Consider the following 66488-nt stretch of genomic DNA (forward strand, 5'->3'; position numbering starts at 1 on the left):
TCTATCTGTATCAGCTGTATCTCGTTGGTACGCTGTATGAATATAGTAATCTAGCATGACACATTTTGGAAATTATTCCCCCCTTTGTTTCCACTTCTGCTTTTCTGTAGCTTTTCAGTTGTTCATTTGTGTCATTTGTGATCAGTGATGCTCGAGTCATGTGGGACAATAAAACTGGACGCTCCAGAGGTTATGGCTTTGTCTCCTTCCGCAATCAACAGGTATGAACAACTCACGCCATTTCTCTTTGCATTTAGCAGTAGTTTTGCCATTTTGAAATAAATGAGTCTACCTATTATTCTGGTATTCGAGCCATTTGATACAGTTGGATTGTGCATACCCCATTTGCACAGTTGGTGTACTTTAACTCAGTGAATTCTTCTTGTTTTGTGGTACCAACTACCAAGTACTATTAGTTTGAACTTTGAACTATATTTCTTATTTGGTTCTCATGTTTTTTTTTGTTATATTTATCTTCCTATTATGCAAATTATTATCTGTAGTACTGGAATTTTTCTGGCTTCTTGCATCACCTATAGTCAAATCCAAACTTTGGTTGCAATTTTGCATTTAGCATAACATCACATGAAGTTTGATGACTAGCTGCAGTTTCCTTTAGTAAACTCATTAGGGCATAAATAACCTTTTCTTTGAGAAATGGGTACTACTATTATGATCAGTCCTACATTTACGGTTACAAGTAAAAAAATGGGAATAAAGTTATAAGTTAGAGTGCAGTGTTGTATCTCTATTGTCGCTAAATACTACATTGTTTCTTGGTGCAGGAAGCTGAAACTGCTATAACTGAAATGACTGGTATGCCAGCGCTGGAGCTTGCGATTGATTATATTTTCTTTGTATTTTCTGCTGATATTCTAATGTTGCAACTTTCCGAGTCTTGTAAACTAATATATTCCAACAGGTAAATGGCTTGGCAGCAGACAAATTAGGTGCAACTGGGCAACCAAGACTAATGCAGAAGAGAAACAGGAAGCTGACAATCATAACACAGTTGTACTAACAAATGGTAGTTCGAGTAATGCAGGTAAGTTGTCTGATAATGACAATATTATTTTTCTTTTCATGATAGATTTTTTTTCACATTTCTTGTTCAGCTCAAAAAACGCGATGATTCGAGCTAGTAAGGCAGGTGTTGATTTTAGCTTTGTCCTCTGTTGTGCAGCAATGGAGTCGAACCAGGATACGGGAAGTAAAGAGAATCCAGAGAACAATCCTGATTTCACTACGGTGTATGTTGGCAACATTGGACATGAGGTAAAGCTATACCTCATGTGAGGAAGTTATTTCTCTGCCTTTTCCTGTCAGCAGAAAATTTTAGGATACCTTTTTTGCTTAACTTGTCAGGTTAATCGGGATGAGCTTCACCGTCAGTTCTACAACTTAGGGGTTGGGGCTATTGAGGAAGTTCGTGTTCAACAGGAAAAAGGGTTTGGATTTGTAAGGTACAGTACCCACGGCGAAGCAGCATTGGCTATTCAGATGGCCAATGGATTGGTTGTTCGTGGCAAGCCACTAAAGGTAACTTCCAAAGCAAATAGTATTTATTCTCCTTTTGCTATCTTTATTTATTCGTTACACAACTGTTCATGCATTTCATTCTCTTATCCTGTAGTGCTCGTGGGGCAATAAGCCAACTCCGCCCGGGACATCTTCCAAGCCACTGCCACCGCCAGTCGCTTCTTATCAGCCCGTAGCAATGGCCGGTGTGCCACAAGGCTTCTCAACAGCTGAACTTCTGGCTTACCAGAGGCAGCTCGCCTTAAGCCAGGCCGCGGCTGGGCAGCTCGCCGGACAGCACGGTCTCGCTGGTCAGGTATCCGCGGGTCTCCTTGCTGCTGGTTCCCAGGCTCTCTACGATGGCTACCCGAACCAGTCATCGGCGCAGCAGCTGATGTACTACAACTAGTATATAGGGTTATTATCAGAGGAAGGCGTTTGTAGTGCTCAGCTTGTTCCATGCAAGCCTGGCCTTCCTCTCTTTTCGGTTCCTATTTTCTATTTTCCTGTACTATTTGGGCGAGAGCTTTTCTTCACGGGATTGTGTTTTATTTTTATTGTCTTCTCGTTACTGTACTATTGACCATTTTATTGTGTAATTTCGTTGGTAGCCCTGCTTATTACTTAGAGTAACTAATGTATTCTTATGTGGATCTGCGATTGATTAATGTAATGCTCTTCTGTTCTTCCCCTGAGGATTGTCTTCGGGTGCTGGTTTATTGTGATGTGTTGTTTGTTTGGATGTTCAGATGTACAAAATCATGTGGTTTGTTATGTCAGGTGCCAATCGGGTGAGCGAAATAGAAGCTGAGAACATGTCTGGGCAACAATGTTGTTAATTTGCCATCAGATGTGTACTCTGCCTCTCTCCTGAACACTGCTCAGAGATACTCCCTCCGTTCTTTTTTAATTGACTCGGATTTAGTACAAACTTATACTAAATTCGAGTCAATTAACAAAGAATGGAGGGAGTATCTGTGAAATGAAATGTTGGTGCAGATTTGCAGTTTTAGTGAATTTATCACCTCCTAAGAGCATCTCTGTAGGCACCCTCGATAGCGTTTTGGGGGCCGGCAGCGAAAATGGGCACACACTGGCGCGTCCCAAATAGCGCTGACGCTTTTTCGAGTCCAATAGAAGCGTCGCGTGGGAGATCTTGCCCCATGATGCTAGGCGGGAAACTCTCCCGCCACGATATTGCGCGGTAGGTTTCCTGCCTCGCCTACGGTCTATATTATCCATTCTTCCCCGTCTCCCACTTCAGTAGTGTAAAAAATCTAAACCACCAATGTTCGATGCGTGGAAGGAGGCGGCGCTAGAGGCGGCCGTAGAAGTCGTGGAGGAGGACCTGCAGCTCGCAGAGTACGAGACGTGGGATGAGGCGTCGCTAGCGGCGACCGTAGAATCATTTTCCATGGACGAGCGGCAAGTGCTGGAGGCGGGGCGGCGTCACCGGGAGGCGGAGTGTGGTGACCCGGCATACCACTGCATGGTGTAGTATGCAAGTCTGATATAACACCAATGAAACACCGTTCCACTAGTATTATATCGCTCAGAGTGGTACAACAGAAACATATGCGGGTCCAAGGCATGTCTATAGAATTACAACACCGACTCTTTACAAAAGATCCACACAGACCTCCTACTTTACAATGAGGTAAAACTACAAATAAACTCCGGAAGAACGACTCGTAGTCTAATCCTAACACGAACTCTATTTGTAGAGTATTTAACTAGCTACTGAGGCTATGAATAGATTCTAGCTAAATAGGAGCTAGGTTTAGGAAGCTAGTTCCCTTCTACTGCTTAATCTAGGTTTTCTCCATGGTGGGTGTGGTATATGACTCTTCCGGCAGGTTTCTGTCCCTTGAAGTAGTTGTTGACTCCTCGGTCTTCGAGTTGTACTGAAGATCCTCCTTCATGGCCTCCATATCTAAGCAGGGGATTTAAGAGTGGGATGAGTACGAGCGTACTCAACAAGTTCATTATAGGAAAGAGGTGTTTAATGCACTAGCTACGGCATTAGACCGGAAAGTCTAATACCAATGCAGGTTTTCATAATCATTTCTTCAAGAGGTTGCTTTTATTCGGAAGAGCTATGTCCAGTCGGCCTTCACCGGTTTACTAGAACTTCATGGAGCTCCTTTCCGGCCGCGTTCGCGATTCCATATCCCGGAACGGGGAGTGACGAGTCACGGTTCTTTACACTCTGCAGAGGTGTGTTGCTTTACCCATAAGAGATCTTAACCTTGGTGCCAACCGAGCACGTTACCCGTCCACACTTCCTTTGGTGTGAGGCCCGGTATAAGGTCTAGCCAATCATGTTCCTCCGCTACCTCGAACACCCACCCTTTGTTGCATGCGCCGACCACGGGTCCACGTCGGTCCCATTATTCCTGTAGATTTCAAGGTGGACCCCGACCACGACAACGATGCTCGGGCTCTACCATACACTCCTACGCCGGTAGGCTGCAACCCATCCTAGACCGCAATACCGTGGGGACTTAGGACTCCTCGACCTCACCATCTTGCTCCTTCGGGCGACAAGTGTACTACGGACTATGCCGTGGGGACTTAGGACTCCCCAGCCTCACCAGCTTGCCCCCTTGGATTACAAGTGTACTACGGTAAAGCGCATCCGTTGATGAACGAGAGGTGGAAACACTTTTGACTACTCCGTCCCACTCGGGATCTTATGGTTAACACGGGTATTACGGCACAAGAATCACTGGCGACATTTGTTGTTTAATCCTAGATGGATATAAACCCGTGCAATGGAACCTCCACCATATCCCCACAATCCATGGTTCCATTGCCCACCACATAGTCATATTCATAGTTATGAAAGTAGTGGTTTTGGTTTTTATGCAATAGTGATAACCATAATACTTTGCAAGTAATTTGATAAAGATACTCAAATGACATGAGCAAGTGATGAACTTGCCTTTCTTGACTGCAAGATTATGCAGACAAGGTCTTCGATACGCAGTAACTCCAAATTCTGAAATAGCATCATCGTCCGGTAAGGACGATGTTTAAAAGATTGCCAAGGATGCAATAATGCATAAGTATGAGATGCAATCGTTCCAAACGTAACCTAACCCCGATGATTTAGGATTAGTGAGTAGCAGTGATCAGTTCAGGGTGTGTTGCACTTTTAGAATGATTCACAAACAAGGTTCTTATTAGGTTCTTGTTGTTTTAGAATCATAAGTAAGTGAGAACATGTATAGTAATAATCATACACATCAAGGAATTGTAGTTGTATAATAAGTAAAGAGCAAGTTGTCAATTTTAATACTATGTGGCATGGTTAATGATTACTTATCATATACTTCAAAAGAATCACTTTTGAAGAACATGTTCTTAATAAAGAACAAGTATGATAATTAAGTGGGTGGTTTTCTATGGTTGACTATGGCTTCATGTAGTTGCTGGGATAAGTATTAGATGGATCCCAACAAAGTTGGATTCATCAATACCTAGGGCTTGTAAGGTTAAGATAAGCCTAGGCATCCTAAGCAATTCATTATACTGTGTTGTTGTCAAGGTTGGTTTATTTTGCTAATGATAGCTGGCTAGGGTTTATAGGTCCTTATAAGCAGGGTTGGTGATGATTCCTTATTTTCTTTAAAAGAATAACTTTTGAAGAACATACTTCTTAAGTAATAAGAAGTATATCAATTAGGGTTGAGGTGGTCTAGGTTTTACTATTGGTTCTATTAAGTATGGTTTACTTGGCTCCTATATAGGATGGTGGATAAGTATCCAATACTAATAAGCTTTAGTGGAGTATGGTTATGGAATGCTCAAGGTTTGGTATGATTGCTCCTAAGGTTCATCACATTGGTGTGATGATAAATATGGATATTTAAAGTTGTTGCCTCTAAGTATAGGAACTAGTGTTGGCCCTATTTGATCATTTAGGTCTGAAGAGGTTGAACACATGGAATACCCATATTTTAGTGTTGGGTCTTCTACATTTTATGTGGCAAGGCAAGTATTTAGTTCCTACTATGTATCTCTGGATACTAAGTAACTATTATGATCATAGGTTCCAACCTAGGGTTTAGGTTGGAGGTAATTAAGGTTCTCATGTGATAATAAAGTTAGGTTTCTAAATGAACCTAGGGTTTAGGATTACACATGAATTGATGAATTCCTGTTTTTCTACCCTATGGAACTAGGGTTTTCTAATTACCCTATAATTCTTGGATTAATAACTTCATTATAAAGTTGAAGTTATTAATAAGTTTGAAATAAAAATAATATTGGATTTGACACTTTATTATTTTTAATAATTTTAATAATTAAGGTAATTATTAATTAGGGTTTAAATCCTTTTAATAAGGATTTAATAAGTTAATAGTAAATAAAGATTAATTTTAATGTTTTACTTATTTACTTACTGGTTTTATTTATTTAAAAAATGTTTTCTTTAATTTCTGAATTTTAATTGTGTTTAAAATTAAAGGAAAGGACTTAATTAACAAGTATTAAATAATTAAATTTTTATTGAAAATAAAAATTTCATATTATATTTTTATTGGATAGATCTTTCTTTTCTCAGAATTTTGATATCTTATTTTCATTTTTCTGAGTTATTATGAATTTTACAAATTCATTTGAAGTTTCAGATATTATTGAGTTTGAATTAAAACAAAAGGAACTGCTAAATCTACCCGGGTTGGCTACCCTCAGGGACACTGACGAGTGGGCTTACGCCACGGTGGCTGCCACACAAGCATTTGACCAGGGTCAAAATCGAAACGTGGCAGGGGCTTCTCTTCCGGCGGGAGGTCGGCGACGGCGCCGCCGTTCCTGGGCACGGGCGGACGGGCTCCTCGCACCACTCGACGCAGCACACCGCTGAGATTCTAACGGTACCAACGCCGCCCGCCAATGACCACCGGAGCATGGTCGGCGGCGAGGTACCACGGCGGCGGACAGAGGCCGACGATGACAAGGTGCTACGGCACGATCAGAGGCTTAATAGAATGCTCATTAGATGCGTAATCTCACCCGGATGCTTTCTAGCTGGTTGATGTGGTCGATCGAGGACGGAATCGACGAGGAGGTCGCCATTTCCCTCGCAGTACTGCGAAAGGGAACGGCCAAATTATCGCTCCTCCAAGCTCCCCTTGACGCGTGATTGCACCAGGTGAACGAGAACGCCAGGGCGCTCCTCCTGAGCCCAACGGCGGCTCCAGGGGTGGTCGGAGATGGTGGGACGAGAGGAATGCCGGCGAGCTAGGGTTTCAGGTTCTGGCGCAAACGAGACGAAGAGAGGTCAAATTGAGGGCTTCTACGCATTTTATAGGGTCCTTGGCGTGTGCTGGCGGTCAACAACGCCGGCGGCGACCGCGGGACGTGGCATGGACGTCGCGGTGGCGAGCTCCCGCGCCTCCAGTGTCGAAGACGAAGACGACGACGTCTCTATCGTATTTATCCACGCGAAGAGGTATGCTGGGCCGTGGTGGGCTGTGCTGGGCTGAGTCTGCTGGGCTGCTTGGTGGGCTACACGGTCAGGTAAGGTCCTGGTAAGTCCTTTCTTCTTTATCTCTTTTATTTATTTTCTGCTTTGTATTTCTATCTTGAATTCAGATTTGAATTCATATTTTAACTCTTTTCTGTTTTGCAGGTATTTGACAATTGGTATTAGGATTTGATAACAATGATCATAGCATTATTTTATTGTTCAAGATAAATGTGTAATGCATGATTTTGTTTGTATCCTTGTGGTTTCTTTTTAAATTTTTAATTTAGCCATGAATTTATGTGGTCTTTGAAACTCTTTTTCCTCCTTGCAATACAACTTTCTTTTGAAATATTTAAAGTGTATAATTTGGTGCTCAAAGCATTTTAAAGATTATTATGAGGTTTTGGTTTCTTAAGTGAGAGTTTGTTTCACTTACATTTTAACTTAGGGAATCACCTATTTATTATAGTTTTGTGCATTCTCTTATAACCTTCTTTTAAGATGAACACTATTATTATCTTTGAAAATGCCTAGAGTAAATATTGTTCCCATAATGATTTGGTCTTGATTACAAAGGTAAGGGGTTGATCACCTCACCTGATTTTTAATAAAGGGTTTCAACTATGTTCATCTTATGCTCCCAGTATTAAGTATAAGATTTAACTAGTGAGAAATTCTAGGGTTCTAATAATATTTACCTAATGGCAATTGGTTTGAATCTCAATTATGGCCTGGTTTATATTATGATCACCATAGTGATACATAAACTAGGGTTGATATTTAATTCTAGGGTGTAGAGATGAGATGACACCATGTTGTACTTGCTAGGGTTTAATTTTCCCTAACTAAAATAAGATGGTTACTTGCTTTCTTGTTATTATTCTCATTGAGTTATTAAGGTTCTGAGAATTGTTTCTCTCTAATACCAATGGACTTTCTTTATATCCTTAATCTATCATTAAAGTAATTAAAGTAGTTATGGTTCTTTTTATAGTTAACTTTGGTTATGGATGATTGGTTTCTCACCATATAAAGTATGGAGTTTGACTCTAAGGTTTACTTAAGTCCTTTAATTGAGGAATAAATGGAATATAGATTTGATAGGGTTCTACTTATGATCACCAAGTGATTCACAAGTTAAAGGTAAGATATAAGCCTAGGATTGTTTATTATTGATCTCCTTATAATTTTATGTGGCTAATGATATCTGCTTATCCTATTAGGTTTTAACTTGTCCTTACTTACTTCAAGAGCATGATCATGATTTAAGCATGATCAACTTGTTCTTAACAACTCTACCTCAAATTCTTAGGGTTCATGATCATTACACAATTTATAATGATCAAGGTTGGACTTCCTAAGGTATCTCTCCTTGAATGGGTTTCTCACTCCCAAGATCAAGTGTTGTCTTGATCAATTAAATATATACTTTCTTTTATAGTTTCTTGAATGGGCATGGTTATGGTGGTCTCAATTATCTTGAGTATAACACCATAGGTTGAGCTTTCTCATTTAGGAATGGTTATTCTAGGGTTTATGGTGTACTCCTAATATTTATTTAGGTTACTGAGCCAAAGATTCAATTGTCTATCTTAGTTGGTTTATTCCACACCTTATTTCACTAAGTCATGGATATAGTCTTATTCCATTTGGTATCTGGTGATCTCACCACTTCAAGGTGAAATGGTTTACGTAATACTTTAGTTCAAAGTTTAACATTGAATCTTAAATAGGTAAAGCTAGAATTAGTATGAGTGGTCTCTCTCTCATTTGGGAAGGTCTTTAATTCCATCCTAAGATTAAGTTCCATAGAGAATGATGTGATCATCAATATCTATGTTTAACATAAATGGATTCTCTCTCTAAGGATTGTCTTGAATAATATCCTAGGGTTCTTTCTAAAGATGATGATTTGAATACTTGGATGTATATCCAAGGTTTAGCTCAAGGTTTGTTATTGCTTCTCTAATAAATAAGATAGAGCTCTCACCTCTCTGGTTTTGGTGTATAATAATTTGAACTAAAGAAGAATTATATTCCTTAGTTGGATCTCCTTGTCTTGTTTTCAAGATTAAAGTAGAATGAATACCATGAGGTTCATGGTAGGATCAAGGATTAGTTTCAGACATGGACAAGATAGGTTAGGAATAGTTACTCCTAATTATTGTTACTTGAGTTCCAATTAAATGGATGTTCATATGTTGTGGCAAGGATTATCATATTATAACCTTTTATAAGATCAAGTAATTGATCATTGAGTAAAGTGTTGTTGTGTTGATTATTAGTTCCATTTGATCTAACCCCTTAGATCAAATCATCTCTACCAAAACAATGTTCTAACCAAAGTCACATTGAGGTTTATAGCGCTTGACTTGATGAGGTACTTCAATTCCACCAAGGTCAAGTGAAACTTCGATTCATCTGTGATCTGTTTTACTTTAAAGCGCGAAAATTCCCCAGATTTTCTATGCATGAATGCAATGCACACATCTGTTTCCTCTATTTTTTGTAACCCCAATACCTGGGATATTACAGTCTCTACCCCTTAAACTAAACTTCATCCTCGAAGTTTGATCTCTCTCACGTTTCGGAGTGTGGATCTGACTTGTGCAGACTGCATCTTTTCTCGAACTCCGTGGTGATATCACTGGATATAATTGAATATATCCCTTGTCCAGATTCTTCCTGGAATCCAATAGTGTATGTCTCTGAACATTAGTTTCTTACTCCAGTTCTATGATTTTTCTCTGGAATCTAATAATACTTGTCTCTGAACCATGGCTCTTACTTTGATTCATTGATTTCTTCCAACTATTATAATCTTGTTTCCTATCTCATTGAAGATTCAATGATTGGGACTTCTTCTAGTCCTGACAGTCTTTATTGAGGACTAATTGGATAACATTCTCCTATTTGATAAAATAGGTCTTTGTTTTTCCCTTACTACCAAAACTTCAATATGGTTACTTAGTAAGGTGCTTACCATGAAAATGGTCGTGATGGTTTATTCCTCTAACAATGGATTAGACTCATTTAGTCCATCCAATCATGGTTTATAATTGATACCTATAACTATTTTGGGTCATTTAGGTTCCATGAAAGGAATCTTTCAAATAGACTTTAGTTTTGGTATGGTCAATCTACTTGGGTCTTTGGCCTTCTTGAGCTGTAATTGATCTATGATATTTTCTTCGTCCAACTTCTTTACGCTTATCTGACTTGAGCTATCGTACTTCTGAGTAAATATTACTCACTTTCTCAAGTATTAGTCCACTTCTTACTTCCTCGAGGTATGAACCTCGGCTTCTGGTCTGACATCCTTCTGAAAGTAGTGTTCAATAATCTTATGAAAATAAGATCGAACTTCCTCTCAGTTCAGACCTTCTTCATCTATCTTACTCAAAGTATTGAGTCATTGTACATCCAACTCAATATTTTACTCTACCCTTAGAGTTTTCTTATGGTCTTCAACTCCTTTTCTTCCAACTATTGGGCTTATGGTTGGAATATTGGTCTGGTTCTAACTTATGGGTTTTACTTCTTCTAAGGTCTCGTGAAGAATGTTTGTGGTGTATCCACTCAATTGTGGACATCCAATGTGAATCCTTCAACTAAATGATTATAGATCTAGCTATTTGGCCGACAAATTTTTTATTTGTTCACAAACTTTTGTTACAATTAATTAAATCGTGGACTATTTGTAATACCAATCGATACCAATTTGTGGTTATTATACCAACTGTGGCTATTTGATATCTAAAAATGGATTCGTTATAGGTTCGATCAACTGGACGAGACATCTTCTGCTTTATCTCGCAATATTGATCCTATACCAATTATGGTCTTCTGATATCAACTATGGTCTTCTTATATCTGCTATGGTTTCATAGGTCATCTTTCTTCATTCAGGGTTTATTTTGCAAAAGAACCACTAACTGACACTATGATTATAGCATCCTAAGTGATTTCCCATGCATTCCCTCTTCTATAATAATTATGGATCTGCTTGAGCTTCACCATAATTATTATATTTCTCACCTTCATGCTTCCTTCGTACTAAAGTACTCCTCTGTTGAGGCTAAGCATGAGTTTTGATTGGTACTTCCTTCTGAATATTGTGGTTGCTTCCCACCATTTTGCTTCCTTCTTTTGGTGAACCTTCATCTCTTCTTTAGAATCTTCAGAATTCGTCACTTCCTCACACGGATACTATTTCCTTCTAGATCTATAACATCAAGTAAGGACTTGATATTGCAACATGCATTTGCATACCAAGGTCAAACTTCATGTATGGATCTAGTCAAACAATGAAAATCCAATAAAATCCAAGAAAATTCAGCTTTGTGTTTATAGTACACACCATCATAAGCCTGAATATAATAGTTGAGTAAGACATCTCTAAACATCAGGCTCTGATGTGTAGTATATAACACCACATAAGATAGGTTTATATCATGATACTTAGCACGAATATTTGGGATTCTACTATTTGTCTCAACATTTACCTTAATTGCACATTTGCAATGAGATAAACTTGAAACAAAGTGGTCTAGGATAGTTAAGGTTAACCAAATTTTCTTTAGAAGTACTACTTAACTTAGTATTATACCATATATAAGTGCTATTGAGGACTATTTTGTATGATACCTCTAGTTCTAATATGGTTACTCTGAATACATAATTATTAGGATATAGTTCCTATACTTCTAAGTGTTTCTACCATAAGCATATGGTCATGATGTGCTTGGCACACTTCCCATATTTTTGGAACACAATTCTTGCACTATTGTTTTGCACTTGGCTTCTTATTGTACTCCTCTTAATTAATTATGAGGTTCTAGTCCATCACATAATGATTCTCAGGTGAATCATATATGATTACTATCAACTCTACCATGTAAGTAGACAAGTTTTATTCCTATCACTCTTTCTTACTTCCCATGGTTGACTCATCATGGTTTATACTACCTCATATAACTCATAGTTATCACTTACTATCAACTGTTTCACCAGTTTGGATAGATTTTACTTACCCATTACTTGTATTGGTTTACACTTCCTAATAGGATATCATGATTATCTTTGTCACTTAATATTACTCCTATTACAGGTCTGGATAATTCTTACTTAACCATAACATGTGTCGGTACACATCTTCCAATAGGATATCTTCCTTATGGTTGTATCCTCTCTTTGGACTACCATGTATTGTACACCAACTGTGATCTACTCATCTATGGTTTCAAGGACTTAATGTATGCTACATATTTGGGATTAGCTAACTAACTTCACTTAGGAAAGATAGGTAGGAAAGGTTGACTCAAGTGTGTCAGGATTATTCTCAAGTGAATATCCATCTCAAGTCATTAAAACTATTTGGTTTACCTAGGACATCTTCCTATAGACACTACCAATACTGTAGGTCTCCTTTAAAGGGTTTTAATCCTAGGGTCAAAGCATTTGCTCTGATACCAACTGTGGTGACCCGGCATACCACTGCATGGTGTAGTATGCAAGTCTGATATAACACCAATGAAACACCATTCCACTAGTATTATATCGCTCAGAGTGGTACAACGAAACATATGCGGGTCCAAGGCATGTCTATAGAATTACAACACGACTCTTTACAAAAGATCCACACAGCCTCCTACTTTACAATGAGGTAAAGCTGCAAATAAACTCCGGAAGAACGACTCGTAGTCTAATCCTAACACGAACTCTATTTGTAGAGTATTTAACTAGCTACCGAGGCTATGAATAGATTCTAGCTAAATAGGAGCTAGGTTTAGGAAGCTAGTTCCCTTCTCATTGCTTAATCTAGGTTTTCTCCATGGTGGGTGTGGTATATGACTCTTCCGGCAGGTTTCTGTCCCTTGAAGTAGTTGTTGACTCCTCGGTCTTCGAGTTGTACTGAAGATCCTCCTTCATGGCCTCCATATCTAAGCAGGGGATTTAAGAGTGGGATGAGTACGAGCGTACTCAACAAGTTCATTATAGGAAAGAGGTGTTTAATGCACTAGCTACGGCATTAGACCGGAAAGTCTAATACCAATGCAGGTTTTCATAATCATTTCTTCAAGAGGTTGCTTTTATTCGGAAGAGCTATGTCCGTCGGCCTTCACCGGTTTACTAGAACTTCATGGAGCTCCTTTCCGGCCGCGTTCGCAGATTCCATATCCCGGAACAGGGAGTGACAGGTCACGGTTCTTTACACTCTGCGAGAGGTGTGTTGCTTTACCCATAAGAGATCTTAACCTTTGTGCCAACCGAGCACGTTACCCGTCCACACTTCCTTTGGTGTGAGGCCCGGTATAAGGTCTAGCCAATCATGTTCCTCCGCTACCTCGAACACCCACCCTTTGTTGCATGCGCCGACCCTGGGTCCACGTCGGTCCCATTATTCCTGTAGATTTCAAGGTGGACCCCGACCACGACAACGATGCTTGGGCTCTACCATACACTCCTACGCCGGTAGCTGCAACCCATCCTAGAACGCAATACCGTGGGGACTTAGGACTCCCCAGCCTCACCATCTTGCTCCTTCGGGCGACAAGTGTACTACGGACTATGCCGTGGGGACTTAGGACTCCCAGGCCTCACCGGCTTGCCCCCTTGGATTACAAGTGTACTACGGTAAAGCGCATCCGTTGATGAACGAGAGGTGGAAACACTTTTGACTACTCCGTCCCACTCCGGATCTTATGGTTAACACGGGTATTACGGCACAAGAATCACTTTGGCGACATTTGTTGTTTAATCCTAGATGGATATAAACCCGTGCAATGGAACCTCCACCATATCCACACAATCCATGGTTCCATTGCCCACCACATAGTCATATTCATAGTTATGAAAGTAGTGGTTTTGGTTTTTATGCAATAGTGATAACCATAATACTTTGCAAGTAATTTGATAAAGATACTCAAATGACATGAGCAAGTGATGAACTTTCCTTTCTTGATCGCAAGATTATGCGAGACAAGGTCTTCGATACTGCTGATAACTCCAAATTCTGAAATAGCATCATCGTCCGGTAAGGACGATGTTTAAAAGATTGCCAAGGATGCAATAATGCATAAGTATGAGATGCAATCATTCCAAACGTAACCTAACCCCAATGATTTAGGATTAGTGAGTAGCAGTGATTAGTTCAGGGTGTGTTGCACTTTTAGAATGATTCACAAACAAGGTTCTTATTAGGTTCTTGTTGTTTTAGAATCATAAGTAAGTGAGAACATGTATAGTAATAATCATACACATCAAGGAATTGTAGTTGTATAATAAGTAAAGAGCAGTTGTCAATTTTAATACTATGTGGCATGGTTAATGATTACTTATCATATACTTCAAAAGAATCACTTTTGAAGAACATGTTCTTAATAAAGAACAAGTATGATAATTAAGTGGGTGGTTTTCTATGGTTGACTATGGCTTCATGTAGTTGCTGGGATAAGTATTAGATGGATCCCAACAAAGTTGGATTCATCAATACCTAGGGCTTGTAAGGTTAAGATAAGCCTAGGCATCCTAAGCAATTCATTATACTGTGTTGTTGTCAAGGTTGGTTTATTTTGCTAATGATAGGCTGGCTAGGGTTTATAGGTCCTTATAAGCAGGGTTGGTGATGATTCCTTATTTTCTTTAAAAGAATAACTTTTGAAGAACATACTTCTTAAGTAATAAGAAGTATATCAATTAGGGTTGAGGTGGTCTAGGTTTTACTGTTGGTTCTATTAAGTATGGTTTACTTGGCTCCTATATAGGATGGTGGATAAGTATCCAATACTAATAAGCTTTAGTGGAGTATGGTTATGGAATGCTCAAGGTTTGGTATGATTGCTCCTAAGGTTCATCACATTGGTGTGATGATAAATATGGATATTTAAAGTTGTTGCCTCTAAGTATAGGAACTAGTGTTGGCCCTATTTGATCATTTAGGTCTGAAGAGGTTGAACACATGGAATACCCATATTTTAGTGTTGGGTCTTCTACATTTTATGTGGCAAGGCAAGTATTTAGTTCCTACTATGTATCTCTGGATACTAAGTAACTATTATGATCATAGGTTCCAACCTAGGGTTTAGGTTGGAGGTAATTAAGGTTCTCATGTGATAATAAAGTTAGGTTTCTAAATGAACCTAGGGTTTAGGATTACACATGAATTGATGAATTCCTGTTTTTCTACCCTATGGAACTAGGGTTTTCTAATTACCCTATAATTCTTGGATTAATAACTTCATTATAAAGTTGAAGTTATTAATAAGTTTGAAATAAAAATAATATTTGGATTTGACACTTTATTATTTTAAATAATTTTAATAATTAAGGTAATTATTAATTAGGGTTTAAATCCTTTTAATAAGGATTTAATAAGTTAATAGTAAATAAAGATTAATTTTAATGTTTTACTTATTTACTTACTGGTTTTATTTATTTTAAAAATGTTTTCTTTAATTTCTGAATTTTAATTGTGTTTAAAATTAAAGGAAAGGACTTAATTAACAAGTATTAAATAATTAAATTTTTATTGAAAATAAAAATTTCATATTATATTTTTATTGGATAGATCTTTCTTTTCTCAGAATTTTGATATCTTATTTTCATTTTTCTGAGTTATTATGAATTTTACAAATTCATTTGAAGTTTCAGATATTATTGAGTTTGAATTAAAACAAAAGGAACTGCTAAATCTACCCGGTTGGCTACCCTCGGGGACACCGACGAGTGGGCTTACGCCACGGTGGCTGCCACACAAGCATTTGACCAGGGTCAAAATCGAAACGTGGCGAGGGCTTCTCTGCTCGGCGGGAGGTCGGCGGCAGCGCCGCCGTTCACGGGCACGGGCGGACGGGCTCCTCGCACCACTCGACGCAGCACACCGCTGAGATTCTAACGGTACCAACGCCGCCCGCCAATGACCACCGGAGCATGGTCGGCGGCGAGGTACCACGGCGGCGGACAGAGGCCGACGATGACAAGGTGCTACGGCACGATCAGAGGCTTAATAGAATGCTCATTAGATGCGTAATCTCACCCGGATGCTTTCTAGCTGGTTGATGTGGTCATTTCCCTCGCAGTACTGCGAAAGGGAACGGCCAAATTATCGCTCCTCCAAGCTCCCCTTGACGCGTGAGTGCACCAGGTGAACGAGAACGCCAGGGCGCTCCTCCTGAGCCCAACGGCGGCTCCAGGGGTGGTCGGAGATGGTGGGACGAGAGGAATGCCGGCGAGCTAGGGTTTCGGGTTCTGGCGCAAACGAGACGAAGAGAGGTCAAATTGAGGGCTTCTACGCATTTTATAGGGTCCTTGGCGTGTGCTGGCGGTCAACAACGCCGGCGGCGACCGCGGGACGTGGCCTGGACGTCGCGGTGGCGAGCTCCCGCGCCTCCAGTGTCGAAGACGAAGACGACAACGTCTCTATCGTATTTATCCACGCGAAGAGGTATGCTGGGCCGTGGTGGGCTGTGCTGGGCTGAGTCTGCTGGGCTGCTTGGTGGGCTACACGGTCAGGTAAGGTCCTGGTAAGTCCTTTCTTCTTTATCTCTTTTATTTATTTTCTGCTTTGTATTTCTATCTTGAATTCAGATTTGAATTCATATTTTAACTCTTTTCTGTTTTGCAGGTATTTGACAATTGGTATTAGGATTTGATAACAATGATCATAGCATTATTTTATTGTTCAAGATAAATGTGTAATGCATGATTTTGTTTGTATCCTTGTGGTTTCTTTTTAAATTTTTAATTTAGCCATGAATTTATGTGGTCTTTGAAACTCTTTTTCCTCCTTGCAATACAACTTTCTTTTGAAATATTTAAAGTGTATAATTTGGTGCTCAAAGCATTTTAAAGATTATTATGAGGTTTTGGTTTCTTAAGTGAGAGTTTGTTTCACTTACATTTTAACTTAGGGAATCACCTATTTATTATAGTTTTGTGCATTCTCTTATAACCTTCTTTTAAGATGAACACTATTATTATCTTTGAAAATGCCTAGAGTAAATATTGTTCCCATAATGATTTGGTCTTGATTACAAAGGTAAGGGGTTGATCACCTCACCTGATTTTTAATAAAGGGTTTCAACTATGTTCATCTTATGCTCCAAGTATTAAGTATAAGATTTAACTAGTGAGAAATTCTAGGGTTCTAATAATATTTACCTAATGGCAATTGGTTTGAATCTCAATTATGGTACGGTTTATATTATGATCACCATAGTGATACATAAACTAGGGTTGATATTTAATTCTAGGGTGTAGAGATGAGATGACACCATGTTGTACTTGCTAGGGTTTAATTTTCCCTAACTAAAATAAGATGGTTACTTGCTTTCTTGTTATTATTCTCATTTAGTTATTAAGGTTCTGAGAATTGTTTCTCTCTAATACCAATGGACTTTCTTTATATCCTTAATCTATCATTAAAGTAATTAAAGTAGTTATGGTTCTTTTTATAGTTAACTTTGGTTATGGATGATTGGTTTCTCACCATATAAAGTATGGAGTTTGACTCTAAGGTTTACTTAAGTCCTTTAATTGAGGAATAAATGGAATATAGATTTGATAGGGTTCTACTTATGATCACCAAGTGATTCACAAGTTAAAGATAAGATATAAGCCTAGGATTGTTTATTATTGATCTCCTTATAATTTTATGTGGCTAATGATATCTGCTTATCCTATTAGGTTTTAACTTGTCCTTACTTACTTCAAGAGCATGATCATGATTTAAGCATGATCAACTTGTTCTTAATAACTCTACCTCAAATTCTTAGGGTTCATGATCATTACACAATTTATAATGATCAAGGTTGGACTTCCTAAGGTATCTCTCCTTGAATGGGTTTCTCACTCCCAAGATCAAGTGTTGTCTTGATCAATTAAATATATACTTTCTTTTATAGTTTCTTGAATGGGCATGGTTATGGTGGTCTCAATTATCTTGAGTATAACACCATAGGTTGAGCTTTCTCATTTAGGAATGGTTATTCTAGGGTTTATGGTGTACTCCTAATATTTATTTAGGTTACTGAGCCAAAGATTCAATTGTCTATCTTAGTTGGTTTATTCCACACCTTATTTCACTAAGTCATGGATATAGTCTTATTCCATTTGGTATCTGGTGATCTCACCACTTCAAGGTGAAATGGTTTACGTAATACTTTAGTTCAAAGTTTAACATTGAATCTTAAATAGGTAAAGCTAGAATTAGTATGAGTGGTCTCTCTCTCATTTGGGAAGGTCTTTAATTCCATCCTAAGATTAAGTTCCATAGAGAATGATGTGATCATCAATATCTATGTTTAACATAAATGGATTCTCTCTCTAAGGATTGTCTTGAATAATATCCTAGGGTTCTTTCTAAAGATGATGATTTGAATACTTGGATGTATATCCAAGGTTTAGCTCAAGGTTTGTTATTGCTTCTCTAATAAATAAGATAGAGCTCTCACCTCTCTGGTTTTGGTGTATAATAATTTGAACTAAAGAAGAATTATATTCCTTAGTTGGATCTCCTTGTCTTGTTTTCAAGATTAAAGTAGAATGAATACCATGAGGTTCATGGTAGGATCAAGGATTAGTTTCAGACATGGACAAGATAGGTTAGGAATAGTTACTCCTAATTATTGTTACTTGAGTTCGAATTAAATGGATGTTCATATGTTGTGGCAAGGATTATCATATTATAACCTTTTATAAGATCAAGTAATTGATCATTGAGTAAAGTGTTGTTGTGTTGATTATTAGTTCCATTTGATCTAACCCCTTAGATCAAATCATCTCTACCCAAAACAATGTTCTAACCAAAGTCACATTGAGGTTTATAGCGCTTGACTTGATGAGGTACTTCAATTCCACCAAGGTCAAGTGAAACTTCGATTCTCGTGATCTGTTTTACTTTAAAGCGCGAAAATTCCCCAGATTTTCTATGCATGAATGCAATGCACACATCTGTTTCCTCTATTTTTTGTAACCCCAATACCTGGGATATTACACGGAGTGGCAGCGCCGGTGGGAGGTGCGCTGGCAGCAGGGGTGGGAGCAGCTTGCGCTGCGGCGGGAGATGCGGGAGCAGCAGCAACGTGATGATGAAGTCTACGAGCGGCGGCGCTTGGCGGAGATGCAGCTGCGGCTACGGAGGCAGGAGGTGGAGCACCATCGGCGGCCGGAGGAGCTGGAGCAGCAGCTGCGTCAGGAGGTGGCGACCGCGGATAGATCAGCCTACATGACGTTTGTGGCGGAGAGACCAGCGGGGAATCGACGACGACAGAGCAGCAGAGAGAGCAACGGTCGATCGTCCACCTTCATAGAGCCGGGTGTCCAGTAGGTAGTAGGCTAGAGATGAAGCAAGTTTCACATGTCATCCGGAATTGAGGAGTGAATAATGTTTTACTTGGATTTGACCTAAAATATTATTTATTCCTCGATCTTGAATGACATGAAAATAAAACTAGTCTTAAAAATATCCTACCGAGACGGCCTGTTCGGGGACGCCTGTGTGAGAACATCCCTCTGTTTGGGGACGTTGGTGTGAGAAGATCACCTTCAAAGAGGATGCAGTACTGATGGCCTCCATACACCAGTGCCACCGTCCCTACCGAAGCTCCTGCAGACGGCACCGGTGTAGATGCTGTAAGACGATTTACGACGAGTTTGTGTTTGGATGGCGAGATTTTTCTTTCATTTTCGTGTGAAATTTCTATGGCAATCTGTTGGGCAGGGAGGCCTCATGGTATATCCTGTAAAAATGAAGCCGTGTCTCCACGACACGGTGAGGTGAGATGGGTACCCTCCTCCCTCCACGGCCGACGCCTTCCACCGTCCGTCCGCCTCTCCCCGCCACTCGTCTTCTCCTTCTCCCGGAGCACCACCGTGCGCAGGTCGCCGCCCCGTCCTTCTCGTCTCACCAGGTCCGTCTCCTCCCCTCCATATTCCTCCTGCAGCCAACTCCCTCTCTTTCTTGAAGCTCACCTCGACTCTCTTCCCCCGGCACGCCCGCAGACGCCGGCGCAGCTGCACGCCGTGCCCCGTCCGAGAACCGCCTCGCCTGATGCCGACGACGCCGCGGCCCTCATGGTCGCGCGCGCGGAGGCGGGAGACTTCGCGCGCGCGCAGTCCATCTGGGCGCAGCTCCTGCTCAGCTCGGCCGCGCCGTGCCTCGCCGCCGCGGCGCCCCGCCTCCTCCCGGCGTACGCGCGCCTGGGCCGCTACGACGAGGTCCTCCTCGCCGTGCGGGAGCTCTCGGCGCGGGACCCCGCGCAGGCGCAGTCCCTCTACCCGCTCGCCGTCTCCTGCCTCGGCGCCGCCGGCGAGCTGGCGCTCATGGAGGCCGCGCTCAAGGAGATGTCCCGCGCGGGGCTCCGCGTCGACTCCGCCACGGGCAACGCCTTCGTGCGCCACTACGCGGCCTCCGGCACCGTCTGGGAGACGGAGGCGGCGGTCGGCCGGCTCAGGAAGACCGGCCTGCTCATCTCCGCCGACGCCATCCGCGCCGTCGCGTCCGCGTACCTCGCGCGGCGCGAGCACTACAGGCTCGGCGAGTTCGTGCGCGGCCTCGGCCTCGGCCGCCGCAACGCCGGCAACCTGCTCTGGAACCTCTACCTCCTCTCCTTCGCGGCCAACTTCAAGATGAAGTCCCTGCAGCGCGCCTTCCTGGAGATGGCCGACGCCGGGTTCCGGCCGGACGTCACCACCTTCAACATCCGCGCCGCCGCATTCTCCAAGATGTGCATGTTCTGGGACCTCCACCTCACCGCCGACCACATGCGCCGCGACGGCGTCGTGCCGGACCTCGTCACGCACGGCTGCTTCGTGGATGCGTACATGGAGCGCCGGCTCGCGCGCAACCTCTCCTTCGCGTTCCGCCGGCTCGACGGCGCCGGCGAGCCCGTCGTGGCCACGGACGGTATCGTGTTCGAGGCGTTCGGCAAAGGGGGTTTCCACGCCACCTCAGAGGCCGTGCTGGAGGCCGCCGGCGGGAAACGCCGGTGGACGTACTATAGCCTGCTCGGCATCTACCTGAAGAAACAGCACAGGAGAAACCAAATCTTCTGGAACTACTGATCTTGATCAGTGCAACAATAGTGCAGTGTATTTAGATGCTGGCTCAATGTACACGGTGATGAATGTTATGCTTAGAAAACAAAATCACACATGTGCTGGAACCATGGAAGAGTTTTGGTAATATCATACTACTACACAAAATGATTTATAACCGCTTATAAGTTACACAACATTGGTACCAATTGTTCACAGATTCTGAATTGCTAGCTGCTACAAATCTACATATCCTCAAAGTGATGATCCTATGCTTGGAAACTATATCATAGATGTAACGGAACTGTAGAAGAGTTTTGGTGAGATCATACAAAAACTGACTTATAACCTCCTACAAGTTACAATGTTGGCATCAATTGTTCACAGATTCTGAATTACTAGCTGCTACAAATCTACAACCTCACAATCACAAAGGAAACCTCGCAACTCCCCTAATTCTGAGTTTCATGATATGGCACTCCATAAACACTAACATGAGCTTAGCCACATCTCATATCGAGCGATTCAGCTTACATAAGTGACATGTCCAGATAACAGAGAGACCATCACACTAGGTAGGAAGACATGACATTCCAGCTAATTTTCATGTGAGCGGGCATTGGCGCGATGAACCTTAGGAGGTTGGGCTTCTCCTTGGACCATGGAGTACCATTAGCGTGCCACTCTCCCGTGTTACTCAGGAACTTCGCGATGTTAGGGACCACCATCTCCCGGCAATGCAGGTGCAGCAACGGGACTTTAGAGAGAACACTGCCCTTCTGAACCTCCAAGCCTTCAGGACGCCTCAGCTTGTATGGTTCCCCGGTGAAGGGCTCAAAGTCCGGCTGGGGATTCTGCTTCCACCTTTGGTGCACAAACCACCCATATTTGTAATCTCCAACGATGGGAGTGCCTAAGGCTTCTGCACAGTGGACTCGGAGCTGCAGAGGGGCAGAATAGTGAGACTGATGACTTCAGTTGAAAAAAATCGATAACAAATACAAGACATGTGAATATATTCTACACGTTACAATAAACTCAGGCATTTTAAGATAAATATGCAACAATATGTACGGCGTATCCATAATATCAAATGTGCTAACATCTTCATAAATTTTACAGAAAGGTGTTCAACAGAATTAGGTATTGTAAGAGTACCTGATGCTTCCGCCCTGTTAATGGGCGTAACTCAATCCAGGAGCAGCCATTGATGGTGGGTCCCATCACCCGATACTGGGTTACAGCTTCTTGTGCACCATCTATGCCAGAGGGATGTGCTAGAATGACCCTCTCAGCTTTGCCATCATCAAGAAGTACCTAGTTCACCAAGAGAGAAATTAGGACCTATGACAAAGCTTGCGATAAACCAAATGAACTGTTACTACATGTTGTTTCAATTCGTGGCAAGGGGCAAAGGATGCAGCAACTGTGATGGTTGATGAGAGTGCTGATGATGACTACATCTTCTAGATGATACAATGGTTGAAGTAACAATAGAAAATGATCTTATATAGCAAATTTAAAAAATGATCAAATGTTTTCCTTAGTAAAATACATGAGAAAATACCTTTGTTAGAGGAGCATATATAACTCCTTCGCTCTCTTTAGGCGCCCCGATGACCAATGCCCAGTATCTCTGCAAGTATGATTCACAGGCAGTATTCCATGTCTACAAGATCCATAGAAAATATAAGACATCATCAGGGTATTATCACAAAAAAAAGCGTGCTATTTTAGATGGAACCCAACTTGCGAAGTAGCAAAAATCATGAATTTAGGTTAACCTGCGAAGCTGTTTTTGCTAATTTGATGCTAGTGAAGAGCCAGTGCAATCGGGTATAGCTTTCTCTTGTTCTCCCCATCAACATCAACCCACTAGTATCTCTGTCCAGTCGATGGACCTGCACTTACAAACAAAGGAAGAAAATTAGAAGAGAGAGCTTAAGATTATACATGATATCCCAAAATAATGAGAACCAGTCTTACCAATTTTGGACCCTCTTCATTTCCATATTTAAGTGCTGCTGCTGCAAGCACGTCCATACTATTATGTACAGGCAAATGCCCCTTCATGGGCACTTTTGGGGGCTTGTTAAGCACAAGTATGGCTGAGTCCTAAAATTTAGAAATTTCAGCATACTAGGATGAATGTAAATCAGGAATAATAAAATCACCAAACTCTGGATGACACACTCAAATGATGACAATGTGACGCCTTTCATCAATAGACACGGTCAATAAGCAACTTATGAATGCCACTTTTACAGTACTGTTAAAGTAATATAACATGTGACAGACACTGATTTACACATATCACAATCCTGTATGTGCAAGTTAGTTTACCGCACCACTGACAATACATAGCGTCAGAGGCTTACACAACTGCCCACAGAAAAGCTTTTGTTACGGCAGTAATTACGCAAGCAACTGATCAGAAAACAACATACAACAAACAATTACCTTGTAGATGACAAGCCTTTTCAAGTACTCAATCTCATCTCTATTGGGATGCAATGACGCAGAGGGAATGGTCTCATACCGCTTCTTTATCTCGGCCTCAGCCACAGACACAGGAAGATGAATTCTCATGCCAGGCTCCATCACTTCATGATGCTTGATCTGCACCAAACTGCTGAGCATATTTACTTCATTCACATAATACGACAAGATTTCCCTAAAAGTAAGGAAAAAGAGCAGCATGGGGTTTTCATTATATACCTTTTTTAGAAGATGCTTCTGGCTCCGAATGCACTCCCCTGAAACCTCCTGCTCTGAGCACTCAGCGAAAACCTGGTCAAACGATAGCAGCTCGTTTCGTCTCAGATAGAAAAATGAACCTAAATATAGTGTGAACTGGTTCTGAATTGAGAGAAGCTAACAACAAGAAGCTTTTCAACATGGAAAACTGTTGACAAAGCAAATGAATTATGTCTCAACGGCATAAATGCATAGTATATGATCATTAACACAAATCTTCATCCTAATATTATCAGTCTTGCAAAGGACCGTGTGGGGCACTGTACCTAGTCGAGTTGGCTGCTGTGATAAAGGAGATACATGACCAAGGTATGAGAGGAGAATGAGGCAAGGTTGTACTTAAAGGGGATGGAGGGCGAACGGTAGGGATATCAAAGAACTAGAATCCGAAACCCCTTCCAGCCATAGCCTTCGCATGCCCACCCTCGCCCACATCTCAGCATCTTTCCATCTTGCTTTTGTACACCTGGCTCGCAACGAAACCCACCAAGGTCCTCACAGAACAATCATCAGCAGTTCAGCACCAGGCATTAGGTTGGCAAAACTGTTTGCCTGACAGAATTCTTTGGGAAAAAGGGTATCCGACCATCAGATGATCGGACATTGCAGTTCACCACTACAATAGTCACACATGAAACAAGCAATTCACGGGGCAGGAAAAACAATAATCCAACTCTTGTGGCATGGTATCACTAACTGAACCAACCAACCACCGAAACTGATAAAATGATCGGTACAGTACAGAGGAAGGAGGCGGGGCAGCAGTACGCACCTGCCTCTTGTTGAAGTGCGCCTGCACGACCTCCTGCGGCACGTCGTCGAAGCAGTGCTTCACCCAGCTCACCGCCGTCACGCGCCGCGGCGCCACCTTCCTCCCGGCGAGCGGGTCGGCCCCGGCGGGGAACGGCGGCAGGGAGAGCAGCTGCCGCGGCTTCGGCCCGGGCTTGGGCGCGCCGAGGCGGGCCACGTTGTTGCTGTCCACGCGCACCACCGCCGCGGGCGCGGGCGGCGCCAGGCGCGACAGCCGCCGGCTTAACGCCGGCCACGGGCACGGCCCCAGGCGGCGGCGCAGCATCATTTGGTTGATGACCAGTCCCCACTGATTCAGGAGCAGTTGCCTGGTAAATTGCGCAACTAGGCCGACCTGATGCTAAGCCCATGGTACCAAGTTGATGGGCCGTTTGTTTATCCGGCCTGTAACATGGGCAGTAATTCTCAACCTTGATGCGCCAGCCCAGTAAATTGAATTCTCGAGTCTCATTATTGGTGGGACCCGTGTGTCATTGCCTTGGGAAGGGGACCCTTCTTTTGTACTCTAACTCTCACCATCTCTCCTACTCCCTCCGTCACGAAATATGTCGAAGGTTTTTTTTTAAATTTGATGTATCTAAACACTAATAGATACATTTAAATTTTGATAAACCTTCGATATGTTTCGACTTTCGTGGGAGGAGGGAATATAATTCTCCAGCGAGATCATTTGGTGATGCCCACTCCCCGCAGTTGCTCAAACCATACATGTATTTTGCAAAGATAGTATTCAATTTCTCCAAGAAAATCTCTAAGGATATAATTGATGTTATTTCATAATTTTGGTGGGGGTGATGATGATGACTACAAGAAATTGTATTGGCTCCCTTGGTGGAGGATGTGCATTACAAAATAAAGAGGAGGTATGAGGTTTCGTGATTTGCATATTTCTAGCACGACCATGTTAGCAAAACAATTTAGAGACTGATAGAGGAGCCAAGCTCTTTGCCTCCTTGAAATAGGCTTTCGCCCTGCTACCATACGAGCCAAACTCTTTGTGTGCAAGGGTTTTTCGTTCTAAGTACTACCCTGATGGCAATTTCATAAATTTAAAGCTGAAAGGTGGTAACTCGTTTACTTGGCAAAGTGTTATCTATGAAATTTAATTTTTTAATCGTGGACGCATATGGCAAGCTAAAGAGGATATCAAATAAATGTGTGGAAGGATCCATGGATCCCAACGAGTCCAACAAGAAGAGTCTACACTCTAAGATGATCTATTCTCTTAGAAAGTTTCGGAGCTCATTAATCCATCCACGGATCATGGGGCGAGGAGTTGATACACGGGATTTTTTGAGTGCGGATGATAATAGGATATTTGAGATTGCAATGGCTCCTTCAGGTATTCAAGATTTTGTAGGTTGTCATTTAACAAAACAAAATGGTTTAGTCTCAGTTAGATCAACTTATCACGCTAAATGGGATTCCTAGTTTGAAAGACAAAACCCTAATGTGATGGACATTGGAGGATCACAAGGAAGTGAAGTATGGAAGAAGCTTCAGGGTTTACAACTATCGTCCAAGATAAAGATTTTTGCGTGGACAACACTCCATGGGTTGATACCATGTTTGGGAGTTCTAGCAAATAGGTATATTGTTACTTCTAGCCAGTGCCCAATTTGTAATACCGGGTCTGAAGATATCGTACACACTCTCTCCTCTTTTCCTCGAGCCAAACAAGTGCGAGATACACTACAGGAATCGGCGGGTACGCCGACGGCCGGCTGCCCTCGGCGTAGCCATGCCTTGCCCTCGGCGTAGGCTACGCCGACGGCAGCCCTCGGCGTACGTCGTCGGCGTCTGGGTCCCTCGGCACAGACGTGTCCACCGTCGGCGTAGGCATGGCCGTCGGCGTACACCACCTACGCCGAGGACCATGCTCGCCGTCGGCGTACGCACCGTCGGCGTACGCTCGCCGGCGTGCCGTCGCCGTTAACGGCGCGATGCCATACGCCGAGGGCATCCCCCTCGGCATAGAGAGCCACCAGAGGCGACGTGGCGCAGCGTGGCGGGCCGTAGCCAGGAGCTACGCCGAGGGCAACCCCCTCGGCATATGCATGGCCCATGCAGGCCACGTGGAGCGACGAGGTGCGGCCAGGTGAGGTGGCCTATGCCGACGGCAATGCCCTCGGCATAGGCTCGACCATATGGTCATGCCGGGGCCCTATGCCGACGGCATTGCCCTCGGCGTATGCCCTACCATTTGGTTTTTTCGATTTAAATTGGGTTCCAATTCATCTAAATTCAGTTCAGCAGGTCCAATACATCCAAATACATCGAAATTCATCCAAATTCACCATAATTCACATAAATAGCATGAAATCCACATAGTAGCATACAAATACATCCAAAATCACCATAATTCACATAAATAGCATGAAATCCACATAGTAGCATACATGGTGCATGTAGTAGCATACAAGAGGAGAGTGCCATGTCATCCAATACATAGTAGTAGGTAGCAAATGATGGCAAGCAAGAAGCCCGGTGCCGACTAGCGGAGGAAGGACCCGGGCGGGGTGTGTCCGCCCACATCGTTGGCGAAACGAGGAGCCCGGGGTTTCGCTCCGGTAGAAGCTGCGGAAGAACCACACGGAGAAGGACCGGTAGCACGCCCAGGAGAAGTCGACGGAGAGGCACCGGGAGTAGTCCCGGGAGTAGTCGACGGAGAGGCACCAGCAGAACGCCCGGGAGACCGACCACCTTCATGAACCGGTGTGACCTCGCGCCCACCCGGCGATGCCCGGTTCCCGGACCATCCCGTTCCCTACGTGTTCCCTACATGTTAGCAACTTGCGAGGCAAAGGAAAGTGGTAACTACCGGTTTGGCAAAGAACTTACCTCCGGTGTGGATCCGTAGTAAGTCGCAGCGAAAGCTGCCCTCGATGGCATGATAGGCATGTCCCCCGCCACGGTAACTCGAGCCGGTGGCGGTGTACCGATAGACATAGAGATCATCATTTCCTGCAAGATAGGTTACAAGTTAGGCTTTGCAGAAATAAAGCATCAAACTGAGACTTGTCATCTACTTGCGCGAGAAGGAAGATTCAGACTTACTGATATATACGTCATATAGGCCGTATTCTGCCTATTCCACTGGGCAGCGGCCTGCTGATACGCTTCATTGCAGGCTTCGAAGGCCGCCTCGAAGTCAGGCTACAATTTCAGAAACAATGAATCTCGTAAACACTTAGCCATGTAGGAAGGAAAACCGGAAAGAGGATGAAAATGAGGAAACTTACATCGTAGGCGGGTGGACGAGCGAGGCCGTGGACGAGGGCTGGGGGCTGTCGGCGGTGAGGGTATGCTTGAGGCGCGTGTAGCTCGTGGAGTGGGTAGGCTTGACCGCCTTATTCATCCAAGGGAAACGGCCATGCGGACGCCCGTGCCCCGACAGGACCAACGACTCCTCGTCAGCCGGAATGCTCAAGGGGTCATCCACCTCGGGGTGACGAGACTTGACCATGTCGCGGTAGTCCTCCTTGGCGGCCTTGGCATTGCCGTAGTACTGTGGCTGAGGCAATGCGGGATTGGGCTTACTGCTCGTCCGCATCATGTCATATATCTGGGCATCATGAAGCACCACCCCGGGTGGTGCCTCGGCCACCTGCATCGCGAAAAGAAAAGTTAAGCGTACCACAAATGAGACATGGCGGGAAATGAATGAAGGTCGTTCCATGTATATACATACCTTTTTCCCCTTGAAGCGGGTGTAGTCGCGGTTTCCCGCGCGATGTGTGCCACCGGTGCCTCGGTTCTCCATGTTACGCCTCGACACGGCTGCAAACTCCTCGTCCTGCCTGAGCCACCTCGCCCTAATCAGCTCCTCCCATGCCTCCCTATGCTGCTCGGCCCACTCCGGACAAACCTGAAAACGCAATACTGAGCTCAAGATAATTCAATGAAAACTTAGCGACAATGTAGAATCTCATTGACATTTTACTCACCGACATGTACTCCTCAATGGTCATTGCCCATTCGTCCGTAGGCTCGTTACCAACATAGTACTCCTTCTTGACCCTCTTACCCTTGTTAGCCCGAAGGCACTAGCGCTGGTGAACTTTTGGTTGTACCACTTGCTGCGGTGTCAACCTCTCGCAAGCGCCACGCAAAGTGAGACGCGCCTGCGTGTCATGCTCCGGGTCCACACGATAGAAGCACTTCAATCATGCATAAATCAGTTGTGAAAGTCATGAGTTAGCACATTAGGGTCATCAACTATGAACGGTGCTCGAGAAATATATGCCTTACCCAGAACTTGGTGGTCACAGCCTCAGCAGCTGTCGCGAAGCCTACGGCAGGGGCATCCTCATAGTCCGCCCAAGTAGTGGCTAGCTTCGTCGGGCCACCGGGGACCGTGCTAAGGGGAGTGTATCTGCGACATTCTTTACAGTGTGCATCACATCGATGTTATGCGGAAGTTCGAGGTCCTTGTAATACTCGAGCTTCGTTAAAGCCGCCTCGTGAGTCCAGTTGTGCGTTACACCATATCCCTCAAATTGATGGCCAGTTGGCGTCGCTGCCGGCACGAGAGCACGTAGCTCGGCTTCAACAAGTGTACCATCAAACTTCGGCACATCTTTTTTTCATGCACAACTTTGCCCTTCTTGAAGTTCTTTTTGTCTTCTCTAAACGGATGCCTCCTTTTGAGGAACCGTCGATTCGTGTCAAACGCAACATACTTGCGACCCTTCGTAGCCAAAGGAACTCAAGCCGATGCTCGCACACTCGGGCATGGCCACTTACCAGCTGTACACCATCCACATGTTAGGGCGTACCCGGGCATGTCATGCATGGTATACCGCAACCAAACTCTCATGCAGAAGTTTGTCTTCGATGCTCTGGTCGTACGTCAATGTCCCGTGGTGCCAAGAGTGGTTCAAATCTTCCACAATCGGCTGCATGTAGACACTCAAATTCTTCCCCGGTAATGAGGGCCTGGAATGATCGGCGACGAAACATGGTCTTCCTCGTCATTAGGACTCCGGGAGGGAGATTGAGCGGAATAACAAACACGGGCCAGCAATCGTAATTGGCAGTGGACATACCATATGGATTGAAGCCATCCGTTGCTATCGCAATTCGACATTCCGAGCCTCGGCTGCCTTAAGGCGGTGTTTTGTATCGAAGTTCTTCCATGCCGTACCATCGGATGGATGTCCCATCTTCAACTTGTTGTTTTCGTCCACGAATCTCTTCCCATACTTGTGCCACGTCATCCGTTTGGTCTGTCTCCTCGTGCATGTAAAGCCGCTGGATTCTTTTTATGAATGGGAGATATCGAAGAATCGACTTTGCGGTGCTTGACCGCCTCACCCGACCATCCTTTCCCGTTACCTCTTCATACCTAGATCAGCTACTGGATGGGACGAGTACTTGTCCTCCGCATACTTGTCTCCAAAATAGAACGCAGCCTTTCGGACAACAGTCTATCCTTTGATAATCCATGTTGAGGTCCTTCATAATTCTCCTCGTCGCGTGCGAGCTTTGAGGCAGACAATGATCTTTGGGCAACATGTTACCGGTTGTTTTCGGACTTGCTTCAAAGCCCTCACGGGTGGTGTTGTACCGGGTCTTGTCGGCTAGACATTGGGAGATGGCATCGAGCTGAGAAATCACGGCGCCCTCGTACAGAGGCCTCTTAGCCGCGGCAATCATATCATAGAAGGCCTTCGCGGTTGGCTCTGGTTCCTCCGGTTCTGGCGGCGCCTCCGGTTCTGGCGGCGAATCCGGGACATCGGCATGGACGAGATCATCTAGAAAGTCTCTAACTCCATCGTACGCATTGCCATTGAGCCGCTGCCGCATCACCTCACCTCCGTCACGTTCGCGCTCATCAAAGTCGATTTCCGTGACGTACCCATGCATATACCCATATTGCGGAAGGTGTCTATACATTTCATCCTTCCCACGACGTTGACGCTTCACGCAGCGAACACAGGGGCAAAGTGCCCGAACCAGCCCCTTTGTACCACGCGCTAACTCATTCACTAGAAAATGGGTCTTCCTTGTCCACTCATCTGTTTTCTCGCCGCACTAACACGCTCATTGTACATCCATCCATTATCAGCCATCCTCTCGCTTTATTGGGAGCCAAACCACAGACATAGCATTTATATCAAATAGGAAATTAAATGCATCATATTTTTATTTATTTTACCGGGCGAACCGCATGCATCAACCTACATCTCTACTAGGTGGGCTCCTAGCAGCCGCCGGATCCGTAGTTGGCTACGTTCTCCATGCTACCCGGTCCAAGTCAGAATTTCGGCAGCACCTCCCCGCTGCTCTCCCGATACACGTCTCGGCAAAAGCCGAGAGGATGTGCATCCGGAGAACAACGGGGAGGCGCCGCCGAAATCCCGACTCGGACCGGAGTAGAACATGGAAAACGTAGACAACTACGCATCCGCCGACTGTCCCGTAAATGCCGCAAGCGTTACGGTTCAAAATATGCGGACCACTAATGCATATTTATCCGCGTAACGCTCGCGGACGGGAAGTGACACCTAGGTTACGCAACTGGACTTGGAAAATGAATCTAGTGACATAAGAAAATGCGGAGAAGGGGAGGCGATGTTTTAGCTCACCCTCGGCGGACGGAGAGAATCGCGTGGCGATGTCGAACGTGGAGGTGGCGATGTCGGTGGCCGGAGCGAATCGCGTCAAGATCCCGGGTCGTCACGTCGGGGTGCTCACGCCGGTGCCTATTTAAAACAATAAACAAAATAGTCAATAAATCCGCAACTAACAATTTACCCTAAGTAACATTTTTATTTATAAGTACTAATTTATCCTAACTAACTAACTAACTACCAATTGGTTACCTAACTAACAACACTAACTAACTAACAACTAACAAATTAACAAAAAAAATGCATACCTTTGAGCTCTCCATGGAGCCGGCCAGTGAGGGGAGTCGCTGCGGAAGGAGGGGGCCGGGGCGGTGTGCTGCGGGAGGAGGGGGCCGCTGCGGCGTGCTGCGGGAGGGGAGGAGGGGCGGCGCGGCGCGGTGTGTCTGCGGGGCGGGGGCCGTGGCGGGCGGCCGGGGAAGGGAGGGGCAGGGGAGGAGGCGGCCGGGAAGGGAGGGTCGTGGGAGGAGGGCGGCCGGGAAGGGCGGGGCAGGGGAGGAGGGCGGCCGGGAAGGGGAGGTGCGGGGCGGCCGGCGACGGGGAGGTGCGGGCGCGCGGCGGCCGGCAGCGGCCGGCTGACGGGGGCGGCCGGCGGCGACGGGAGGTGCGGGCGCGGGGCGGGAGGAGGAGGGCGGCGCGCGGCGGGGAGGAGGGTGGCGGCGCGGGGCGGGAGGGTGGCGCGGGGCAGGAGGAGGGCTGGGAGCTGGTCGAGCCGCACCGGCTCCCTTGTAACACGGGTCGGAGCGGCCCCCTATGCCGAGGGCCGGCTATACGCCGAGGGTGGCCCTCGGCATAGACCCTTTTTTCAATTTTTTTTTATTTTTTTATTTTTTCTCTTATTTATTTTTCTGACTACATTATACTAATATATATATATAATAATTAGTTCATATAAAAAATTGACCGCGTCGACGTTAAATCGATCGCGCGGTACACCCCTTTGCTGTGCGGTCTACCTCTTTGACCGTGCGGTCTACCCCTTTGTCTGGCCTCCAACGGCGCTGCCCCTATGAACTTTAATGTACCTTTGCGTTTATTTATGTCATAGGAACAAGTAAATGGGAGTGGGTCGGGCTCGGACGCGTGTTATAGGAATAAGTTACCATCTTATTCCATGTGGACAGTTGAACTATGGACTTTTCTCTTACCCCCCGGTAGACGAAACCCTAATCCGGGAGCCCCGCAGATCTACCCCTTTGACCGGCCTCCGATAACAGTTGAACTATGGACTTTTCTCTTACTTTGTGTTGTGTTAGTTCATCGGAACATGTAGTACCAATAATTCCCCCTATACATGCGAGATCCGCCCAAGTGTAGGAACCCCCGTCCGAGAAGCCGGACACACTCGGGGGTAGCCTTGGATATAGAACCATCTCAAATCACTTTTGTGCATTCCATGTGGACACACACAAGTTTTGGGGCCATTCTCTACATCCGATGCTCGATTTCCGACGAAACCCTAGTTCTCGTTGACCGCGCGTTCTACCCCTTTGATCGCATCCCATCGGGGTCCCCGGTGGGCATATGCCTCCATTTGAGCTTGGTTAGGTCATAGGTACATTTGGAAACAAGGATCATCACATATGATCTCAAGTTTCTCTCCGGTTCACCTCCGAGGAGTTCCCCTATACATGCATAATCCGCCTAAGTGTAGGAACCCCCGTCCGAGAAGCCGGACACACTCGGGGGTAGCCTTGGATATAGAACCATCTCAAATCACTTTTGTGCATTCCATGTGGACACACACAAGTTTTGGGGCCATTCCCTAGATCCGATGCTCGATTTCCGACGAAACCCTAGTTCTCGTTGACCGCGCGGTCTACCCCTTTGATCGCATCCCATCGGGGTCCCCGGTGGGCATATGCCTCAATTTGAGCTTGGTTAGGTCATAGGTACATTTGGAAACAAGGATCATCACATATGATCTCAAGTTTCTCTCCGGTTCACCTCCGAGGGAGTTCCCCCTATACATCCAGTAATCCGCCTAAGTGTAGGAACCCCCGTCCGAGAAGCCGGACACACCTGGGGGTAGCCTTGGATATAGAACCATCTCAAATCACTTTTGTGCATTCCATGTGGACACACACAAGTTTTGGGGCCATTCCCTAGATCCGATGCTCGATTTCCGACGAAACCCTAGTTCCGTTGACCGCGCGGTCTACCCCTTTGATCGCATCCCATCGGGGTCCTCCGTGGGCATATGCCTCCATTTGAGCTTGGTTAGGTCATAGGTACATGTGGAAACAAGGATCATCACATATGATCTCAAGTTTCTCTCCGGTTCACCTCCGAGGGAGTTCCCCCTATACATGCATAATCCGCCTAAGTGTAGGAACCCCCGTCCGAGAAGCCGGACACACTGGGGGTAGCCTTGGATATAGAACCATCTCAAATCACTTTTGTGCATTCCATGTGGACACACACAAGTTTTGGGGCCATTCCCTAGATCCGATGCTCGATTTCCGACGAAACCCTAGTTCCGTTGACCGCGCGGTCTACCCCTTTGATCGCATCCCATCGGGGGTCCCCGGTGGGCATATGCCTCAATTTGAGCTTGGTTAGGTCATAGGTACATGTGGAAACAAGGATCATCACATATGATCTCAAGTTTCTCTCCGGCTCACCTCCGAGGGAGTTCACCCCTATACATGCAGAATCTGCCTAAGTGTAGGAACCCCCTGTCCGAGAAGCCGGACACACCTGGGGGGTAGCCTTGGATATAGAACCATCTCAAATCACTTTTGTGCATTCCATGTGGACACACACAAGTTTTGGGGCCATTCCCTAGATCCGATGCTCGATTTCCGACGAAACCCTAGTTCTGTGGACCGCGCGGTCTACCCCTTTGACTGCATCCCATCGGGGGTCCCCCGGTGGGCATATGCCTCCATTTGAGCTTGGTTAGGTCATAAGTACATGTGGAAACAAGGATCATCACATATGATCTCAAGTTTCTCTCCGGTTCACCTCCGAGGGAGTTCCCTCTATACATGCATAATCCGCCTAAGTGTAGTAATCCCCGTCCGAGAAGCCGGACACACCTTGGGGGTAGCCTTGGATATAAAACCATCTCAAATCACTTTTGTGCATTCCATGTGGACACACACAAGTTTTGGGGCCATTCTCTACATCTCGATGCTCGATTTCCGACGAAACCCTAGTTCCGTTGACCGCGCGGTCTACCCCTTTGATCGCATCCCATCGGGGTCCCCGTGGGCATATGCCTCCATTTGAGCTTGGTTAGGTCATAGGTACATTTGGAAACAAGGATCATCACATATGATCTCAAGTTTCTCTCCGGTTCACCTCCGAGGGAGTTCCCCTATACATCCGAGATCCGCCTAAGTGTAGGAACCCCCTGTCCGAGAAGCCGGACACACCTGGGGGTATCCTTGGATATAGAACCATCTCAAATCACTTTTGTGCATTCCATGTGGACACACACAAGTTTTGGGGCCATTCCCTAGATCCGATGCTCGATTTCCGACGAAACCCTAGTTCTGTTGACCGCGCGGTCTACCCCTTTGACTGCATCCCATCGGGGTTAGGGCTAGAGTTAGGGTTAGGGCTAGAGTTAGGGTTAGGGTTAGGGCTAGAGTTAGGGTTAGAGTTAGGGTTAGAGTTAGGGTTAGGGTTAGAGTTAGCAATGTATGTGGAAACCCTAGGGTTAGGGTTAGGGCTAGAGTTAGGGTTAGGGTTAGGGTTAGAGTTAGGGTTAGAGTTAGGGTTAGAGTTAGGGTTAGGGTTAGGGTTAGGGTTAGAGTTAGGGTTAGGGAAACCGTTGGGCGGGGACCCGCGGATCTACCCATATGTACATCGATAGCAAATGTTGGGCCTAGTGGCTCCGGTTGACCCGTCCGCGAAGAGCGTCACCCGTGGGACCTACATATGCCATCTACGAATTCTTAAAAAATAGAACCATTTTTTACATAATGCATACTAGTAAATAAATAATAGAAACATAATATAAAGTAATATGAGAGAGAGAAAAAAGAAAAAAATAAAAGAAAAATCTATATGCCGAGGGTGGCCGTCGGCATAGGGTGGCCATGCCCTATGCCGAGGGTAGCCCTCGGCGTCTGTCTGACGCCGTGAGAGGGCGGCGACGGTGCGGGTGCGAGGGAGGTGATGGAGACCTCTACGCCGAGGGCCGGGTAGACGCCGACGGCGGCCCTCGGCGTAGGAGACTATACGCCGACGGTACCTAGACGCCGACGGTCGGCTTCCGGCGCTGCCCTGGCGAGGCCGTACGCCGACGGCCCCGATAAAATGCCCTCGGCGTAGGGTTTGGCCGTCGGCGTCTAGGCCCATTCCTGTAGTGATAGTGTTGGAGTCGCATTATAATTGATGGAAGACTGATTGGGTGCTTTACACATGAAACATATGATCTTAGACCTTTGTTATTGGGGGGTTCGTACTTTTGGTGGGAAAAACGACAGTTTAGACATGGAGAAGATCTTCAGCCGATGCATAGGAGTGCAATGTCTATGTGAGTTATTGTTACTAACTCCTGAAGATCAAAGAAAAAAACCAAATAATAGGATGCATGAAAGTTGGACATGTCCACTAGAAGGTACGGCTAAAAATCAAAGGGGATGCTGCATATGATGTGGACCAAGGTAAAGGAGGTATGAGTGCCACACCCATAGATTATAAGGGCAAATTCATGATTGCGAGTTGCGAAGAATTACATTTTGTAGCTGACCCGTTCATGGCCAAGGCATATGCACTTAGAGATGAACTTAGCCTTGCTTCATACATTGGAGGCAGCAAGTTCATTACCCAATCAGATAACCTCCATCATTACCCAATCAGATAACCTCTTTAGCAACAATCTAAGAAGAGCTCTAAGCTCCCAGGGTTCCCGGCGTCTGTGGGCGTCTCGACGGTCGCTGTCGTGGGCCCCGCTTGGGAGTTTGCCGATGGTTTTCTTTTCTACCGTACGACGGAATTTTGTAGTCGGTGCGATGTTTCTATCCGCTTTGACTAGATGTCTCTGTCAAACCATTCTCTTCGATTGGATAACATCAATTCCAAACAATCCTCTCGATCTCCACCGCCGCGCATGTCCTCGCTCATGCCGATCTGCCCCGTCCTCGAACTGGCGGCGCCATGGACTGCCTTTCCCGTGCCCGCCAGTACCCCTGCCCGCCGCTGCAATCGATTTCCCACCATCGCCCAGAGCTTGAGGGAGAGGTTACGACGCCAATTTCGTCTCCACCGCCGCACACGCAGCTGCCTGCAGGTGGAGGTCTGATTTTCTATCCATGCCGCTCCTCCCTGTCCTCGCCAACATGGTGCGCCAACCGTTCCTGAATAGCCCCTAATACATAAGGGCGTCCTTCCGAACTCGCGAGCATATGCAGGTCTGAAATTCTGAACCTCCGTCGTGCCGGGTGTGACAACAGTCAGCAGCATGGCCGGTTGATGAGTCACACTGTCGTCTTCATACACTGTGCTACTGCCTGTAGGATGGCCTGTAGGGTCTGCTGCCTATCTCTCACGGTCTCCTTTTTGGCCTAGGAAGGAAAGGAATAATTATGATGCCATGTTCTTGTGCAGGTTGATTTGAACAAATTACCATTCAGATAGAATTTTCAATTGTAGCCTCATCAGGATTGACATAAGAGTGGCATGACGCAGTGGGGGCCTTCCCCACTGTATTTTGCGTCAAAAAAAAAAGACATAAGAGTGGCAGCAGGCAGTTCCATCATTGGGTGAGCTGTTCCTTCTTTACTGGTTTATGTTAAAATTGTTGGTTACCTTTTCTGTAGGTTGGTCGAGGTTTAGTTACTATTTTCTATCTTTTGATGCAAAAGCTTACGATGATTATCTATTACCAGGATTGGTTCTACCTTCAGCCTTCTCTTACAAAATAGTTAATGAAGCTTCATTTTGAGGGTCCAATGGTCAACCAAAGTGAAATAGAGAAATTTAGAAGCATTTTACTTGACTACATTTGCTTTCAAGTTTCAAGGCTAGGAAATTTTCTCCATACATGTCCGTTTGCGTTGATATTTAGGAGTATTTAAGTTGACTATATTTACTTCGAAGCTAAAAGGCTAGCAAATTTTCTCCCTACATGTTCATTATATCTCTTTTCTTCTTTGTCTTCCTAGCTGCACTGTGGATTTGTATCCCTAAATACACAGTTGTTAGGGAACATGTAAGCTCCTGAATTGTTTTGCGGCGCTTCTAGGTCTGGTCATTCTTCGGCTTGCTTATGCGGCGTGGCCTCTCGCTTAATAATTCACATGAAAACGCTTCCTTTTTCTTGGATCCATTGCCCTGAATAACTAAATAAGTTGATCGATAGATACTGAAAGAGATGCTATATTTTTCAATGAACATTGTGTAGTGGTTTCCTAGATTCCTATTAGATTGATACGTTTTTGGTATATTGCAGATTGATTGTATTAATACCCTCCCTGGGAAGTGAAGCTTACAAAAAAATAAATAATTCTTCCCCATGTTAACTTGATGTTCAGTACATTATTATCATATTAGGCTCCTGAAACTTTCCATTTCTTATAGTCATCGTTGCTATTTCGCGTAAAACTGACATTTCTATCAAAAGTTTTGTGTCAGTCCTCAGAATATGTGTCACATTTTACTTGATACTGGGGCAACTCAATACACCGTTTAGCTAAAAAAAAAAACACCTTTAGCTACGGCGTGTATTTTACTTCAGCGACCAATTTACTGTATTTGATTATACAAATTGACTGCCAAGCAGTCATTGTTCCAGCGGATTAGTGGTCCTTTTCTCTATATTTGTTTGTATTGTTCCTATTTTTGCATCTCAGTTTAATGCTTAGTGCACAGAGCTATACTTTTAATCGCATTTTTACTTGATGGCTTGCATTTACAAAGAGATCAAAATATACACGTTAAACATATTGTCTTGGATTTTCTTTTACTTTGTCGTCTGATGGTACACCTAAAGGTTCGTTGTCTTTGTCTTCCTGTCCTTTCCTTTCTTATTTTTCTTCTTCAGTATTTTGTACTCAAATCCAGCTTAACAATGGCGCCTAGGCCAACTACTTGTGCAAATCAAGTAGCAGTAAGTCATCTGCACTTAACTCAGAACACTAACAACGACTTGATGTCATGTTGAAGTTGTTGTGCCTCCACAACAAGCACTTTTATAAATTCTGGGATCATAATCTTGCTACAACAGTTGTTCATGTACAGCTGTCGCCAAGCTAATCAGTATACACCTATTTATTCTTTTTTTGTGTGGGGTACACCTATTTATTCTTACCGTGTTAAGTATTCAGTGCAAATGTCCAGTCTACACAACAGCATATCAGAATTTATTCTGAAAGAAGACATAAGAATCAGTTGACATCATAGTTTAAAATAGCCGGCTATGGCCGGGCTATAGTCCGCTATAGCCTTTCCCGCATGGTACGGCTAACTGCATTAGCCCGCTAAAAGGTGTCAAAATCCTTAAATAGCCGGCTATAGCCGGGCTATAGCTGTTTTAGGAGGCCGCGGCTATATCCTGTAGCCGGCTATTTTAAACATTGGTTGACATAACAAAGACTGAAATCCGAGAAAAAGGTAATTCTGTTATCACCAGTGGTATGTATTGCTACCACATGACCAAGGTAGTGATGCGGTTGATCTCCTGTCTTTTAAAACACACCAAGAGATCAATCACATTTCACCGAATAGCTGAAAGAAAAGAATGAACTATCACGGTTTTCAGTTATAGTAGCACATTGACACAAGCAAATCAAAATTCCTCCAGAGAAAATTAAATCTTTCCAAAGAAAGCTTCGCGTGGACTTGGTGTGTAATGCGGTTAGCTAATGAGCTTATTTCTTATGATCATGGTGTGTCAGTGTTCTATGTATTTGTTCGCAGTGATATGAACCAGGTTGTTTCTTCCGCTCGTGTTCTTATGGCTGTTGTTGCTGTTGGCCCATCTCAGATTGGTTCTCAGTTATTGCCTTTTGCTTCTTTATCCATCCATTGTCTGCCAGATTGTCTGTTCCTGTGCCTATTCATGTGCATTTGGTGCATGTTTTATTATGGGCTTAATCTCTATTGTTTTAATTTTGTGTTGTCCTTTTTATTTCTACAGTGGAGTGTACTCCTGTCTTGCTGGTTGCTAGAGTTGCTCTGTGAAGCCAAAGCTCATTCAAAAGCAGTGTTTCTTCTGCTAAGTGAGGTCTGCTCTCCACGTTTTAGATATCTCTCTACATGTGGTGCATTGCTCTATTCTTTGCCGAATTGTTAGGTTTGCTTGCAGGAGGCCGCTTCTCTGATTGTCGAGTGCCTTTGTTCCGGAATTCATGAATTCACTGAAAAGCATATCTTTATCGTTTGTTCGTTCATGCCTTTGCTTTTAGGATTACGGATCTTTCCAGCCTTCTCTGTTTCAGCTGTGACATCTTTTAGGATTACGAATAGAGAGAGAGAGGGGGAGAAAGAGAGAGTCCATTCGTATTGGGTAACCGCGTTGATTTTAGAAGAGCAAAAGTGCAACAAAAATGTTTTAAGAAGAGTTCTCTTATTCGTGAAAAAATTAAACCATGACCAGCGTGCCATCTACAATCAGATAATATCATTGGTGTCAATTCAACAGGAGGTGTTTATTATGTGTTATGCCATAGGTACATGGAAAACAACTCTATGTCATACAATTGTCACATCTTTATGAGTTGATGGTCGTATAGTCGTTGTGGTTCCTTCGTTGGATGTTGCATCTTTGTTGATCCCCGGTAGGCCTAGACCCTACTAAATGTTCACAATACATGTGGAAATTGAAGATTGGACTTGGCCTGCAATTATAAAAATATAAACTATGCATGACAACTTTAGGTGCCTATCTACCAAAATGTTTGTTTTCTCATGGTAGTTGTATGTTGCTATGTCAAGAGATCCAGGGAAGGATTAAAGATACTTGAAATTGATGAAAATGGTTTACTCACTACACATACTAGAATCAACATGTGGTTGATAACCTATAGGAGCACTGTTCAGCTACAACCGATTGGATCATGACTGGGGGTATTTCTGAACACATGCCTATAACTTCAAATATATTACCATTCTACATTTGTTTGTTGTACGTGCTTCTTCGGTATATAAATTGTGTTGGTTTTCTCTTCTTGCAGTATTTACTCTGAGATGAATAGGACCGATGTTCCGCATCCATGTTCTACAATGTACTATGGATGGGACCAGTTTCACTTATTTTGTCAATTGGGTTTCTGTGGTGGTCATGTGTGTACTTCATGTATCATGGGCTACATTTGCTCCATCTGTTTGTAGCCTTCTGAGATATAGTCATGTGTACTTCATCAGCTATGTTTACTCCCTCAGGTATTAGCCTTCTTAGATTACAACTATTGTAGTAACATGTGCAACTATGTTTAATGCTATCTACTATGAATAATTAGGAGTATATTCATCTACTATGACAAGTAGCTAGCACTGACTGTTTGTTGACTGAGTTGAACGTTCGTCTGCTTGCGCTTGCCTATCGGTAGAGTGGGGAGCGTAGAGTTCACCTGTGGGTTGGCTGTGGGTACCTGTCGTTGTTTCTGTATTGTGCACATGCGTTCGACGTCTCAGCGGGGCAAGGGGTTGGCGCTTATGTTTTCTTGGCGTACATTCGATTCGGTCTTTGTTTTCGGCTTCTTGCTGCAGCGGTGGTTGGTCGTGCTGCAGTTATGGTCTCTCTCCTAGAAAACAGTGCTAATATTTGAGGTCAGCGCAGCAGAGCGTGCTGGGTCCATCTAGTATTTGATGATTGCGGGACCTAGATTTAGTTTTGCCAAAACTGACAAACAACGTACTGTAAGTTTTTTTTTTCCAAATTAGTAAAGCTCGCCGAATTGCTTTCCTTATTGAAAAAAAAATCTCCCGTGAGATCACAGCGGCAGTCTCCCTCAATACGGTGCCTCTCCTGAGAAAACCCCAAATGCGAAAATACACATCACGTACAAACGTGTAAAACACACGCAGAAACTACCAAAAAATCAGGCGAAAAAAATGCCAAAGTGTTTACATCACCAGAGACCACCCAAATATGCACAATAACCACGTGAGTGAGTGAGTGAAGAAACAAGGCTCAAATACGCGTAAAGCCTATGCGTTCCTGAAGAAAAACAAAAATACGGTCTATTCCGATTTCTTCAGTCTAGGAAATACGGCATAAATACACTGTCCTCCGGTCCTCCTCTCTACTCTACTTGTCTTGAAAGAAGAAATCGTGGGCGTTTCGCGCTTTGCGCCGATTCTTTTCCGACGCCGCGGCATCGCCTTTCTTTCCTTCCACGGTGAGCAGAGAAGCGGCGGAGCGTGGGAGAGAGCGGCGCCGCGCCACCATTCTCGCGCGCGCTCCTCCCGTCACCCCTACTTGTTCGCTGCTGTCCATGGGCGTGGAAGAGGCCGCGGGCGGCAAGAATCTCGCGCTCGCCAGCATCTGCTTCCCCGCGGTGAGCGGCGGCGGCGGCGCGTTCAAGGGCGATGGCCTGCTCGGGGTACGCCTCGCCAAGGACGACTACCTCGACGGGGAGACAGCCTTCGGTCTGCCGGACGTCGGCGCCGCAGTCAGGGTAAGGAACTGCAGATCCCTATTCCCTAGCGTCTCAGTTTGGGAGCTTTGTGTGTTCGTGTGGGCGTGCGGGTAATGCTAATCGGGACGGTTTAGAAACTCATTTCGCGGCCAACGCGGGAGCCTAGCCTTTTTAACTGGAACTGGTGTGCCTAGTTTTGCGGTTAACTGATTCATGTTTGTCAGGTTTGAGACTGTCCAGTTGCTTTCTTGCTCTAAATTTAGCTTCTCCTGATATATCTTTCTGCCTTCTGTTTTGCGCTGTTTAATTGTACCTACTCGCTGTTTTAGTTTGTTCAGATATCGTGCTCATGTACCTTGGGTAGATTAGATATTTGTTCAGAAAAAAACACCTGAAGTTAATCGCCTGTACGTAAGCTGTACATACATGAATGATCTGTTCTATAAACTATTACTTGTGGTGTATTAACAATTTTCTTTATTTCTGGGAATCCCTTTCTTTTGTCTTTCTATATGAGAAAAACTGGAGAAAAATAAGTAAAGCTCTCAAGTTCCAACTGTCACTGTCATTTAGATCCTTAGTCAAAGTTCCATGTGATTAGAGTAAGTAGTTCTGTATATGTTCATCTGATTTGGTGAAGGAATTTTAATTGTTTTCGGTATATTCCTCCGGACTTGCTTGGGTGAGATATTCCTTTTGACGATGGCATAAATTTTGTCCATTGGTGCTTGAGATTTTTCTCGGTCTTCTGAAATCTGCCTAGTGTAGAAATTATAAAGGGATTGTCTTTTAGTTACTGTCCCTTGTTTTTCCTATCCCTGTCAACTTCCAACTTCCAAATTAGACCGGGTCATGCCAAAAAATAAAACTTCAAGTTTTCCTCGCCATTTGGAACTACTGCCCTGTGCAGAAACTTTCATGCCTATAACAGTCGCTATCTTTAAGATCCTTAACTATTTTTTCACGTGATTTAACCATCAGAAATGTTAACGTGATTATAGCAAGCAGTTTAATTGCTTACCTGATTCATTTTCCAAAAGAAATGCTTACCTGATTTAGTGGATGCATTTTGATATTTTCAGAAACATTATTTCCTGCTTATTTGGGTGAGGCAATATACCTAGTCCGTTGTATCTGAGATGTTTGAATCAGGCAATGTCATACAAAGGAAGTGGATGATGAAATTGGAATTAGATAATGGAAAAATGCAATAGTAGTACGTCTAGGCCGCACTCACCTAGTCACTTCAATATGCTGGGTAGTAGATATTACCACATATTTAGGACTTATAAATCGGCAAGAAAATGCAACTACTGATACAGTCCTGAATTGCATTAGATACAGTGGTCACTCGCTGTTCTTATTCAAACGATAAAAAAAATCCAAATCTGTATTATGTCATGATTTTTTTTACTAAATTATCTTCATTGCAACGTGTACCATGTGAAAACAATGTAAGAAAAAGAAACATACTGACAGTGGTGAATGCTTGTAGAGTGGTAATTGCAGAAATGCTGTTCCTAGGGATTTATTCATAGCTGTGTATGAGTTTAAATTTCTGCTGGATGATGATGGAGTTGTGAGTTGTTACATATGAAGCTAAGAACTTTTATATCTAATGCAGACTTTCCTGAGGCGTAGAGAAATTGCAGAATTTGTTAGCGGGGCAATGGCTGGTGCTATGACTAAAGCTGTTCTTGCTCCTCTAGAAACTATCAGGTATTTAGTTTATTTTCATGTGTACTTTCATATTCACTTCAGTAAGTTTGTATACATAAATTAGGTTCTTAATGTACCAGGAGATTTTGTTTGTATACTCTTAGTATCATAGAAGTGAACTTAAGTATGTAGCAGTATGTTATGGTCGGTTTGACCTATACACGCAGGAAGCCCACTAGTGGCTAGTTATGGGCTTAGCCCAAGTAAATTAGGGGCTTAGCCCAAGTAAATTAGGGTTTAGAGGAGGCCGTCCTCCTATATAAACACTTGTATCCCTTCGAGATTAATCGGACAATATTCAGTATCATTACTTGTCTCGTCTCCCGAAGGGAGACGGAGACCCCGTGCCCCCGCCGCACCAACCCTAGCCGCCACCTCCTTCCTCCGCGACGGCGCCCAGCCGCCGGCGCCGAGCTCTCCAACCTCTCCGCCCTCACTTCCACCCTTACAATCTCCGCCCTAGACCCGGTAGAACCCTAGTCTCTACCACTTTGGTATCAGATTGCCTAGGTCTCATGGGCTCCAACAGCCCCCCCGTCGACCCCATCGCCGCCACGTCCGCCGCTGCCACCAACACCACCACCGCCGCCGCCGCCGCCATGACCGGCGCCCACGCGCTGCAGGGAGCCGCCGCCGCCTCCAACGGAGACCAGGCCGCCGCCGCCCCCACGGGCCTCGACCTCCTGCCCGCTACTTTGGCGGACCTCGCCGACAGTCTCCGCGCCATCCGTTTCGAGCTCGCGGAGATCAAGGCCGGCCAGCACCCGCCGCCCCCACCGGCCGCCGTTCCTCCGCCGCCCCCACCGGCCGCCGCTCCGCCGCCGCCCCCACCGCCCGCCTCCACCGCCAGCAACGGTCGCCCCGCGTGGTGGCCGCCATCGCCTTCGCCAATTCCCACATGGATCGACGCGTCGCCCGTCTACACTCAGACTGCGGCGCGGACGACGGCTCGAGCAGCCCGCCCACCCCTTTGGCGGTCTCGGCGGGTTTGCGGCCCCTTCGCCGCGAGCACGTCCTTCAACCCGGGCCGCCGGAGGGCGCCCCGAGGTCCCGCCTCTGGCACAGCAGCCGCCCCGCTTCACCAAGCTGGAGTTCGCCACCTACGACGGCGCCACCGATCCCCTGAACTGGCTGAACCAGTGTGAGCAGTTCTTTCGAGGGCAGCGGACGCTCAGCGCCGACCGCACGTGGATCGCCTCCTATCACCTACGGGCGCCGCGCGGACTTGGTACTACGCCCTCGAGCGGGACGAGGGCGGGATGCCGTCCTCGGGAGCGCTTCCGCGACCTGTGCCTCCGGCGGTTTGGGCCGACCCTACGCGGAAGCCGCTCGCCGAGCCGGGACGCCTCGCCTTCACCACGACGGTCCGAGGACTTCGCCGACCGCTTCGGGCGCTCGCGTGCCATGCCCCGGGCGTCTCGGCGCGGCAGCGCGCCGATCTCTTCCTCGGCGGCCTCCCCGACTACATCCGCGTCGACGTCGAGATGCGCGAGCCTCGCGGACCTGCAGACGGCCATGTACTACGCACGGGCCTACGAGCAGCGCGCCATCGCCATGCAGCAGGTCTACGCGCAACGTGGCAGCGCTCGTCCCGCGCTCCGACCCGCCCCGACGCCCACCGCCCCGCCGCTCCCGCGGGCCCTCCTGCGCCGACTCGCCCCTTCAAGCGGCTGACGGCTGCGGAGCAACTCGAGCGGCGCCGCCAGGGGTTGTGCTTCAACTGCGACGAGAAGTACGCGCCGGGCCACACGTGCGCCCGCCTCTTCTACTCGGAGACCGTCGACGACGCCGACGTGGAGGCCCTCACCGCCGAGCTCGCGGCCGCCACCGTCACGCGAGGCCGGTGTCACGACCTACGCGCCGGTCGACGCGTCCGCCTTCGTCGTCTCTCTTCATGCTATGGCGGGCATCAAGACGGCAAAGACGATGCTGCTCCCGGTGACGATCAATGCGGAGCGTCTCACTGTGCTGGTGGACACAGGCTCGACGCACAACTTCCTATCCAACACCGCCATGCGCCGCCTCGCTCTCCAGCCGGCGGGATCGGAGAAGTACAGCGTCACCGTCGCCAACGGGGACCGTCTTACGTGCCAGGGCGTGGCGCGACAGGTTCCCGTGCTCGTAGGCGACGAGCCTTTCTCCATCGACTGCGTCGGCATCGACTTGGGCTGCTACGACTTCATCCTCGGCCTTGACTTCCTGAGCACCTTAGGCCCCATCCTTTGGGACCTCGACGTGCTGTCCCTCATCTTCTGGCGCGAGGGCGGCCGCCGTGTTCACTGGACGGGCTTGGGCAGCACCGGCGCATCCCCGCAGCTCCACCTGATGGCCGCCGCGCTTGACGAGGCGCACCCGCTCCTGGCCGACTTACTGCAGCAGCACGGCGACCTCTTCGACGAGCCGCAGGGCCTCCCTCCCTCGCGGCCCTGTGACCACCGCATACACCTGCTGCCGAACACGGCGCCCGTCGCTGTGCGGCCGTACCGGTACCCCCGCTGCCGGAAGGACGAGCTCGAGCGCCGGTGGCGGTCATGCTAGCACAGGGCATCATCCGGATTTCGACGTCGCCGTTCTGCGCCCCCGTGCTCCTTGTGCGCAAGACCGACGGCACGTGGCGCTTCTGCATCGACTTTCGCGCCCTCAACACCGTCACGTCCAAGGACAAGTTTCCCATCCCCGTCGTGGATGAGCTCCTGGACGAGCTGCATGGCGCACGTTTCTTCACCAAGCTCGACTTGCGCTCGGGCTATCATCAGGTGCGCATGCACCCGGACGGCATCGCCAAGACGGCGTTCCGCACTCACCATGGCCACTACGAGTTTTTGGTGATGCCGTTCGGCCTCTCCAACGCGCCGGCGACCTTCCAGGCCCTGATGAACGACGTGCTCAGCCCCTACTTACGACGCTTTGTGCTTGTTTTCTTTGATGATATTTTGATCTACGGCGCATCCTGGGCGGAGCACCGCAGCACGTGGCCATCATCTTCAACGAGCTTCGAGCGCATCGTCTTCATCTCAAGCGCTCGAAGTGCTCGTTTGGCACGACCTCCGTCGCGTACTTGGGCCACGTCATTTCCGCCGACGGTGTCGCGATGGACGCGGACAAGGTCGCCGCTGTCGCCGCCTGGCCGACGCCCCAGTCGCCGCGAGCTCTTCGCGGATTTTTGGGCCTCGCGGGATACTACCGGCGGTACATCCAGGACTTCGGCCTCATCGCCGCGCCTCTCACGCGCACCGCTTCGCCGCGACGCTTTCTCCTGGGACGAGGAGGCGGCCACGGCCTTCGCCGCCCGCAGCGGGCACTCACGACGGGCCCCGTTCTTCAGATGCCGGACTTCGACGAGCCGTTTGTGGTGGACTGCGACGCCTCCGGCATCGGCTTCGGCGCCGTCCTTCACCAGGGCGAGGGGCCACTCGCTTTCTTCAGCCGTCCTTTCGCCGCGCGCCACCACAAGCTCGCCGCATATGAGCGCGAGCTGATCGGTCTGGTCCAAGCAGTGCGCCACTGGCGGGCGTATCTTTGGGGCCGGACGTTCCGTGTGCGCACGGACCACTACAGCCTGAAGTTCTTGCTGGATCAGCGCCTCTCCACAGTGCCGCAGCATCAGTGGATCAGCAAGCTCTTCAGCTTCGACTTCACCGTCGAGTACCGCCCCGGCCGCCTCAACACAGTCGCCGACGCCTCGTCCCGCCGCGACATCGACGACGCCGCGGACGCGCCCACGGTCGGTGCGGCCCTCTGCATCCACTCCGGGCCATCTTTCGCCTTCATCGACGAGGTTCGCCGCGCTACTACCGAGGCCGCGGATGCGCAGCAGCTGCGCCGGCGCCGGCCGACGGCGAGCTGGCCGCGCCATGGCGCCTGGACGAGGGACTACTCCTCCATGGGCGCCGCATCTTTGTGCCGGATCATGGAGACCTGCGCCACCAGGCCTTGTCCTTGGCGCATTCCGCAGGTCACGAGGGCGTCCAGAAGACCCTGCACCGTCTCCGCGCTGATTTTTACATTCCAGGGGATGGCGTCCTGGTGCGAGACTGGGTGCGAGCGTGTGTCACATGCCAGCGGAACAAGACAGAAACGCTCCGTCCGGCGGGCTTACTGCAACCGCTGGACGTGCCGTCCCAGGTGTGGGCGGACATCTCCATGGACTTCATCGAGGGGCTGCCGAAGGTTGGCGGCAAGTCCGTCATCCTCACGGTGGTCGACCGTTTCTCCAAGTACGCGCACTTCATCGCCCTCGGCCATCCCTATACGGCGGCGTCCGTGGCACGCGCCTTCTTCGACGGCATCGTTCGCCTCCACGGGTTTCCGTCCTCCATCGTCAGTGATCGTGATCCTGTGTTCACGGGTCACGTCTGGAGGGACCTCTTTGGGTTGGCAGGCGTGAAGCTCCGCATGAGCACGGCGTTTCATCCTCAGACGGACGGCCGGTCCGAGGTCGTCAACAAGATCATCGCCATGTACCTGCGGCTGCATCACCGGGAATCGTCCACGAGCTTGGGTGGACTGGCTGGCGTGGGCCGAGTACTGCTACAACACGTCCTACCACTCCGCGCTGCACACTACTCCCTTTGAGGTGGTCTACGGGAGGCCACCACCGGCGATGCTTCCCTATGCGTCTGGCACGGCCCGTGCCGAGACGGCGGATGACCTGCTGCGTACCCGCGACGAGATGCGGCTGAGGCGCGCCAGCGACTTCTTCAGGCTCAGCAGCTGGCTAGGAGGTATTATGATGCTCATCATCGCGAGGCGGAGTTTGCGGTGGACGACTGGGTCTGGCTCCGCCTTCTTCACCGGACGACCCAGTCCTTGGACCCGCGCTCCCGGTGCAAGTTGGGCCCTCGTTACGCCGGTCCTTTCCGTGTGCTTGGAGCGCATCGGCAAGCTCGCCTACCGCCTCGAGTTGCCTGCGGGCTCGCGCCTCCACGACGTCTTCAACGTCGGTCTCCCGAAGGCCTACCGGGCGACCCTCCTTCTGCGCCACCAGCTCTTCCACCTACTTCGGATGGGCGTCTCGAGCCTGCCCCGGCGAGTGTGGCTCGCGTGTTGAAGGCCCAACAGCGCCGTGGTGTTTGGCACGTCTTGGTGCATTGGACAGGCCTGCCAGAGGACGAGGCGACTTGGGAGAAGCTTGAAGATCTCCGCCAGCAATTTCCAGAAGTTCAGCTCGAGGACGAGCTGTTTGAGAAGAGCGGGGAGAGATGTTATGGTCGGTTTGACCTATACACGCAGGAAGCCCACTAGTGGCTAGTTATGGGCTTAGCCCAAGTAAATTAGGGGCTTAGCCCAAGTAAATTAGGGTTTAGAGGAGGCCGTCCTCCTATATAAACACTTGTATCCCTTCGAGATTAATCGGACAATATTCGGTATCATTACTCGTCTCGTCTCCTGAAGGGAGACGGGAGACCCCTGTGCCCCCGCCGCACCAACCCTAGCCGCCACCTCCTTCCTCCGCGACGGCGCCCAGCCGCCGGCGCCGAGCTCTCCAACCTCTCCGCCCTCACTTCCACCCTTACAATCTCCGCCCTAGACCCGGTAGAACCCTAGTCTCTACCACAGTAGGTGTCTTAATCCACAAATTGAGCTTGTTTTATCCAATTTATTACAATGTCACATGCACCTTTTTCTGAACTGGAATAACATAATCTGAAGAAAGCCTCCACTCCTTCGCTTATGAGCAGTCATGGATATTTGATCTGTAAATGTTTCAGTTGTTGGAACTCATTGCACAGCTGTGAAATATGCTGAAAAGTGGTAATTCATTGCAGTGTTTGTATCAACCATAAGAAAAGTTATTTCCAGTGTGCTACAACTTAAGTATGTGGGGTTGATTAAGCAACCCCATAACCTGTACGCTGAAATACCACAATTAATCATTTAATTTTATCTTCATAAAAATAAATAATGTCATAGTGTGTGATTGATTTCAGGACAAGAATGATTGTTGGGGTAGGGTCAAAACAGATCTTTGGTAGTTTTGTGGAGATCATGGAGCACAATGGCTGGCAAGGACTTTGGGCGGGTAACACAATTAATATGATCCGCATAATTCCTACTCAAGCAATCGAGCTTGGCACATTCGAGTGTGTCAAACGGAGTATGACATCAGCACAGGAGAGGTGGAAAGAGGATGGTTGCCCGAAGATACAGCTCGGTGGTTTGAAAATTGAGCTGCCTCTTCACTTACTATCTCCGATTGCCATTGGCGGTGCGGCTGCTGGAATAGTTAGCACTTTAGTGTGCCATCCTCTTGAGGTTCTTAAGGTACATCACATCTGTATTAGCTGACTAAATTGTTTCTTGCCTGCTCCAGATGATGAAAAATTCCAATACCAATGACATATCACCTCTGTCTTAAATTGTACTATTGTCTATTTCCAAATCAGCAGGGAACACATAACTCTTTTTTATTATGTGTACATCACATCTAACTCTGTATTAGCTCGCTAGACTGTTTCTTGACCTCTCCAGATGATGGGACTTTTTCAGTGTTCTTGTTCAAATTTGATGGTTGCTATCGATGACATATTACCTCTGTCTTAAATCCTAGTACTATGATTTACCGTCTATTTCCAAATCAGATGGAAGTACTGATGAACTTTGTATTATCTGTATATTAGATTTGATGATATTTACTAGTACATCTGCTGACAAACTGTTTTCCAATACTAATGTTCTATTTTCTGTCTCAGGATTGTCTGACAATTAACCGCGAGGCGTATCCCAGTATCGCCCTCGCCTTCAACAAGATCTACCGAGCTAACGGCATCGGCGGTCTCTATGCTGGCCTCTGCCCAACACTAGTCGGCATGCTCCCTTACAGCACATGCTACTACTTCATGTACGAGACGATCAAGACCTCTTACTGCCGCACTCATAAAAAGAAGTCTCTGAGCCGCCCTGAGCTGCTGGTCATCGGAGCTCTTTCAGGTCAGGATTCCACGGCACCCAGAACCTTGCTTTGTTTCCACCTTCTGTTTACATTACGCGTTTGGATTCTTCAGGTTTGACGGCAAGCACGATCAGCTTCCCTCTGGAGGTGGCGAGGAAGCGGCTGATGGTGGGATCCCTGCAAGGGAAATGCCCACCCAACATGATCGCGGCCTTAGCCGAGGTGATGAAGGAGGAAGGCCTGAAGGGGCTGTACCGCGGGTGGGCGGCGAGCTCCCTGAAGGTCATGCCCACGTCCGGCGTCACCTGGGTGTTCTACGAGGCCTGGAAGGACATCCTTCTGTCTCCGCAGCTCATTAGCTAGCTTGGTTTGGATTGTGTGAGATTGTTCAGCAGTCACTGCGATAGAATAAACTCATTGTGCTGTGTGTGGATTAGTTGCCGATCTATTTGGCCTCCTTTGGAACCACACACCTGCCAATCATCTTAGATAAAGAGGCCATTAGAAGCATTAGTTGATACGATCTCACTAAACTGGATTGTCTAACTCCTCTCAATAAGAAAGAACTGGATTGTCTAACTCCTCTCAATAAGAAAGAACTGGATTGTGTAACTACCTGCTACTGTTTCAGCATATTCTCTTGTGAAATTCTCTCAGTAATGGAAAAGCAAAATATCATTCCCAGAAATGTGGATTGCGTCAATGTCATAATTTTAGAATGACTGTTTCTCTTCCCAAACAAGCATCTTAACGCGTCATTCGTTTTGTATTAGAAACGGATCTCAGAGATTTGTCTGATGCATCGTGTCGTTTCTGAAGAGTAAGACAGGGGGAGGAGCAATCTCCAAAGATGCAACATTTGTCCCCAATCAGCCAAGAAACCTCGGCTTTGCTCTCACCGAAGCAGTGTCACCGTCCATCAGCGATCACGCGGCCCAGTTTTCTCATGATCGACATATAAGGCGACATTTGTTTGAGCCAGACATCGCAGTACGCACGGCACGACATAGGAACGCACGCCGGCCGGCCGGCCATGTGTCCCACCGGCACCACCGTCGCGATGACTGCGGCGGGCATCGTCACGGGCACCGAAGACACCACCCTTGCGAAGCTTCATGCCTCGCGAGCGGCGATCATGTCAGTGCTTGCCACCGCGACCGAGGCCGAAGCCGCCATTGAAGCGACTGGCGACCGCATCGGTGACCTCTTGTCCAGCTCCTCGCCGTCCTCCTCCTCCAAGCTCCAGTCCAAGTCCGTGGCGACGAGCGCCCTGCGCGCCCGCATTGACCGTGCCGTAGCCCCCGCCGAACCGCTCCTCGCGTCGCTGCGCCTCGTGTCTTCCCTGGCGGGGGAGGCCGCGCAGCTCCCGGCAAACCCGGCCGACACCGAGAGCGCCGTCGCCTTCGTCGACCGCGTGGACCAGCTGCGCGACGCCATCGAGGAGGCCGTGGCGCGAGGGGACGAGGCCGTCAGGAGGGTGGAGGAGGCGGTGGGCTTCCTTGGCCGCACGACGAGCAAGGCCGCCGGCCGCGGACGCGTGCGGCGGCTGACGGAGGCGGCGTCCGCGCTGCGCGCCGTGTACGAGACGGAGGCCGAGGCGATGCGGTTCGAGGGCCCGCTCGACGAGGCCCTGCTCGGCCTCCAGGACCTGTTCGAAGCGCTCCTCCTCAGGCTCAAGCACGCCACGCCTGCAGACGATGCCGGCGACACGGAGAAGTACGAGCTCGGCACGGACGACGAGGTGGACGCCGCCGCGCGGATGGCCAAGACGCTGGCCGGCAACGACTGCCTGGACATCTGCGTGGACATCTACGTGAAGGCGAGGTACAGGAGGGCGGCCAAGGCGATGATGCGGCTGGACCCGGCGTACCTCAAGGTGTACACGGCGGAGGCCATCGACGGCATGGAGTGGGAGTCGCTGGAGTCGGCCATGGCGCTGTGGAGCCCGCACTTCCACGTGGCCATCGCCTCCGTGCTCACCGTGGAGCGCCGGCTGTGCGCGCGGGTGCTGGCGCACCTCCCGCCGGCGGTCTGGCCCGAGTGCTTCGCCAAGATCGCGGCCCGCATCGTGGCCGCCTTCTTCCGCTTCGCCGACGGCGTGGCCGCGGCCGCGCGCGAGCCGCAGAGGCTGTTCAAGCTGCTGGACATGGTCGACGCGGTGGGCCGCGAGAGGGGGCGCCTGGACGCGCTCTTCTCCGGCGAGTCGGCCACGCTGGTCGCCATCCGCGAGCGCACGCGCGAGGTGGAGCGCGCCCTCGCGCGCGCCGCCGCAGCCGTGTTCTACGAGTTCGGGCTCCGCGTGGAGACGCACTACATCGCGGGGGCCGACGCCGTGCAGGTGCCCAAGATCGTCCGGTACGCCGTGAACTACCTCAAGTGCCTCGCGTCCGACGACTACCGTGGTCTCATGGACACCGCCCTTCGCGCGGAGCGGGAGCGCGGCGGCGACGGAGATGAAGGCGTAGCGGAGAGCGGAGGGGGCCGCGCGGCACTAGCGGAGGCGGTGTCGAACGTGCTGGAGGCGCTGCAACGGCACGTGGAGGCGGCGCGCAGGGTGTGCGCGGACGCGGCGACGGCGCACGTCATGGCCATGAATGCGTACTGGTACATCTACATGCGCGCCCGGGGCACCGAGCTGGCGAAGCTGATCGGGGAGGAGGCCATGAAGCGGCGGTACAAGGCGTCGGCCGAGGAGGCGGCGTGGGAGTACCAGGACGTCGCGTGGAACCCGATCGTCCGGCGCCTAGGTGGCAGCGCCGGCAAGACGTGGCCGCCGGAGGAGGCGCGGGAGAAGGCGGCGGCGTTCGCCGGCGCGCTCGAGGAGAGGGTGAGGAAGCACGGCGCGGAGTACAAGATCCCGGACGGCGACCTCCGGGCGCAGATCAGGGTGGCAGTGACCAAGTCGGTGCGCGGCGCCTATGCCGGGTTCATGAAGGCGAACGAGAGTGCGGTGGCCGGCCGGAGGCGGGAGTTCTTGCCGGTGGACGTGATCGAGAGCATGGTGGGTCGCGTGTTCGATGAGATGGGCGACGGCGAGGTCGGCAGCGTTGGCCGGACGAGGAGCAGCGGCCGGGCACGTCGGGACAGCGGCAATGTCGAGGGGTACGAGGCTAACTGAAATTACAGCGCGAACGTCGTGGATTGGCCGCGCCAATGCATCAAGCCAGCAACCACTCAATCAGCAGTCCAATTTCAGCGTGAAATAAATTTTTGGCATGAATGTTCTTGTAATTATTTACTTCTGTATAATTTGCATTAGATGAATAGAGGTCTTTTTTCTCTTCAATCGAATGAATGCACAATAGTTTTACCACACAAGTGCAGATGCAAGCAAGCAATTTACATTACCAAGCAGTCAAACTTATATGTATCACACATACAAACCACACAACTACTATACATATTTTCGCACACAGCTAGCTACCAACTAGTACATTATAAATAAGCACACCCTAACATAGATACACACTAGTGCACACTGCTAAACCTTGTGCCTGGCACCTCCTAAACTACCTAAAGCAAGTCACATATGTACAATCTTCCTTGCTGGAGTTCCATGTTTTGTTAGCACTTGGAAGAACCACAGTTCCGAGTTATGATTTCTTACTCGCCGATGGATTTGTGCAAATGTCGAGGAGGCACCCACCAAGAGTTTGTCCAGTGACCTAGGAGTCGCACTCGGAACCTTCTGAAAGCATCATAGGGTTAGAAACACTCTCTAGTACTGGATATAAAGTATCGCTAGTTGAAAAAGAAACTCACCTTCACCACAAAGCTGCTCAACTCGGCTCGCAATATGTTTGCCATAGGTGTACTTCCTCAATGCTTGCAAATGACCCTTTACGCGGCTGACCAGAAGTTCCCGCTGCTCATCGTTGCATGTTTCAAGTATCTTCTGAACAACATAGTTTGCATACTGATCCTTCATCATTCCCTGATTGCATAAAGTGGTTAGCAAATAAACTCACGGGAATTTACTGTCCAACACGCTGATAGAATCTAGGATTAGCAGAATCATAGATACTGGGTGGTACAAATATATGGACTCGGATTCCTCAAGTCAGATGTGCACACCTGAACGACTAAAAGCACCTAATTGATGATGGAAATGTAAATCTGCAATTGCTAAACTGTTATCTGATTTCAAATGGGATGCTAGTGCCTACTTGGTACCTGCTGCCTACTTGACACGTTTAACTTATATAGGACCCTGTATCTTCGAGCATTGCAGCTTTACCATCTATCAGTAAAAGAATGGGCAAGAAAAGGGATGGAAAACATTTGAGTTACAAGATTATCATACATACCAGCAAGGAATCATTTCCGTCAGTCTGCTCCACGATCTCTCTGATTAAAAGATCTCGTTCCGCAATATCCCCATGTTGAAAACACTTCTCGACCACATTAGATGCAAACTTATTTTGGCTCATAGTGACAACCTGCCCAGCCAACTTACTGATAATTTGGGCTCTTTCACTACTTTTTCCCTTTTCCAAAACATGCTGCAGAAGAGCAAGGAAAAAGAAATAAGCTGGTAGATTCTAACATAAAATAGGCAAAGGGCACTTCACTCAAGTCATCATCCGCTATCATAGTGACATAGCATATTCTTGTGCTAACCAATGCACCAAAGACAGGTCATAACTACCAGGTATTTTGCTTTTATTAGAGGCAGTCTGTCAGTTTACAGATCAAAGTACTGTGGGGCAACTACTGTGCTCTTAGCATATCAGTGGGCAATGCTGTGATGGCTAATTGCAGGGTAAATTATAAGAATTTGCACCAAGTACTGTATTGAAGAGCAAAAAAATTCACCTGTGTAACGTAGTTGCCATACTGATCTTGCGCAAGGATGCAAGCAGATTGCAATATTTCGTCTATTATGCACTGGCCCTGTGAATCACCACCGCAATGCTCCAAAACTCTCTGCAGAGCAAGGGTATATAGATTGACGAGAGAAAGAAAGTCAGCATATCAGGATCTAGTACATATAAATCAAGTAGTATTCCGAACCCACCTGAATAACACGGCAACCATATGGGTGCATTGAAAGGCTAGCAACTTGTCCCCGAAAAGCAGATACTACAAAGCCAATATGTTCTGTCGGGACACATTCAATGCACTTCTGTATAACATGATTCCCATTTTGGTCACGAACACATCGTATAATATTTCCATCAAGCTCACGGACTAGATCTATTTTCTGGTCAAGTTCCATAACTTCAAGAGCCTGTGTGTTATAAGGAGAAATAAACAGAGCACAAATTATTAATAATAGTACTAGCATGACACATCAGATGCTATAATGTATGCTGGTTGTATCCAGAACTCCCGATATCATGCCAACAGGGAACTGCAAGGCCACACAATAGCTACAATAGCAGATTACACCAGTTTCTAGTTACACAAAGCATGTTTGCTATTTCAAATTTCCTATGTAATGTTTCCAAATTAACATACTGATCGCAAGTAGAATAATAGTACTCCCTCCAGCCTTAAATAACTGTCGCAAATTCATGAACCTAGACATATTTTAGACTATATTTTGCCTATATCTGCTACAAGTATTTAGAGCCGGAGGAAATAATATTCTCACGAACCACCAAGTAATAATGCAATTCAACTCACTGCTCCAATTTCCCTGATTACTCTAGCTCTCTTCGATGCTTTCTACAAGCTAGCAACAATTTGGTATTTTTTCTTCAAAAACTAGCATTTACCACTATTTACTCATTACCCCCTAAACAAAAAGACTTTTCTGACTCAACGCCTGATGTTACATGTCCGGATGATCTACTGAGCTGAACTGGTTCGATATGACTGCCCCTAGCTATTGAATGTATGGCTAAGAGTAGCCTTCGGATACACTGCATGCAGATTTGCTCCTATTAACTAAGTTAACATTTTAAATATAAACTAGAACTTCTGTTTGGTAGCTCACACATTTCAGGACAGAAGCATTTCGGTACAGTACTATGAGCATGACACCGTCTAGGCTGCATTGGATCGGGATAGCCAAAGACACATGGGTTAAGGAGGGCAAAGTTAATCTGAGAAAGATAGAGAGCTACTACCTCCCATCTCAAAAATTAGGACTTATATTTTTTTCGGAAAGTCAAATCAACAAGTAAAGTTTGAGCAAAGTTTTAGAAGAATTTATCTACAAATATGATATTTTATAGATACCATAAGATAATATATTTCATTATCTATCTAATGATATTGATTTTGTATTTTGCATGTTAATGATTTTTGGTAAAAACTTAGTCAAACTTGACATAGTATGACTTTCTAAACATAATATAAGCCTTAGGCTTTGGGATGGAGGTAGTATTAACTAAGCTAATATTTTTAAAACCCATGGTTTTGAGTCGCTGTATAGTCGCGACTAATCACCAAGTCGTTTTTTCCAAAAATCAGTGCAGCTCGCGACTATACAGCGACTTTCGTCGACTAATCGCCGAGTCACAAGGTTGGTGACTCAAAAACCTTGTTAAAACCTAAACTATATCTTCTCTTTGGTAGCTCACATCTTTCGGGATCAGAAGTAATTAGCAAGGGCGTACAGTACTACCAAGCATGAAACTGTCTAAGCTGCATGGATCGGGATAGCCGAACAATGGGTTAATGAGGGTAAACCAGTACAGTTAATCTGTGTGTGTGTGTGTGTGTGTGTATGTGTGTGTGTGAGAGAGAGAGAGAGAGCATACTGCGTGCTAGCTTCATCTCAAAGGTATATTCTCTTGATTCACAAGTTGGAACCAAAGTACCAAACCAAAATTTGCATCTCTAATCCTAACAAATCCTGACTGTTATATTTAAAGGCATATTATATTGCATGCCTTGACGCTTTAGCCGATAAACAACCATGATTAAGTTAAGACACTAGAATGGTGGAATAGGTTAACCTACCATAACTAACCATCACAAATCGTATTCTATTGTTAGCAAAGCTGACATACGTAAGCTAGCCAAAGAGGAATTTAGGTTAAGCAAGTTAGTTGCCGAACACAAAATCAAGGTCATGTCCACCTTTATGTTCAGGTTAGCGAACATGCAGCCCTGCCACATGGAGAACTTCTGTTTGATACCTCACGCCTTTCAGGTAATCAAGGTACTATCCAGTATGTATGTTAAATAAAGTAGCTAATTTGCAGGCTAAAAACTAGATACAGAACAAAAGAACAAGGTACATACACATAGAGTTACAATTGCCACAGAACAAAATTAGACCTGACTAAAGTTAAGCAAATATTAAATGTAAAGAGTAAGAGTACCTTTTGAATTACTCGGCACCCATACATCTGAAGGCTCAAAGGTAGAACATGACTAGCAAGCTTAGTGGCAAGGTCTCTCCTTTGCCCAGGAGTTCCATGTTCAAAAAACTGCAGAGATTACATGTCACTTTTTATACAGCAGGTAATCACCAGTCACAAGGCATGATCATGTGTTACAAAGTTATACAAACAATTTGCTCCCCATAATAGATAGCTATAGATTCATTCATACAACAGCATACCTTTTGAATCACATAATTTCCGAACACATCAGTCATTAATGATGGAGCATGAGGAAGAACTTCTGCGAACACAGATGCCTTCTCTTCGGCAGTGCAGTTTTCCAACTTCTGCTGAATGAATCGGCTACCATGTTGGTCAGCGCTGAGGTCAGGAACAGATCAGAAGTTAGTGTCCAAAACTGGTAATGGAGTATGCATGTCCAGTTCGAATGATATGTGTGCTGATATGCATGTCTAATTAGAATGCTGATATGCATATCAAGTTAGAATGCAAAATAATCAATACAACACAACTAACCTGAATTCTACTATACGACCTGTGATATCAGATAGCTCAACCCTACGTGCTCTGTTGGACTTCAGTTCTTCCAGGAAAGTGCATGCCTTCGGACTATCAAATTTCCCTCTTTCTCGCTGCCCTTGAATCCCAGAAATAGCAGTCATGTCTCTTGATGCAGACGGAAACCTCGCAGAATCATTTCTTCTAGCAGAGGGGGAAATTCCAGGAAAAGGTTGCCCCTGAAACACTGGGCTTGTTGGATAAGTCAATGGTACTCCAACATAGGGTGAAATGCCATGATAATTCGGAACAGTTCCTCCTCTTAGGGCTGTAGGAGAATTAGAAATTCCAGATTTTGGAAGTTCAAACCTTTGATTGGACGGATATTGTGCTTGAGGAAATACCTTTTGTGGATCAAAATTATCAGCAACATTTCCAAAAACACTTCCTCTTGGAGCCAATGTACTGTATTGATTTCCACAGGCATACTGTGGAAAGGAGGGATGCTGAAAGAACGGAAAAAAGTTCGGGTCGGGAATGGGTGGCTGCATGGCATAACCAAGTTGCCCATACGTTTTATATGGCTGAACAAATTCTGTTCCCATAGTAAGATTCCCTGCTGAAGGAAATCCAGATGGCCTACCACTAAAGCTTGGATTGATAGTGCTATCGAGAGGGGTCGACACAGAACTCTGGGGAGAAAAGCTAGTCATAAAAGGTGGCAAACCTGAACCACCCACAGCATATCCAGCAGTTCCATACGGAGTTGGCAATGCACTGGCTGGATGCAAATTCTGATAGTATGGGCTTCCAAACGAATTTGGTGCATAAAATGGTGTTGTCATACCAGGTTGAGGTAGAAGTTGATGCATGTTACCAGTGGATAATTTTAGCTGAGTATGAGACAAGTTGTCAACAAAAGGAGCATGGGGAAGATGTGTTCCATGAGGAGTCATTTGAATATGGTCACTTTGGACTAGAGGTGAGAAGCCATACTGCTGCAAGAAATTGCCCTGCCACTGCTGCTTAACTTGTGACGTGCTATGGGTATCCAAACTTAACTTCAAATTCTTCATATTTGAGTCCACAACATCAAGTTCAGTAACAACTGCTTCGCTGACAAGAACATCATTTTCAGGCTGCATGCCTATGCTCTGCTTTTCTTGCTGTTGCTCAAAAGTTTGCACATTTGGGTTATTATCAGAATATGATGAAATGGGGACAGATGTAGACACGAGGTTGTCACTAAATGTACTTGGCAGACCACTGGCCAAAGGTACATGTGTCCACGAATTCAACCCTGATGGCTTGATAACATCATGTAACAAATCCTTTGACAAATCAATATTAGCATGGACATCTACACCATCACCAGTATTGCTACTTGATGGATGCCAAGAAGAGTTATCATACAAAGAATCTGTGTTCTGCTGAAAGCTCTCCTGGAGAAAATATGGACAGATAATAAGATGAACCGCTGCAATATGCTTGAAAGTAAATTATAAACTAATAAAGTGATTTCAAGCTTCGTTTGCCAGTGCAGCATGGGAAAGAATGTGACTCGACATGGCCAGTAATTTGAATCTACGCAAATAACTCAATACTATGCAAGTAAACAACTAAAAAGTGTTCCACATGTCTTCAGTGGCAACACATATTCTTGTTTGGTACTTCTACAAGATAAGCAGGAAGACTATCCAAAAGGATGTCAACCATTTCTAACAGCTGAAAGATTGGTTGATATTGCTGTACGAGTAAGGTAGCTCATTTGCAACTTTGTATTATATAAACTTGATGGCATCTTAACATAGGAAAGCAACTCAATCGAAATTTTAGTCCGACACTCACTAGATATGATTTCTAGGATCAAGCAGGTACAGAGGACAAACACCCCTGATAGGGCCTGCCTGTTACTCAAATCAACCAGAGAAATGGAAAGCGGGCAAGAGAGGATTTCTTTTAGTCTACGCGGAATACTCACCTGCACAAAATCCACAAGATTCGTCTGCGCGTCATCTGCAGAACTTGAATCCAAAGTCGGAGACTTATCATCTTCAGGTTCTTCCTTGTGAGTTGGTAGGGTAGATCGAGGTACAAACAAGGAGCCCTTACTGCTGTCATCCTGGGAAACCACTCTCCACTCCTGAACCTTGCCAACCCGGTTCATGAAGCGGCGACTCTCCCTTGACACTATCGGAGGAGGGAGCCTCGGGTTCAAGTTCACCTTGGAGCCATAGTAGTCAAAGTACGCAGGATCGGCACGCAGCCGCTCCTCAGACGTGGAGCTGCCAGTCACGTTGTCCAAGCTGCCTAAACCGGCGTCGAAGTTCCCACTGCGCTGGCCTATAAGGTTGCCAAGAGCAGCCAGAGACCCCTCCATGCTGGGCGGCGCGCTTCCGCTCCGATCTGGGACTGACTCCCTCCAGGCCCCGTACACCCCGGTGCCATTGTCCACAAACCCCAGCCCTTCTCCTCCTCCTGGAATGTTGCCGAGCGAAGAGTCGAATGCACCGAAACCCTTGCTGCTCCAGCCGCCAGCCCCTGTCCCGCCAATTAACCGGACAGCGCCCTGCGTGGCCATTACCCTGCAGGGAGCCGGGAGAGAGGATTAGATGAATATTTAGTGTTCATTCATTGACTATATCTCCAAGTTGCATCAAATTTCATATTTTTCCTTGTATGGCTATTTGAGATTATCTGAATCTACTGGTTTGGTATTCAACAGGCAACCAAATTAGCTTGGTTCAAGGAAATGGTTTCCAAAATTTTCACGTTTTCAGATTGGGAAATCTATGAAGAATACAGTAGTCACAAGCAACAACATACAAGAAGGCTAGCCAAATGTTCTCCTCTGTCAATATAAACATAGGCCAGCCCCCGGAATCCCCCAAGTCACCACTCGTGCACCTCCGAATCGCAACAAAATCAAATTTTTCCCCAGTGAGGCCGCCAGATAGTAACCCCTAAAACCATCAATTCGACGAGAAAGAAGGGGAGCAGAGCTACCTTACAGGCGTCAGAGTCGGCCGGAGCCGCAAACCCTAGGCGAGCACCAGCCTCCGGCCTCCCCACTCCGCCTCCTCAATCCCCCACCGCGGCACCCGGCGAGCCTCCCGCGCCTCCTATCTCCCTCCCGTCGCCGGAGACACCAACCAGCTGGAGTCCCTCTCGCCTCCGCCGACCTCGTCGTCCTCGAAGCTTTTTCTTTCCCCCCTGCTCTTTCTCTTTTGCGTCGGCGACCGGGGAGCGGAGCGGATGTCGCGTCTAAAACCCTCGAACCGATTGCTTGTCGCGGGCGGCGGCGTCTGCTTTGAGGGTCGTGCTGGGTGTGATGTGCGGCGGGGATGCCGTGGTGACGACGGTGACGGGCCTATAGGCTGCGTCTACGCGTGGGTGGAGCACGGGGGCAGGGATGTGATGTCAGCTAGGTGATGGCACTATGCTAGGGGCACCCCAGAGGAGCAACTCGGACTCCCCGATGTCAGCTAGGTGATGGCACTACACTAGTAGTTATGCATTTGTGACAGTGTGCAAACAAAAGTTATAGTACACTTGTGCCACTGATAACCTATGAAGTAAAAATTCTTCTAGATTACTCATTTTTATAAAGTTTGGACCCTTTTCCTGATGATTGTCTATTGGGCAAGATGTGAGATGATGAGCGGGCTTCAAAAATATCAGGAGGAAAACGGGAAATGGAACTAGCGGATACGAGAAATCTGGACATAATCATCAATGACACCCTCCCACGTTTACGCATGTTTTCGCGCCACATGAACGTAACATGCCGGCCCTAATTAGCAAAAATATGTAAAATGCTAAATTGTAATAAAACCGTGTTTAAAGTCACCTAGATTGCATATTTCGGTAGAAGTTTCACCAAATGGGGTAATATGTGTCGCAAATGCATAACTACAAGGTAACATATGCAAATCACTCCACGAGTTATTAGGATGTGAAGGAATCAGATCATATACTACTTCTTTTATCATATTTTTTAGGATTTGTGTTTGATGCAAATTTGAATGCGGATTCTGTCGGATTTCAAATATGGAGCAGATTCTGAACATACTCGGGTCGAAATTAGAGGTTTGTTCTTTTATGTAAAATGTGACCGAAAGCATCTAACACTAGACTATAGTCTGCACAATTGCCTGTACAACCACTAGCTTGCATGCAGACACAACATCATGATATTTCAAAGGCAACCCGACACATTAACAATGAGCAACAATAATAGAAGATGCATTACTGGTAACACTATGCCACAACGATGGAGGACAACGTGCATAGTTGGGCCAACAAATAAATAATTGGGTTGTCGTGCTAAAAATTTGGGGGTCCAAAAAGAACTAACATAGTTGGGCTGAAAAAGAATAGAAGACATGGGATAGCAGTAAGGTTTTCTTTAGATCAATTCCATGTTTTGCAGGGAAGTCGTGCAATTAAATGCGGGAATGCAATACACACAATCAAAATATAAAAAAAACATCTGAGATGGCCGCAGAAAAAGCAATGATCGTATTATGTAAAGTGTAATTGATATATTTCACACTTAAATTACGCTTAAGCGTGTGCGCGATAGAAGGGACATACAGTGAACTTTTTCTTCCAGACAAGTTGTATGTGATAAATCACAAACGGTTTTTGGTAACTGATATGTGTGTTTTACATTATCAATACACATACTTATATGGTTAGTTTTGAATGATATTTGGCATGATCGCTCATTATTTATGCTTTTTAGTTGATTTATGGGACTTTCCCATAAAATACCTTTCATTGGTATTTAATTTTGCGAGACAGAAAACCTATTTTTTGTATTTTGTTGTTTCGGGGACCTTTTGAACATCTAAATATCAAAGGAAAAAAAATACTTGATCAGTTTTTTATCGAGATAAAGGCCGTGGGCTATAGAAGTACTAGAGGGGAGCCACGAGGACCAAAAGAGGTCAGGTGGCACGCCCCCTCTGCTAGGCGCGCCACCAAGGCCCATTTGGCCCTCGAGCATCGTCTCGACCCCTCCTTTTGACAAAAGCTCCGTCCCGGTAGAAAACCTACGCCGTAATTTTTCCAAGATTTACAGAGGCGACGGTGGAGTCGAAAATCCTCTCCTACTCCGGGAGAGGGCAGATCCTGCAGCACCGGAGCCTCCGGTGAGGGGGAAAATCGACGCCATCATCATCACCACTCCTCCTTGGCGTAGGGGGAGGCCTCTCTATCAACATCTCCACCAGCACCATCATCATCACCATCTCCATCTCCGAGATCACTGCATCCCCCGTCATAGTTTGTGATTGATTGAACCCCGGATATCATTTAAGTGTTATTTGCATGATTGTGATTGACAACTTGTCTTAATTTGGTGGGGGTTATATTTTCAGATTGTGTTGTAATCCATATGCCTCTGATCCATACCATGTAAGGATGCCAATTTTTCCCATGGGTACGGGTACCCGCGGGTACCGTACCCGTATGGGCAGGGTAAGGGTACACTTTTATGCTCATGGGTAGTACCCATACCCTACCCGTTAAATAATGGGTAGGGCACGGGTATAGCCTCGTACCCACGGGTATACCCATACCCTGCCCGTTTATCGTCGATTTCTTACGTGACACGTCTAGTTTTGTTGCTTATGAGTTAAAATACGAGAATGTGATTTTTATATTTTATTAATAGTTATGTACTCAACTACCTATTATTGAATTGAGATAATTCATTTTTTAATAATTTTTTATCAATAAATGTAAAATTGTGAGTGAAATGTGTACAATTTGACCTACCCATTGGGTATCCAATGGGTACGGGTACCCGCCGGGTATGGGTATGGATAAAGTTTTATACCCATGGGTATGGATAAAGTTTTATACCCATGGGTATGAGTATGGGTAGCCTATTGACTATACTGGTATGGGTATGGTATTGCTCTACCCTGCCCATTGCCATCCTATTACCATGCGTGGCACTTGTGAGTAGATCTCCATGTTCCTGAGGGCATATGATGAATTGGCTATGGTTTCCATGTTCGAGATTTTGGACCAGATTTTCTCGCTCAGCTTCGGGTATGCCTGCCATCCGAGATCTTGCTCTTCCGCGGTTGTCTGTGGTTATCTGCTGAATTTCTCGAGTGTGCACTCAAGTTAGCTCTGCGCTCTCTAGAAGTGTCCGCCACAACTTTTCTCTCATCAAGTTTCCGTTGCAACTTTTCCAACTCACGTCTTGCGCGACTGAGTTTATATTGATACGCTCTTAGCGCTACCGCCGAGACTTGTGTGGTCATCGGCTCTGTACCGTTTACAGCTCTGGTAGCTCTGTCCCACACCTCTTGCGGTAGCTGCACCTTTTCTCTTGGCGGAGCTCCCACATACTTGTTTCCTGTTCCCCTCATGAGATCTGCGGGATCGACATAGGGGTTGCCCAGATCGTCGAAAGCCTCAGATTGTTCGTCTTCGTCTACCTCACGACCCGATGCCATGAGCACGCAGACTTGATGGTGTGTTCTATTTGCACTCTCGTCCAGCTCAGGATCTTGAATCGTCGAGTTCTTGCTGCGTGACGCTAAGTTCAACATCCGCGCATTATGCATAGGATAGGTGACACCGTCGTATAGATCGGCGAAGACCTCCCTGCTAGCAGTGGAATTGGTTGTGTTGGTGAAGTCGAAGTTGGTGAGGCTCTCGGAATCGCTATCTTGGGATATATCGGTTTCCGTGACCGACCCGAAAGCCATCCCACCGAATAGATCAGCGAGTTTTCCGCTATCAGCGGGCTTGGTGAAGTGTACCGGCGAGACTGAAAGGACACGGATGTCGCCTAGAGGGGGTGAATAGGCGGTTTAAAACTTTTACGAGATGAGCTTAACAAATACGGAATAAAACTAGTGTTTACTTTGTCAAGCCCAAAGCCTGTATACTATGGTTCACCTATATGCACTAACAACTTATGCTAAGCAATATAAGCAACGATGTGATAGCAAGATATATAAATTCAAGCACGATGGCTATCACAAAGTAAAGTGCATAAGTAAAGAGCTCGGGTAAAGAGATAACCGAGGCACGCGGGAGACGATGATTTATCCCGAAGTTCACACTCTTGCGAGTGCTAATCTCCGTTGGAGAGGTGTGGTGGCTTAGTGCTCCCGAACGCCACAAATGGCCTCACCTTGAGGTGTGGTTGCTCGATGCACACCAACGCCACAAAGGCCTCATCCCAAGATGCAGTAGTCACACCACACATCGAGCGTCACGAAGGCGCCGGCCTCACCTTATTCTATGGTGACCCTCGCCACAAAGGCCTAGGTCACGGTTCCACTAAAGGATTTCCTTCGAGGCGGAAACCGGGCCTCACACAAAGGTTGGTGCACACATCCACAACTTAATTGGAGGCTCCCAAAAAATCGCCACAAAGGCCTAGAATCCGTCTATGGTTCCAAGAACCCAAGAGTAACAACCTTCTTACTTTCACCACCACGAATCACCGTGGAGAACTCAAACCGATGCACACAAATGCAATGGCAAGAACAGCACTAAGATGCTCAAGTCCTTCTCTCTCAAATTCCAACAAAGCTACAAAAGCTACTGGGGGAATAAGAGAGGAAAAACAAATAAGAGGAGGAACACCAAATTTTTCCAAGATCTAGATCTAGTGGATTCCCCTCACAAAGAGAGAGATTTGATTGGTCAAGATGTAGATCAAGATCTCCTCTCTCTTTTCCCTCAAATAGGTGCAAGGATCATGGAGAGATTAGAGGGAGAGGAAGCTTCTCAAGGTCAACAATGGAGTAGAGAGAGTGCAAGAAGCTTACAACCCAAGGAGGAAGAAAGGGGTCTTATATACCCGCTCCCAATGGAATATGACCGTTTGGGACCTGTCGGGCCCAAATTTTCACCCCGGGACGGAATTTCCGCCCCCCGGGACTTCGAAAAATGACTAATAACTTAAGGGAAATGCTCTCAGTAAGGGGGCCAGACATTTGGCCGGAAATTTTGTAATCTGGGCCGGACATTTGGCTCTCAGTAAGGTGTGTCATCACATGTGCTGCAGCCACATCGACACGTGATACGTCTCCAACGTATCTATAATTTCTTATGTTCCATGCTAGTTTTATGACAATACCTACATGTTTTATTCACACTTTATAATGTTTTTATGCATTTTCTGGGACTAACCTATTAACAAGATGCCACAGTGTCAGTTCCTATTTTCTGCTGTTTTTGATTTCAGAAAAGCTAGTTTACAAATATTCTCGGAATTGGACGAAACAAAAGCCCACGGCCCTATTTTCCACGGAGTGTTCCAGAAGTCCGAAG

General features: G+C 46.6%; 5 protein-coding genes across 5 annotated transcripts in view; 3 read left to right on the forward strand and 2 right to left on the reverse strand.

Annotated features, from left to right (window-relative positions):
- The window catches only part of LOC124700562 (RNA-binding protein 208), a 5099-nt gene extending 2886 nt beyond the window's left edge, over positions 1-2213 (forward strand). Inside the window, exons 7-12 of the mRNA XM_047232689.1 lie at positions 146-221; positions 786-816; positions 923-1045; positions 1184-1275; positions 1366-1539; positions 1634-2213. Of these exons, the coding sequence (XP_047088645.1) occupies positions 146-221; positions 786-816; positions 923-1045; positions 1184-1275; positions 1366-1539; positions 1634-1927 (790 nt within the window). The 3' untranslated portion in view covers positions 1928-2213. The remainder of the gene's footprint in view (positions 1-145; positions 222-785; positions 817-922; positions 1046-1183; positions 1276-1365; positions 1540-1633) is intronic.
- A 17564-nt stretch (positions 2214-19777) lies between these two features.
- LOC124678470 (pentatricopeptide repeat-containing protein At3g42630-like) lies at positions 19778-21261 on the forward strand. The gene is given in 2 exon segments (XM_047214357.1): positions 19778-19917; positions 19919-21261. Coding segments are annotated over 2 exon segments (1281 nt in total). The 5' UTR covers positions 19778-19779; the 3' UTR covers positions 21062-21261.
- LOC124649510 (RNA pseudouridine synthase 3, mitochondrial-like) lies at positions 21199-24866 on the reverse strand. Its single transcript, XM_047189127.1, has 8 exons — positions 24564-24866; positions 23753-23824; positions 23495-23653; positions 23021-23149; positions 22819-22935; positions 22602-22703; positions 22193-22351; positions 21199-21975 (listed from the first exon to the last, which is right to left on the reverse strand). Exons 1-8 carry the CDS (start codon positions 24864-24866, stop codon positions 21601-21603), a joined length of 1416 nt encoding a protein of 471 aa, XP_047045083.1. The 3' UTR covers positions 21199-21600.
- A 16597-nt stretch (positions 24867-41463) lies between these two features.
- LOC124700668 (probable mitochondrial adenine nucleotide transporter BTL1) lies at positions 41464-51067 on the forward strand. The gene is made up of 5 exons (XM_047232789.1): positions 41464-41807; positions 43393-43487; positions 49418-49751; positions 50180-50417; positions 50492-51067. The coding sequence occupies exons 1-5, from the start codon at positions 41625-41627 to the stop codon at positions 50740-50742; spliced, it is 1101 nt and encodes a 366-aa protein (XP_047088745.1). The 5' UTR covers positions 41464-41624; the 3' UTR covers positions 50743-51067.
- A 2637-nt stretch (positions 51068-53704) lies between these two features.
- LOC124700777 (pumilio homolog 5) lies at positions 53705-60719 on the reverse strand (the record flags this gene model as incomplete). The annotated part of the gene is given in 9 exon segments (XM_047232880.1): positions 53705-54067; positions 54142-54313; positions 54687-54881; positions 55195-55305; positions 55397-55609; positions 57657-57764; positions 57899-58040; positions 58197-59620; positions 60160-60719. Coding segments are annotated over 9 exon segments (2948 nt in total), but the record flags the coding sequence as incomplete, so codon positions are not given.
- Between the last annotated feature and the right edge of the window lie 5769 nt (positions 60720-66488).

Source organism: Lolium rigidum, chromosome 1, assembly GCF_022539505.1.
Source record: "Lolium rigidum isolate FL_2022 chromosome 1, APGP_CSIRO_Lrig_0.1, whole genome shotgun sequence".
In the NCBI taxonomy this organism is placed as follows: domain Eukaryota; kingdom Viridiplantae; phylum Streptophyta; class Magnoliopsida; order Poales; family Poaceae; genus Lolium; species Lolium rigidum.

Bases quoted from the DNA above. Each gene is read 5' to 3' on its own strand.
- LOC124649510 (XM_047189127.1), bottom strand. From the start codon at position 24,866: ATGCTGCGCCGCCGCCTGGGGCCGTGCCCGTGGCCGGCGTTAAGCCGG. The intron at 23,825-24,563 runs GTGCGTACTGCT...TCGTTTGACCAG, and splicing joins CGCACTTCAACAAGAGGCAG to GTTTTCGCTGAGTGCTCAGA. The intron at 22,704-22,818 runs GTTAACCTAAAT...TGGATCTTGTAG, and splicing joins TAGCAAAAACAGCTTCGCAG to ACATGGAATACTGCCTGTGA.
- LOC124700668 (XM_047232789.1), top strand. From the start codon at position 41,625: ATGGGCGTGGAAGAGGCCGCGGGCGGCAAGAATCTCGCGCTCGCCAGC. The intron at 49,752-50,179 runs GTACATCACATC...TTTCTGTCTCAG, and splicing joins ATCCTCTTGAGGTTCTTAAG to GATTGTCTGACAATTAACCG. The intron at 50,418-50,491 runs GTCAGGATTCCA...TGGATTCTTCAG, and splicing joins GGTCATCGGAGCTCTTTCAG to GTTTGACGGCAAGCACGATC.